The following is a 65,841-nucleotide window of genomic DNA, read 5'->3' on the forward strand; positions in this document are numbered from 1 at the left end:
GAGCTGTCTCACAGTGCCCAGATAACAAAAATGTGAAGGATCATCAAACATCTACTTGCAAGGCTGTGTGTATTCTTCACAAGAAATTGTCTTTCATATGGAAATAACAGTTTATGGAAATTAAATCTAGCAGTTCATGAGAGGTTCACTGTAGTTGGACATTAAATCAGAGCTTCCATTAGTGCTGGTCATTTTAAAGTTAGATTCCACTCAAGTAGGTATGACTGTTATTATACAGCCACGCCTAGTGATGCAGCAGATGAGAAATTCCTTCCAAACTAAAGATAGTGGGCTTGAATTTCCATGGCCAGATAAGTACAATATTCATTTTGTTTTCATTAAGTATTATCATTCTGAAGAAGAGGCTAATGGCATTTATTATCCAGTTCAATAGCTAATCACCTTAGAGTTATTTTTTAATAGCACCACGTGTTGTGTGTGGCGAATTTGATTAAAATCAAATGAAAAATGAAACATCAGACAAATGATCCTAATCTGGCCATATAGTGCAGATACAGAGGCATATGGCCAGACCTAAAGAACACTAAAAGAAAGCAAATATGAGCAAATACTGAGGGGGAATAGGAGGGAACCAGCTGCATCCAGAGCTGAATTAGTTGGCAGACACAAAGGAATGAAGTCATAAGAAGAATGGAATTTTTGCAAGGACTGTGCACTGCCAGCTACAGGTAGCTGGCCTATAGCTAAGGGGTCCCAACCCCCCATTGTCACAAGAGAGGTGTGTTAGCAACTTCACACCACCAATTATTGCTGCTCCATGTGGAAATCAAGCAGATTTCTCAATGTGTATGAAAGAGAAAATCAGTTGTGTTTCAGTACAATGACATGGCAGACCTGGGCTGGGGTAATATGTATTAATGTTTGTGTAATAGCAATAATGTTTATTATTACAGTAACCACTGTAGCTTGGTTGTACATTCAAAAATTGAAGTTACTTTTCTTCAACTATACCCTGGATCTCAGAGCTAAAAAAGTACTACTTTGAGTTGTTATATGGTTCTGAAAGTATTGCTTTGAATTGTTACATGGTACATAAAATATTACAGCAGTTTCACCATGAATTTTGAGAAGCCCCTTGAATATGAGCAGTAAGAATGAAAATGGCTGACAAATTGCAACACATAAGGTTTTGCTTTTAAGCCTATCTCTTAAACTGATGTACAAAATGTTTTGCACAAAGAAGCCTTTTATCATCTTTGCTATGTCTGCTGAATTCTTTTATGATAACTTACATGCTCCATGAATTACTCTGCTTTGATTATTAAAAAGTAGTTGGTGGTAGAAAATCTAATTTATTTCCTCAAAATAAATAAGCTTAGAGCAGTAGGAGATGGAGTTGCTACGTGTTACAATTTAAGTTACCACTCTGATTACATCAGTTAATTAAACTTACTGTCATTTCATACATACCTTCATATGAAGTCTAACATCTGTGTTTTGATACTTTCATTTTCATAAATAAACATAACGCCACATAGCAGGCTAACAAACAAAAAGCCTCTTCTTTGATACTGACAGTCAGACTTTGCTGCATCTTCAGTTCTAATCAGGTGTGTTACTGAAAGCAAGTTGTACTCACTCATAAATGTTCCAAGTCACACTGAGCAGGTGTTGGCTCAGGGTAACTGAAATTGCAGCCTCTGCCTTCCAAGCTCTGTGAATTTTGTTTCATCCTCTGCTGGGATGGCTGTATTGGTGGTGACTGGTGTTTGTGGAACACAGGGAACAGTCTGACCACTTTGTGTCCATGTGGTTGTACGAGTAATGCGCCTTCTGTGATGGGGGGGACAGCAGAGGGGTTGTACCCAACACCATCTTTGTATTGAGGACTCGTATCACAAACTCTCAGCCACACTGATTGTTCATTTAATTGCAGAATGTAATTAATAAGGGTTTAGCATAGATCCTCTCTTTATATGATACAAAGTTTATAGTCACAAAATCCAAACCCGGACTTAAGACATGTTATGGGGCAGTTTTAAAGAATTTAAAACTTTTTTTTTTTTGCAGGAACCCCTGGTTTCCACTCCCACTTCACTAAGAAGCTGGTGCTACAAAAAACCCAGCAAATATGTTTATTTAATAAATGGACAAAATACCTCTTACTTTAATCCTTCATTATGTGAGGTAAGACTTCTCCACCGTGAGCAATTCCAGTGTTTAGTGTGTGATACTACATATGAGCCAGCCTTGGCTTGCATGTTTTCTTCAATGGTTGGATCCTGATCAAAGATTTACATTCACCTCAGCAGCAGTTTCCCCACCTCCTACCCCAGGTTTGTGGCAGCACTTTTACTTTTATGGCGGTTTTTTTCTGTCTGGAACTACTGAGTGGAGTCATCACACTCTTTTGCTGAGAATGCAGTGCTACTCAACATTACTGTTTGAAAGTCTTGCCAATTAGGAGAATGGCTTCCAATATCTCTTTTTTCCCCAGCATTTTTCCCCCGGAAAAGCCATAGGCACTTTTGAGATTTTTTTTTGTATGCTAGAATAATTCTAAAGTTTAAAATTCTATCAAGCTGAGATTTCAGTATCAGCTCCCAGCTTTTCACATTGCTTCCTTTGAAAAGGGTTGCAGAGTTTTTAAACATACCACTTTTAATATGATAGGAGCAGTTTGCAAGCAGATTAAATGTACTACGACTACAAATATAAGAGCAGCATGCTTTATTTTGCCCCTGTATAGATAGATATAATATGTGAAGGTATTTTCCCAGCTCCAGAATAATAATGGAAATGTTGGTAATATAGCTACTGCTGTTTGAGATATTGCTAGTACAGAGTAACAACGAAGGAAAGAAAAAACTGCTATTAAAGTTTTTTTCTTTTCTAAAGAACTTTATAAACATTGTATAACTATTTAACATGTATAAAGGTGCTGACATTTGCTGGAATTGTAATAGGAAAAAACAAACAGACCTTGGACATCAGAACAAAGAAGCCTTTTCTTTGATAAATTTGTATCTCAGTTGATTTACTGTGGTGGAAAAAAAAAGTTACAAGTTCTGACTGAAGCTTCTGACTAAGTGTTTATGGGATGAAACATTCATTTAAACCAGTTATTTCCTAACAATCCATCTGCTTGCAACAGTTACTTACTTAAAAGCTATGCTTTGTTCTTCAGGTGCTGCTTGTATCCAAAAGGAAGTGCCAGTACAGGAAGAAGCACACAGCACTCGGTGCGCAGAACCAGAGTTAGCATATGGTTAATGAAATGCTTAAATGACAAATATAGTGCACTGAAACCTGCCATGAGAGCATTTCAAAGACAGTCTCAAAAGACAAAGCACTGAAGCTCTGCTAATTTGCAGGGATTGGCCTGTTCCTGTGGTTGGCTGTAGCAGGGAGTTTGTGCCTGTGTGGTGTGCACAGCTGGCTCTTGGATGTGTTCCCACCATTTTGGCAACAACTGAGAGGTGATGCCCATCCAATATAGAGGGTTCACTGTGGGAACGAGCAGGCTGTTGATCTGTAATAACTTTGTGTAAATCAAGTTAAGTGCACACCTTGAAGAGGAAATTCAGTTGCTCATCTCTCCTAAAAAGGCATAGCAGCAATAGAAACAGATTTCACAGAGATTACACTGTATGAAAATAAAATTTTATGGGAGATATGCCTAAGCTCCCAGGAGGGCTGTGAAAAATCTAGTCTCGGCTTTAGTGTATAATAATGTAGGTAGTACAGTGATAATGTCACAGCTCCTTGAGCCTGGTGCTCAGAGGCAACAGCTAAGAGAAGTCCCCACTGAGACAATGAAATAGACCACAAACAATTTGTTTGATGTTCTCCAACAACTGTTTAGTAATTTATCAATGCTCCTAATAATAGGAGTTTGTGAGTGCTACTTATAACTCCTGGTCACATACAGAACAAATAATATGGAATATAATTACTCTCTGGCTTTCTGAAAGCATCGCTTTTTTAGGTGAGTGAAAAGAGAGACTTGCTAGCTCCCTAGATAGAGGGGAGGGTTTTATTTCTATTTTTTACAGAAAGAAAAAATTTATTATTAATTTTAGTCAGATAATTGAGCTCAAATATAGTTTTAATATCTTTAATGAGGCAATTAATAGATTAACAATGTTCCTGAAGAAAAACAACAAATATGTGCTTTAACAGATAAATTAACCTGGTCTTTTTAAACCGCAGAAGACTGGTAAAGCCCACTGAGCATCTCTGCAGTCCACTGGTCTCATTCTCTGCAGTGCTTGCTTTTCTTCCTACTAGAACTCTTTCCCAGGCACTTCATTTTAGCACTATAGCAGTGAGGCATTTGTGAGTTTTCAAAAACTGTGCCACTGCCTGGATCTTTAACCCGTCTTTTCAGTCAACACGCATCTGAAGTGCACAGTAAAATACTTAATATGGCCCAGGAAAATAAAACAAAAATTGGCACTCAGAATTATATATGCCCCAATTCTTTGCTTGCAAAGAAGGTCATAACTCTGAGTGGCTTTTCATTTGAAGACTTCCCGGGCACTAGGAGTTTTGAGCTAAGACTTACCTGGTTTTGCCCCTATTCCAACAGCACTCCCGAGTGCAGTACATGCAAACCCTGCTTTAGCAGGTCCTACAGCTTTGCCAGCTGTGTGGCAACTGTATCCAGTCCCTGTGCATGTTTGGATTTTGACCAATACATTAAATTTTGTTTTGAAGCAAGAAGGTGTTGAAAAGCAGCTTTCCAGGAGAGAATGGAAAGAGCAAATACTCCTTTGCTTTGATTTCTGATATGAAAAGTAAATTTCAGTCAGCAGAATGTGAATGAGAGCTGAGCATTCTAGACTGGATTTTTTTCAAGCCCAAACAGTTGTTTGCCTGCCAGTGTTAAGAACTACAGAGGTTCAGTGCCTGCAAAGGAGCTCTTTCCCCTCAGGGCCCTGGACAGTTCAGCAGCTAGCCTGAAGTGTGCCATGAAGGTTTCAGTCTCTTCCATTGAGAAATGATGGGCTTCTTATACTTAAGTACTGGATATTTGTTGCAGTTTCTAAAGGCCAAGTTAAAAAAAAAAGGACAATTCTTCTCAGTTATTTAAGAGTTACAGTGTGAATTCTGAGCCTATTACAGTATGCTATAGCAAAAGAAAAACCAGCCCTTATCCTAGGGAGCTCCCAGGTTTGTATTTGTGATTAGATGAAAAAGGGAAAAAGAAATAAACCAAACAGAGGACAGATGAAACAATAAGGTTTCAGGGAAGACAAACAGTGTGTGGGTGGGGAGGAGTAATTTAATCTCCTTGCTCAGCTGTAGTCTAGATTTTTTGAATCTTATATCAGCTCACAATGTCTTCTTTTTAATACTAAATCTCAAAATCACTTCAGTGAATGCAAGATTAGGCCTACTACTTGCTAAATATTAGAAGCTAAATCACTTGAAAATTGATTTGAAAGCTAATCACAGGGGTGCTAGGCAGAAAGCTTTCTTTCACATCATAGGTTTGAATTCTGGGAGAGAAACAACAGTAAACTCACTTTGAAGACCTTATAAAACCTGTCCCTGCAACAACCATTTTTGCTTTCCTCTCCCAGGGAATATGATTCAAACAAACCACATCATACATTCCGATTCCATAATATTAAAAATTGAAAGCCTTTCAGAGAATTGGCACAGCTTCTGCCACTAGGACTCTAAACTCACATAAAACCCTGCCAAAATACTAATTTTCAAATGCATACTTTTTAAAGTCTTTTGTTGACATCACAGCATTTCATCAGAATACAGGTTCCCCCTTCTTTGGCTCTCATGGCCACACCTCACTACTTAGCAGGCTTTAAATAAAGTAAGGAAGGCAAACTTTTGAGGAACAGATTGTTCAGCTGAGATTTTAACTGTGTTACTGAACTCCAGTGAATGGAGGCAATACTGCAAGAGCTGGTAGTTAAAGTGCTGCAAGGGTAAGCGCTGCAGTTTTCGTCTCTCTGAAGGCCTTCCTCTTCATCTCTCCCAGGTTTGATCATACAATATTAAGAGTCCAGGCAGGACTCTAGGGAGCAGAAGCAGCAGTGGGATACTATGAACATAATCAATTTTTTTTCTAATTGAATTATTTTATTCAAGGCCTCTCTACTGCTGGAAAAGAAAAATGCAATAAACAATACCTTCTTATGTAAGCAAAACATAAGCATGGACATATAAACAGAAAGAATCTATTTACGGAAGTCTCTGTGCTTTGAAGATTCTGTATTTCAGATGGTATACGATAAATACATGATACATTTAGCATGAGTAGATGCAAGCCCAAACTAAATCTTCAGAAGAAGCATGAGAAAGCTTTAAAGAGGACAAATGGTTATATCCCTTCCTCCTGGTTTACTGGTAGAAGGCCTCTGAAGCCATAGACCATTCTGTGAAAGCCTGGTACTAAATCTGAGAGATTCTGCCTGCTGAGGGTCACTTAAAGAGCCCTGCCTTTCTGCTTAGGGAGACCAATATCTGCAGAGTCTTTCATCTCAGCATAGCTGTAGATACAGGGGTTTTTAAGTTAGTGTCACTGCACTCCCTGCAAATCATTCATCTTTGAGTTCTTGCTGAGGATTGAATGAAGGCACAGCAGTCTGGCACGTGAAGCATATATGTGTTTCTGTGTTTTTCAGAACTGGGGTAAGTCAGAGCTGAGATAAAACAACAGCCATTAGCAGTCACCACAGAGGCCCTATCTGCAAGCTTTCACTGAGCCACAGTGATGAAATTGTGTGAAACCAATAGCAGCAGCCAGCAGATACTTGTTGAAGAATGGAGATAACATTTAAATGCAAAACCAAAGCTTCAAAATGAACAGGAAATTTGGTAATCTTCATCCCTCACTGTAGGCAGTGCACACTTTTCGTTTCTCTCAATTCATACCTTTGACTGTGGACAGGACTCCTCGTGCTCAGTCTCTGGATTGAAGCCATGTCAGTGGATGTCTGTTACCCAGTGTAATTCAGTAATAACGAAAGAAACATCCAATACATTATCAACAGTCACAGTCCTTAAGTCAGCCACAAAACAACACTCACCAGAAACAAAATGCGCTGTACTGCAAAGAGGCCTCATGTCTTTAACAACAGCAGCAGAAAAATTTCAGGACATAGGAGATCAGACAAGATGCCATTCCTTTTGAAGGCAAATCTTTTCATTCTCCAAGTTGAAGTAAAGAAGCACCTGAGGATTTTGCAATTTCTCTGTAACCACAGCAGAGCCTTGTCTTTGCTTCATACTTATAACCCCCAGAGCAGTTGCTCCCAGTCTGGAGAGGAATTTTTATGGACTTGATGCAGATATATCCATAGTTACAGCTTTAATGGAGCATCAAGGCTGAACAGGCGAGGGTGAGAGATGAATTTTAGCTTATACTGTGTTGTAACATAAAAGCTTCACTTCCCAGTTGAGCTGGCCTCTGCCCATCCTCTGCTGCCCTGATGCCACAGCTGGTGGAACTGCACCCATTCTTCAGCAGGTCTCTGAGGCATCACGCTCATCTAATCCTGCTCTAAGCAAGTCTGTGCAGCCTGGCACCAATAACCCGGGCAGCTGTCTGGATTATGAGCAGTACCTACAAGATGACAGTGTTGAGAAGTGACTTGACTAGGTCAAGCATTGTACAAACACACGGTAAGAGACAGAGCAGCTTAAATGAACAGGGGGAGGATTGGGGAAATCCTCATTTAATAGGTAGAGAACAGGACTGGAATGCAGTGATTCACTTCACACAGACAACAGGAAATACAGGAACCAGAATCCCTGTTTGCTGCTTTGAATATCAGACAAATTGTCATCACCTTTCCTCAAACAATCTTAAGAAAAGATCACTTTGAGTTTTGGGAATTCACAGATGGGATTATTTGGATGCTGAAGTGCACCTGCAAATGCTAGGATGGGACAGATTCTTGCAGCAGAGGGCTGGCTGGGCCTATCTAAAAAGAGAGTAGGGGATTGTTAGAGTGGGCTTCTTGCCTGTTCTTGCTGGTAGGACACTCACTGCCACTTTTTACCCAAGTACAGTAGGAGAGTAGCTGGTTAGTGTTGGGAAGGACAGCAGTCTTTGGTGCCATTAGAGATATCTGCAGCCCACTCAGCTGTTAAATGGGGACTCTGATGTGCTCCAAGGTCCACTACAGGAAACCTGTGACCTGAGACACCTCTGTGAAAATCTAAGCCTCAAGGGAAATTTGTAATCTTCCAATCAGTGGTCTATTTTAATCACAATTGTTTCTGTAGCTGCTTGTTCTGAGGCAAGGGTATCAGACAACACAAAGCATGGTGAACCGTTGGGCAAATGATACTAAAATGACTTGATTGCATCCAGCCTTGATGTTATCAAGGTAAATCACCCTTAGTCACCTCTGTGATATATGTTGAAGAGCAGCAAGGAAGACTGTGCTCTTCTAGCACCAGTCAAGAGGCTTTTTTAAAACAATCAAAACATCCTTGCTGCAAAAGAAAATGTGTGTCTCTAGGCCTTTCAGTGGAACTGTTCAGATTGTTCCAGTCTCCCCTGCCTGCCTCCATGCAGCTAATTTTTGAGGCAATGATCTGCAGTCTAACAAACAATAAAAATCAATGCTTTCACTTGATGCTTTCATTTCATGTGCACAGAGGGCCAAATTTCACTGCTGAGTGATTAAATGTGGTGGTAAAATGTACAGTGTTGTGGTTCTCAGTACACTCATAACAACCCTTTGAGGAGAGAACTCTCACAGGGTGGAAGTGTGAATGTTTAGGAAGAAGACTGATATAGGCTGTTTCACCTTCTGCTTGCTCCCCTGGAATAACTCTGCTATTATTAAAAAAAAATAAAAATCAGGTTACATATTATGTTCTGTAGGGGCAATTTTTTCCGCCTATAATGTAAATATGCTTTGATGTCAAGAGGAAAATGACAAGCAGAGGGAGAAGGGCCAAAATAATAATCCATAAATTTTATGCCATGGTGGGCCCCCCAGTTCCCATTGGTCTGCCCTTCTCTTTGCACCTTGGAAGCTGTAACTGAAATGAGCGTAGTATATTCATTTTTAACATAAGGTAGTGGGATAATAGGCAGAGAAGGTAAAAGTAACTTCAGGCCAGTCAAGAGAGGATATAATTAGACATTTAGCACATGTAGTTGATTAAAGATCTGATTGTGTTTTCAGAAGTTCCTTTGATTTTAGCATCAGGACTCCTAGCCGTAAGAAGGGAAAAGTGTACTATTTCTTTATCTAAAGACAAAATGATTGTCTTTAAAAAAGAAAATGTAAGGATTTGTAGAGTCAGCACAGCAAAGTATTACGTAGCTCTGGTTTTATTAGGTAATATTTTTTTGGCTTATATACTTGTATTTGGCTCAGTTAAGCCATAAGGGCAGAACTTCAGTGAGATACTGCTGAAGCAGTTGTATGCTAAAGCTAAGTTTGAAGGTTTTTTCTGAAGCTTTCCTATAGAGAAGTCAACTCTGAAGAAGAATTTCAGTCCATGGAAAAGAATAGCCTTGTTTGGGCCATTTTTTTCTTTTTAATTCTTTTACATTCAGTAAAAATGAAGACTACAAGAAGATTACAAAGTTCATAACAAGAAGTGTTCCCGTAGCCTATAAAGATTTCTAAAGACGTCTGAGAGCATCTCCTGCTATAGTCTAGTGAGCAAAACATATTCTGTCTGATTCCTCAGTTCTCCTGTGTGAGAGAGTACCACAATCCTACTGTCTACCATCTCACGTCACCAGTATTCTCTTGCTGCAGTTGAAGCCTGTGTGAGTCTCCACGGGCAAGAAATCAAACAATTCAATTGAATATAGCTGTATTTAACACAATCATTTTCAGCAGATCTAATTGTAAATAGCACTATGTGCTATGGTCAAAACGGGCATTTAGAGCAGCGATTCCAGAAGCTGATTCCTATCCTGTGCATGATCTGTAGTTATACTCTAAGATTATGGTATTTTATGTAATATAAATACTACATAGTACGATGATGTCCTGTTAGTTCTAAAGATTCCTAACACCTTTCTGTTGCAATGAAATAAAAGATGAAAAATAGTGCTGTGTTTACAACCAATAGTACATGAATGCTTTCTCTTTGGTAGTAGCATAATGAAACTCCTAAATCAGGATCTCATTTTGCCATTATGAGTGAACATACTCTTACTGCAAGACATAGCTTATTCTTGACTGTATACAGATCTGCAAATTTTTTTCGATTATGAAAACAAGGCAGATAGGTTTGATATGTGTATTCATAAATTTAGGTGCTTAAGTATTTTCTTGAAAACAGCTTAATCTTTAATATTTCCAAGCACTCATAGTCCATCCTGTCTGTCCTCTCTCCTTCTCTTCTTGAGAGAAAGAAATACGTCTTTGTGTGTACTGCACATATATGTATGAAAAATAAACTTCCTCACTGGCAAGTGAACCCAAGAACAATGTTGCTAGCAGCTGTTGTGCTTAAAGTCCAGTGGAGAACACTGTTCCCTTATGAGCTCTCAGTGCTCTTCTCAACATCAGTAATCAACATGCCAGAACAATGTATTACAAACTCAAAAGCCTAGGCCAAGAGACCACAAAAGCTCCTCTGTCTTGTGTGAGGGAACTGAAAAGAGGCTTTCACAGTGCTGGAGAATATGCTGTCAGACTGTGCCAGCTCAGAGCCCTCAGTGTTCCGGAAGATGTTTATGTACAAGAAGGACAAGTCTTGTCCAATCCTTGGTTCAGAAGCTACTATAACTGTTATTTTTTAAAAATGAGAAGAATCATATGTATGTGTTGAAGACGACAATCAGATAATTACAGGCTGCTCAGTGGCTGAGGCACTGAAAAGGTCTTTGTGCTCCTTCCAGCAGAAGGACATCTTATCTATTCTCACAAATAAAAAGCAAGATATAGCCTTTAAAAACAAACATAAACCTATTTCTTCCTATTTTATAAAGCTATTTCTGTATTTAATTACTTATGCAAGCAAAAAGTTATAAAACCAGAGAGTCTGATTAACAACAATGGTATTTTTTCTTAAAGATGAAAATAACCTAATAAGAACCCAGTTCTTTGATATTCACTTAGGTTTGTAACTCTCAAGTTGTTAAGAAGAGTTAAGCTTCCACTGGGCAAAGTGGCACCACAGTAAAAACAAGTAACTTCTCACTGCACTGCCCATTTAAAAGGAAGGTACCAACTCAGGTTTAGGAAGTCTTGCTAAACGCCAGTGGAAACACTGCCCTACAATATGTCAGAGAGGGGAAGATCAGCTTGGCATATAGAATACTGCTTTTCATAACTTTATTTTAAATGAAATTACATTTAGATACAGCCCAGCTATATTAGCAGACATTTAAACAAATGTTTAAAGCTAACTCCTATAATTAATCTCTTAGCTTCACAATTCTTTTGTCATTGATATTATGAGCTCAGACTAAATTCACTCTTTTGCATTACCCTGATTCAAAATCCCAAGCATGTTAAAAAAATAAAAAAATACCTAAAATTTCACTTTCCAACCTAACTTACAAGAATAATAAAACTGCTGAAATGCTGTCATTAAAAAGCCACATTAGTATGATTTACAGCTGTACAAATTGTTGTTTAAAACAAGCATTACTGGATAAATTATCAAAGCAGTGCTTAAGATTTGAAGAAGCTTCCCCACTGCCCTTTAGTAGATTTTTTTGGCTAAGTTCCGAATAAAAGGCACTTTGAAAACATACTTTTAAATTCACCAGGAAAAAAACCAAAAAAACCAAACCAACCCCCATGCCCCCCGCAAAAAACCAAAAACAAAAACACCCCCCCCCCCAAAAAAAAAACCAAAACACCCACCCAAAAAAAACCCCTAAAAAAACACCCACACTCAAGTAAGCATGCCTGAGAGAAAAGAGAAGGCCATATTCTATGTTGCATACTCATATTCCAAATTCTCAGAAATGCTACCAGAAACCAGGGTTTTCCTTGCTTTTGATGTGCTTGATATTTGTCTAACACCTGCAAAGAAAATTAGAAAAACATCCTGCAAGGTGAACAGTCTACACGCTGAAGAACTGAGTAGTTCTGAGTAAGGCAACTGAGGTGATTTATGGCTTAAGAGCAATCTGGTTAAGGCAGAGTATATGTTTTTGAAGCTGTTACTTTTGCTTCCAGTTCAGAGCATAGTGCACTACAATGTGTTTAAGAGCTTTAGTTAAAAAGACCTGGTGGAGCTGGATCTGATTCAGAGAGAAATCTAAAGGAATTCATTACAATACACTAGACAGTCCCTCAAAAAACCCTTTGTCAGTTTCATATTCTGACAGTATTCAGTCTAAAGCTCCACACACATGTGTATTAACAGGGTAAACAAACATATTAAGCACAGCTTTCTCCAAATATCCATGTGAGCTTTCTCTGAATATCCCTGTGAGCCACAACTCCCACTGTGGATCAGACATTATCTGAAATTTTCCATGAGCGTAGCAATACGTGGGCCTAGTAATTAAATCAGGTGGAATCTTTTCCTTGCAATGGATAGTTTTACTCCTGTCAGGCCAAATTCTGCACAGTATTATCTTGACCTTAATCAAAAGGAATTTCTGTGGCATTAGTTTGGATTTTTAAGTGAAGAATTTGGTCCATTTTAGCACATTAAAGTAAACGGATCCACAGCTTCTCTTTAAAGAATCAGTAGATTAAAGAAAATGTACTTCTTTCTTTTAAGATTAAAGATTGGTAGCACTTTCTATATTTACTACTAGAAAAGCCCCACTCATGCCATTTGGTCAGTTTACAATTAACATTTATCCCTTCCAGTGCCAAGAGTTTCTAGGTTATTCATAGAAAAAGCTCAGGAAAATTTAACAACAGATGCGTTGTATTGTTGCATAAGCATATACTTAAAAATAGTAGAAAGTAGCTGGGCTCTGATCATTCTTTGGCTGGAAGTCTCCTTGGAGAGATCAGTTCTTCCATTTGTTTGAGTCCCAAGCCAGGAACCAGCCTGTGAACGTGGGGGCTTCATGCCCTTGCTTCACAATTACAATGGGGGTTCCCTTATCTCTGCCAGAAGGATCTGTTTCAATATAGCGTTTGGCTAAAAACAGAGAGGAAATAAAACATGCAGTATATTAGTTCATTCCTTTGGCATGAAAAATACATTAAAAGCCATAGCAAAAGAACACAGGGCTGCTATAGTACAGTATTCAACTAATTATTTCAAAGGCAATGAGATGATCAGGTAAAGGCTGATTTTTCCCAGCTGGCACTGAAGAAATTTTCCATGAAGTTAAAACAGAGGGATTGCTTTTCTGAGCAGTCTGTTGCCATACAGCTGGGTTTTGGCTCTTAAACAGGAGAAAGCATTTGCTGGTGCTGTGAGGATGCACAAGCTTCGGAATTCCCATTTTGTCCATGTAAAAGCCAGTGAGTGTAGTTTCCCGTGACGTCTCAACATGACATCAATACATATGGAAACACAGTCAGGTAACCCCAGCTGCTCCAGGGAAACACATGCAAGCGTTGTTAGCATGAACTCTCACAGAATAGCTCAGCTGTATAAAGTCACACCAGGGATGACACATGATTTTTCAAGAAGGTATGTGCCACATAAGTTGTCTTGATTTGTTCTGTTTGTTTTGTAATTGGAATTTCCTCCTGCAAATTTAACTTTGTGAAGGGTGGCACTATAAGGACTTGTTTGCAATCCTTTCTCTGTATACATTATTGAGGGTGCCGGTCAGTAAGGGACCTCCTTTTCAGTGCAGTTACTTTTCATAGGGCTCTCCTACATATTATTTAAAAAGCTCTGCAGCCCAGTAATGTATCTTGATTAATTTTATCCTTCATAAACTTAGAGAGTTTTAAAGCTCATTTAAAGGTGAAAATAATCATGTCCTGTATTAAATCCTAATAAGCTCAGTAACACTTTGAGACACTGTAAACATAACTAGATTTCTTCTACTTCATATTTCCTGTTTGTTAAGTAATATTGATGCTCCTTCACTCAGAAATCTGCCAAATTGATTTGATTTACCTGATTTAACGGATTCCTGTCGCTCAGTTTCGTTAGCGTCCTTCCCAATCCAGATGAACACCTGCAAACAGAGGAAAGATGTAACTCCCCTGGTATTAAAAGTTGTTGTGTACAGCTGGTAAAGTACAAAATAGTTGATTCCTCTAGGAGAAAGAACATACACTATGAAAAGACTACAGAGATACAGAGCTCTCACAAACCACAACTGATGTTTTTTCTCCCTTGTGAGAAAGTATAGTTATACCCTCTGAAATCTCACTGCTCTCTATGACACTGGAAGGCCAGACCTTTATTCATTCTGATGAAAGGATCTCTAATTACCTTTTCCATAGATACCTTTTACACTTGTACAAGGAAATTGCTCTTTGGGTGCAGGTAGTAATACTGTCTCTGGTTTGAGCTCTGTGTACACATCAACATTTGTGCCCTGTGTTATGAGCTGGGTGATTGCTAGATAGCCAACTGAAAAACCCAACAACCCTGATCCCACATCCTTTTTTTTTCTCTCCAGGATTTGGTTGGAAACCAGCTACGTGTAGTTCCAAGACTTATCTGAATCGGTACGACCCAACTACTTTCCATCCAGCTCTTCCCCACCAGTCCCCATCACTCCTTTTCACATGAACCATGGACATTCCCTCTTATTTCCAAAAACCTCAGCCTTCTGTTCCTTAAGGGTTAGGCTGAAGAAGACAAATAGGGCGTGGGCCTTCTCTTTCCCTCCAAGACAAGAGGAAGAGTAGAGAGAATATACTGTGAGAAATGGATGTGTTCTCTAAATCTGCACTGAGTTTGCCTGTCATTCTAAAAGCTCTCCACATTTTCAGTTTTCAGTGAACTGGGCAATGATGGAGATTACCTCTGTCACCCTCCAGTCACTTTCTAGTATGAAGAAATTTTTGTAAGGGTCTGTCTAGTGTTGGTCCCTTTCTCTACGAGGACTTTGTGTAGGTGGCTCCTGCTACAAGGCTTTAGTGGATTCTAAACACATTTGATGCAATTTTTTTTTTAATTAATAATTTTTGTGATAAAGTCAAGAACACTATTGAGAACCTTTCCAGAACACTTCTGGGGCTTATACTCTTGCAGCCTCCATTGGTTTAAATAAGTGCCTGCCATGGTCTCACATTATGCTTGGAAATTCAATAGCATGTGTGAACACCATCATATAGCTCAAAAAGTATAGCTCCTTTTGGTACAATTTAAAGAAAACAAAACTGCTTCCATTCTCTAAAATGATTGTTCCTCCCATCTTAGAAACTAAGGGATTAAGAATAAAATATCCTCAGAAAAAGCAATGGTCAAGTACACAGCTAACCTGCTCCCAAGCATCCAGCAACATGACATCATCTTCAGCCAAATCGTCCTGAGTGAATTCTCCTGGGACCTCTTCAATCTGGAAAGGAAAATATGTTTTGAGGGTGGTTTTTTGTTTTTAATGATTTATCAAGACATACAATTTTGCAAAGACCTAACCTGTTTTTGTAATGTTTAAGTGCAGAGGCAAATGAACAATTCATTTGGCTCCTAAAGGATCAAACCCTAAACTGATTTGATGAATGTGTTAAGGGTGTTTCTCTGAAATGAAACAAATCACATAATAGCATGTCCTATGAAATCAGCTCTCGTTTTTTCAGAGTTGGTAAGATATCCTCAGGAGAGGCAAAGATCTACATTATAATTTTTGACTACTGTTAATTTGGGACTGAGGTCTGCCAGAAGGAGGAGACAGGGAAATTTGAACTTTGAACCAACCAAGCTGGTATCAGCTGATACATTCATGCAGCTTACCTTCATTAATTAGGAAAAGAAACTGCTTTGGTTTGCAGTGGGTGAGCTCAGAGATGAAATACACACCCAACCAAGCTTCCATTGAGGATTAGTCCCCAAAGAAAAGGCAGACTGCTAGCCTCTTCCAAGGATGTGCAGGAAGATAGAAAAGCAGTTTAATGTTATTCTATATGAGAAGGAGAGATAATAATGTAGCTAATGGCTGCTACTTTTAAAGGATTGTCAAGGGTTTGGCTATGTGTGGTCATGTAGGACTGCTAGATGGATGATAAGCAGATGGTAAAAAAATATTCCTTTTCCCCACCCTTTGCTACAGTGGCCAGAAGGTCAGAGTGGTCTCACCTGCCTCTTTTGAGACCTCTAATGGTGGTGATTCAGTTACTAGAGAAAGGCTACAGGAAAGAGGAATTTCACAGAATTTGGAGGGAATTTAAAATAAAAAATAAGTCCATAGCTCCCAGCAGACTACTGCAGAAAGGTTGGTTCCTATTACTGTATCTCCCAGGAGTATTTTAAAAGCTCATTAGAAGAATACACTTTCCTACTCTCATAAGATTTTAAAGTCCTTATTAAAGGATCCTATTTGTTTTATCGCCCTCCAAATGACTGGGCTGTGCCTTAAGGAGACTGCCAGCTATGTCCCCTGCCTAAAAATGAGTGTGTCCCTGCCAACTGGTGACACAGCACTGCCCTCCCAGAATACGGTAAGTAATTAAGCCTGAATCACAGACTTAATACCCAGTGCATGGCTCTGGGTATTTCTGCCATGGAAGTAGGTCTTCCTACTTCCTTGAGCACAAGCCAATACCTTAAAGGCATAATTACACATCTTAAATCTCTGTGGAAAATTTCAGACTGCTAGGGATTTTTGGCAAGCAGCATTTCTTTTCCTTCGCCACTACTGTCAAACATGTAAGGGGCAAGGCACTGACCTGCTCTTTCTCTTTGATAGCAATCTGGTGATGCTCTGCAAGAATTAAATTGCTTTTGACTGGGCAAATGCCTTATCTTTCTGCATTTGCAAGCCTCTGTTTCCAGGCTGGAGTAGGCTCTGGATGCAAACTTCTGCAGTATTAATTGATCTGTTGATCCATTGCATTTGGATAGTTTAAAGCATCAAATGTCCACTCTCTAGTTCTTGCCAAGCCTGGTTAACTAAGCCAGATCCCCAAATTCATTTAATGACCACTGATTTCCAAGGCAAAATATATCAGATACTATATAATTAAACGGAAAGTATCCATCATATACTCACAATAAATCTGCCTGTCTTATTAGAACAACCATACAAGCGAGGGGGATGATCTTCAGCCTTTGCCAAGAGTTGTGATGAAGTCTGGTATTTTTTTTTACCTCCAAGTGCTTTCCAGAATTCCTCTAAAATACATAACATATAATTTATTCATCAGCTGATTTAACATTTGATGGTTTAGCTTGTTAGATAAGTGTTTCAGAAATCCCCAAACAATCTCTTTGCTGTCTCAAAGATGAATGTGTTTTGTTACAGTACTTCCTGCAGTTTGTCTAAACACCGCTATCAGTTGCATACCTAGAAAGAATCATAGAATTATAGAATGGCCTGGGTTGGATGGAACCTTAAAGATCATCTAGTTCCAATGCCCCTGCCATGGGCAGGGACACCTTTCAGTACACCAGGTTGCACAGAGCTCCATCCAGCTCCTCCTTAAACACTTCCAGGGATGAGGCGTCCATCACTTCTCTGGGCAACCTGTGCCTTGCCACCCTCACAGTAAAGAATTTTTTCCTAATATCTAATCTAAACATACTGTCTCCATGCAGTGCTGTGTATTCTTAGCTGTCTATTAGCAGCCATGTGGCCTCATACAAACCTGGTTCCTGGCCTTCATTAATCTTGGCAGTCTGGCATTTGAGAACATTGGCAATGTATTGAGCTCCTTGTTCCTCTTCTTTACTTGCTCCTTTTCCTACCCACGTGTAGCCAGAGTTGTTTGGCAGTTTCAGAACAAAGACATCATTGGAGTTCAGTGACACTGCGTCAACATCAACCTAGATTAAAAAAGAAATTGTTTTATTCTTGAAATCTTCAAATAATATAATCACTATTTTGCATGTTTCTATAAAATGTGTAGACATGTTAATCTGCTATGTTTTTGGTCTTCATTTCTTCCCTAGTTTTATATTGATACAAATTAGAGAAGGATTTAAGACAGGGAATGGACTTGCAAGGCAAAACTTAGGACTGTTTGCAGTAGGAAAGCTGATCTCATAGGGGTTGCTGACTTCTTGTCTATTCTTTGTCAACTGACTGTTCACCGTGTGAATTCCTACAGTTCCTCTCAACGATGTGGAGTGATTCCAGCCAGTACAGCATATTCTCTTTGGCTTTAGAGCAGTGGACTGGATTTGGAGTTCTGTGCTCCTACCAGATATGACTACCCAACAAGATTAGTCAGAGGAGCTCAAGGCAGCTCCATCACGTCCCACCGGGAATGGCTGGTTTACTTAGCAGGTGACCTTACCTCCGCAATCCTAGTAATGGCTGCTAGGTTCCTGCGGATTTGGAAGAGCCGTGTTGGTGGAGCAGGTTTCTGACCTTCCTTCTTGGATGTCCCATTCTTGTAGACTATAAGTGGTTTTTTTTTGAACAAGCTCAGTAAATGTGCAGGCTCTTTGCCTTGGCTGACTCGGATCTGTACACATGTAAAGAAATGCAATAAAAGAAACAACAGGACACAAGTGGTTATTTTTGGTCTTTGCTGAATAGCTTAGGGGATCTTAGCCAACAATGAGAAGTATGTTAGCAAAAACGAGAAATGGCAAGCTGAAAAGATCTAAAAATGTAGTTCCAGACATACAGAGTTAGAGCATTTGCGAGACTTTTTTTGTCAATCACGGTGACACAAAGACAAGATTCAAACTTCTAACACAATATTTAGCTGACTAAAATGGCTGCTATCTACTGTAATAAAAAAATCACTGATTTTCAAAAGAACTGTCATTTCATAGTGTTTTACAGAATGACTTAATCCTCCTGAAAAACTGTCTTGGAAGTTTAAGTGCCTTGTATTTAAACAGAAGAGAATGGGTGTTCATTTTATTCATTATTTCTATATGTATTTTATCTGCAAGAGGATGAAAAGAAGTAGCATAAATTTCTCATCCAAAAGATAATATGGATGACAAAAATGAACTTCTGTTAGAGATGTAAAAGATGCTCCTGCCATCTAAAAAAACCACATTGCACTATGAAAAATGACTTTTTTTACATTAATGTATGATAAAAGTTATTTTTGTGTAACCATTTAATTGTCCTTAATAACAATATCATTGGCCAAGGTAGAGGGTTGCAAGTCCCTGCCTTTCATTCCCAGAAAGAAAGGGAAAAAAGGGAGTGAGACACGCTCTGCAGCCAACAGAGTAGAAGTGGAGAGCTCTCAGTGAGGCCTGGGGCAGCTGAGAACAAGAATGCCCAGAGAGGCAGATGCAACAGGTGCTTTTATTTATTTTACAGGTAGACAGACTGCTACAGTTGTCTGGCAAGGATAACCTGAGACACATGTACTTGTAAGGGACAAACTGTAGCAGGATTTTAGAAACGGGGAAAAAAACCCTCAAAGTACAAAAAACTCCCAAAAAACAGCAACCCAAATAAACTCAAAAAACCCCAAATCACCCAAACAGCACAGTGAAACATTTTCTTGCAAGCCCAGCGTTTTAGTAGTAATTTGTACTGTCATGCCATCTAGTGACCACACAAAATAGCACACCTAGAGCTTTCAAATAATGCTGACAGAGATATTAGGCCTATCTGTTTGCATAAAAATGCACACATACATACATATGTGCATATATACACACATATGGATATGTACACATATATATTCCTATATATTCCATATATTCCTAAACTCATTGCAGGCTGAAAGACACTTTTGTGAAAGTATTGCATGAACTGCAGTGAAATGGATCTCCTTCAGCTTTAATAAAAAAGACGTTTTAAGCACCCTACTACTGCAGTAGTAATATTGTTAATAGGAGTAATATTGTTATTAGTTTAAGATTACCATTAACCTTAGGTATCAGGCAAGACTACATTGTGCTGGACATGGTCCAAATATAGAGCACACGTTAGGAATATTTCAAGTAGTAATTATCTAAATGTGTTCTAATACTTCCTTAATATAATTTCAATCAGAAATCATAACTGATTAGTGGATAAAAGTATGGGCTGCCATCTGAATTAATTGTACCTTGGTGGGTGGGCGAAGCCTTTTGCTTTTGTAATTAAGAAATAGGAATCACAGAGTTATCTCCAAGTGCCTAGAAAATCTCTGCTTGACCCTTGTCATCTGACAGCTTGAGCTTTTCTGTGAAAAGAGACCTCTCAGGTCTTCACCTACCCACCACTTTTCAGTGATATAAGGAGAGCTCACCCAGACAAGCTAAGGACTAACTTATCTACTCACACCCTTTAGTTGCCAGTGTCCTGTGCCCAGTTTTGCACACTGCATTTCTGCATGTGAGGATGTGTGTCCTGCTTTCATGGAGCTGCAAGCACTATGGGATGGGAAAACCCCAGTTATGTTCCTCACTGAGGCAAGGAAAAGTCAGACCCTCTTGGGGTCTGACTTTCAGCAGGCTTTCCTCTTCTGTCTTTCATGTGGCTTTCAGTTTTCCCAGTTTTGGCCCTCTGAAAGTCAGCTGTCTTGTCTGGGCTAAAATATCACAAATTCCTCCATAATCAAAAGGAGACAGAGGAGCTCCCACAGGGCTATTGACTTGTCACACTCCTGTTTGGAGTGAGTTGCCCTGGGACAGTCTTATCATTCAGTCTCCACTGGCTATGCACAGGGTCTGTAAGTCTTGGCAGGACTGAAACCTAATTTTAAAACAGTGGAAATCAAAGGAAAGAAAAGGCAGTTTTAGGTTCTGGCATATCTCTGTTCTTGTGGACAACTGCATACAGAAAGGACGATTCAAATGGGCAATCTCTGGCAACTTTAACAGGATCCCATGGTGCTTGGCTTGTTACAGACTTAAGCAATTGGCATTTCCAGTCTTTAAATGCTAGCTCCTCCTTTCAATTCCCATCAGAATTTGCATGTATCACAATCTGTTGGATTTTATCCAAAAGACACTAACCTGCACAGCCTGATCATTTAATGACCGATCCAGCTGAACAGTCAAAAATGCAGATGCAGTCAGTTCATCTTTTGTAGCATGGGCTCCTTGCCTGAGGAAGACAAGGAGAAAGACAATGGTTAAATTTAGCTTCAAAGTAACCCAGAGCTTGTGCTGTATGACAAACTCACAGTGAACGATCTTATATTTACATATGTTCTACTCAAAAGGACATAAAGTCAACATAAAATAATATCCACACACTGCAGGTCTGTGCAAAGGCTACCAAACATACCATGTATAGATGATCTGCCCTCTAGGGTAAGTGTAGAGGATAATGTAACAGTCACCCCCATAGAACTGTCCATATGTCTCAGGTCCCACAGGAACTCGGCCACTGCTTTCCACACGCCAGATCTGGGGAAACAGGGAAACCACTGGAGATTCCTGAACTTCATCCTGAGACTCTTCACAAAGTATTTTACTATCTTATCCCTTGAGTGTCCTTTCTGTTCCCAAGTGTTATTGAATAGAAACAGGGATTCTTCATGGAGTAGGTAAATATACCCTGTGCCTACTGAATTAATGACAACCATCAATAAGGGACTGCAATACTATGTCTTGATGCTTTATTACCACATGATCACTTCACAATGCTATGCTGGACTTTCTTAACACCTTGAGGTGACAATGTGACATGGCACAACATTATGATCCATCATAAAATTAACATGTCATTTTAGAGAGGCACACTGCAGTCAGATAATGTGGTGTTAGGCAGATTTCTTCTGACTTCATTCACTACAGCCCAGTTCAGCTAACAATTGGCTGCTTAAGCCTATGGACCATCCCAAGTGTGAGGTCAGAAATCTAGAAAATACACGAATGAGACTGTAGGTATTCATCCCTTCTTTTTCTTCCAGAAGCCCAACATGCAATTTGCATTCAACAGGCCATGTTGATACAATGCCATGCCAGCCCTGTGCAGTCCAAAGATAGTCCTGAAGTAGGACATGGAAAGGTCTAGAAAGACTGTACAGTCACCTTTTTCTCCCCAAATGCAGGCTACCTGAGAGACACACTAGGGACAAAGAAGGTTCCTCCAGAAACCAGACTGGATACCAACATAAAGACACAGAACGTATTTCTGATTCCAAGTGCAACTCTTCCCATTCCAGATTTCAAGCTGATATGAGCTTCAAGTTTTTCCTTTAGACTAAGAATCATATTTCAAGTAAATATTTACATGATATTGTGTAGAAGGGCTAGTATTTCTGGTATTTGATTTCTCTTGATGACTGGTACAACTTTCATAAGCACCAAAAGAACAGCACACAGCTGATATTCACCTTCTACTTCAAAGTATCTTTTGTGATGCTAGAAGTAACACTTCCACTAATAGAGTGCTAATCTAAACAACAGTATAATAATTAAAACACAGAGCAGCAGTTTAGCCCATTACAAGCCCATTACAAGCAGAATACATTAGTTAGATAAGATTAAATTTATTACAACATGAAAATTACCTCTACTTTCCCAGAACCGTCATCTACCATGTTATGCTGGGCAGCCATTCGTGGAGACTCATGTAACTTGGTAGCATCAAATTCAATCTGCTCAATTTTAGCCACTCTCTCTGTGACATATACTTTGCCAAAGCCGTCACTTTGATCTTTATCCCTCCAGTCTTTGAAAAATTGTTTGAACATTGGCGTTTCACCTCCTTCGGGAAGCACTTGAATCTGAAATGAAGGAAGACACATGAAACAGGAGGAAAACAGAACTGACGCAGTTACTCAAACAGAATATTTTCTAGATGATATGTGAAATATTGCCCTTATGTCTTATAAGTCCTTAAAAACATTTTTTCTGCTGACTTAAAAACCACGTCTTTAACAGAGCTCAAGCTCTCCTGGTATCACCTCCATAAATAGTGCGCACCTGTGTGTTGGCAGGATAATTCATCTGCTGTATGAATTGTTCAGCATTCTTCATGGCAGCTTTTCTCTCCTGAGGGTTAGCATTTTTGCCTGATTAAAACAGAAGGATAACAGTACATGGGAAAGGACAATAAGCTCACAGAATCTTCAAAAACAAGTAGTCCTAGAGCCAGATTCTCTTTGACATTGCTTTTCCCTCAGTCTTGAACAAACACAAATGCTGGACATAGCATGAGCAAGAAGATTCACATGAAGTTGATTGGCCAAAACAGCTTTTTGGTACCTTTGAAAACAATTTATTTAAAGAGAAAAAATGACAGAAAGAAAGAATGAAAGAAAGAATCCAAGGAAAAAAGCAAGAAAGAATGCAAGAACAAAAGAAAGAGCAAAAGAATGAAAGAGAAAAAGGGGGCATTTTGTTTTACTTTGTGTTTCTACAAAAGATAAAAACTGCTTAATGATATCTGCTTGGCTCAACGTACCCTGGGCCTCTTCTGACTCTTCCTTTGCTGGGCTGCAATATAGTCAATAAAGCTGAACTGCCTCCACTTCTTCAGGCAGTGAAAGAGAGTAAAAGAAACTCCTGTTTTGTCTGGCTGGGCTTTGCAATTTATCCATTTCCCTATCCAGGCCTCCTTGTTCGGCCTTGTTCAATGTTAGATATTTCTGGAAGTCTCTGTGGATTGACACTTTTCACAGGGTCTGTGTCCCAGCAGCGACTACATTCCAGAGACTTCACAGTCCAATCAGGTGCTCTGGTAAGGTATTCACTTGTATCCCCTTTTGAATGAGACCATTACCGAAGTAATTCACACTTCTCAGCTTAGTGACCTAAAGATTTCCAGCCGAGATGAGAGCTGCAGTCTCCTGTGCAAGGGTGAAACTCACAGTCTAACGGGGGTTTCCCACACATTACTTTACTGGCATTAGCAAAGTGAGGATACACAAAGGAGCACACAGGGCCACAATCAAAGAACTTAAATCATATTTTATTTATTTTATGCCTGACTCTGTTGGCTTGGTTCTTCTAGGAGCTGTCATATAGAGTGACAATTGGGAATCAGGGGGTCAGACAGACCATAGGCCATCTGAGCACATTGCTCCCCAAATGTTTTCTTTTAAGGGATGTTTTTCTAACTGCAAATAAAGTTTTCAAGCATAATGCTTATAATGCTTCCTGGGCTGACTTGAGAGACTTGACAAATGCATCAAGTAATTATTTGGTATTGCACGTGGTAAAACAAAATAAAAATGCTAAAGAATAATTAATAAGCTGCCTCAGACAAAAAAAAAAAAAAAGAAAAAAAAAAAAGAAAAAAAAAAAAGATACTCAGCACTGAGATACTCAGCACTGAGATACTCAGCACTGGATTTAATGGCAGCACTACAGCAATCCAGCTTCAAGGTGTCAAGACCTAATTCCACAGCAGTAGTATTCTTCTCCAGGGAATCAGACAAAGAAATTGCCAACTGATCACACCTCAGACAAATATTTGCAAGAAAAAAGGAGACGTCAAAGTATTTGCAAACTTATACTTTAATTTATGCCCTGGACATGCACCTTTCAGTTTCACACCTCTGTGGAGATAGATCCTACCCAAATGGAATGTTTAGTGTCCAGATTTTGTCCCAGAAGATCAGGACTTGATGACAATATACAGAACTCATAGAATTATTTACGTTTGCTTTGTACTTGCCATTTAGATAAGCATTTAATCCCCCAAGCTTACAGATATCTCAAAAACAGTGTCCTCAGACAAGACTCGGTCTTGAGGTCCTTACACGAGTGAGTAATCCTTGTCCACAGGCTGTACCAGGGAAGAGCTGTGTGCAGGGTACAGTGTCCAGCCAGTGTTAAATTCCTGCTACTGTCCCAAGGGTGTTGTGTCACCTCCTTAGGTATCTCTGTGCAGCTTCTGCATTTGCAATACAAGTGACCTCTTACCTTTCCACACAAAGATCTTCCTGGCAGCACCATTGTCCAAAATGAAGCATTCCTCAGACAAAAGCATGGCCATAGAGAAGGGGTTTTCCTCTGCTACCACCGACACCTTCATGGATCCACTTGCATCTGACACCTAAGAAAACAGTAATTTTAAATTTAGATCAACTCTGGCTTTTATAGACAAATTAATTTCTGCTCCTGAAATTAGTATAAAAATCAGGTGCCATTCCTGTATAACTGGCTAGTTGAAATTTGTGTACTGCTGGAAAATAAAGTAGGCTAACGATGATTATTTTTTGTTTCATTTCATTTTACATCCAATAGAGGGAGATGTAATGTTAATTTTAGGGAGTCTGTTGGATCCTTGTCTTGCAACTTAAAAAGAAATCCGTTTCTCTTCCACTGGTATAGTCCCTGCTACCAAGCAACTCACACGGAAGCCAAAGGTACATGTAATGTGCTGAACGGTAGCATTTGGAACCATAATAAAATAGTCCTATATTGACACTAACAGGTGAAATGCCTACATTTATAATCTGCTGTTCTTTAACGGGAAACTCTAATGTAAGACCTGTTGCAGAATCTGGTTTATAACCTCTACCACTACTGTAAGTTCATGTAGGCCTTTAAAATCTTTTAAAAATCACTCCCATATATCTGAAAAGACCAGTTATTACTACTGAAAATAGATTATTACTATTGTAATTACTTTTCTATCAGTCTTTATTTCCTTTCATAATTAAATATTAATTTTAAACTCACCACTGTATCTTGCATTTTACATTATGGAAGTACAAAGGGGAAATTACCACTGCACACAACAAACAAAACCCAACCATTATATCTACTTTGAGGGCTCACCATAGAGCTGTCTCCTGCCTTTGACACTCAGTGTTATACTGCAACACATTTAAATCTAGCTAACAGAGCTCTGTTAGCAGGACCTGTCTACTTACATTAATTTATCACATATCCACAGAAATCTCATAGTTTTTAGGATTCAAAAATTCACTTTCCCTTCTCTAGTTATGTTTTACTTTAGTGGTCCTGATCATATATGCAGTCCTTCTTCTTTTGTTTTCCGTTTTTGTTCTCTTAAACCCCTGCTATGAAGAGAAATATGCACCACATTTTTGAGATGAAAGGAATGATTAATGTGAGCTAAAAACAACACATAGACAACTATGACTATAAGTGGCTTTGTAAAAATGATCACCTCATACAAGCCTCTTGTAAACCCCACGTACACCTATGGTAGAGGAAAAATCATGTAAGAGGCAGGGAGAGAAGAGAGGTGGCTCTGTCCTGTGGTGTGTGTGCTGCAGGAGCTGCAGAGGGAGGGACTCGTCCCCTCTCACACCTCACAGCAGCTTCCAAGTTATTGTGGATGGCACATACAGGGTCACACACACGGGGATCCAGGAGCACTCCATACTGCCAGAGTGTAGCCACTTGCTAGCCAAGTCCTCCTTGTTTAGTGATGATGGGGAAAGGAATAAAGTTGTAGATATATAAAATATAATGTAACTGTCCATCTTTTAAACTCTGCTAAGAACAACTAAGTCATATATGACTACTAGAAGTCTCCCTGTTAAAATTAAGAAGACAGGATGAATTAAGAGCAGTTAATTCTTCTTTGACCTGCACTGTGTAGTTCATAGGCCATGCTTAACTTGTTTCCTGAGTAAAAAGAAACATAATCCATTTTTTCCCCTCAAACTACCTGGACTATCTTGATTGACATCCTTTGAGAGACTTGTCCATTGGCTTCAAATAAACTAAAATAAGGGCAGTTCTGTAAATGAAGCCAGAACTCCACATATGAGGAAAGAATGAGTAAAGGCATGATACTAGCATGACTACTATTAGGTTGAGCATACCTAATTATGAGTAAATCAATAAATAACTCACCATATATAGTTTAGCGCTTCTCCTGTTTGTGATATCAGCCAGCTCATCGTCATCATCATCACACTCAGGAAGCTCTGGCTTGTTCCCTAAAACCTGCGTAAGAGAATAGCAAATTCAATGCAGAGAGAGAGTAGGTGCTGTAGCTCAAGGATCTGCACACTAATGTATTGTCGCAGTAATAGAATAATTGGGATCATCTTTATGTAGAAAACAATCTAAAACTGAACTCATACCTGACACAAACATACAGATAATTTTTAAAAACTGTCAGATCTCCAGCAACTTTATACCTTTCGTGATGTCTTTTCCACAGGTCAATTTGGTCGTTGTCTATATGCTACAAAATACACACAGAAAGGTGTATGTGATCCTATTCTATGTCTGTGTTTACCTGTCTTCCTTTCTTCCCAGTAACTTCTGAACTGTTGTCAAGCACATCTTATAATTTTTGGAATGACATTACTCTTAAAATGTTTAACAATAGTAAAATTAAAACTGACAGGATGAAATATATTAGTTGAAATTATAAAGTAATTAACAATATAAAATATCAGATTATGAGTTCATTAATCTTAAAAGTTACAGATTCTTAATCCCAACCTAAGGGGAAAATTGAGCTAAGGTCTTGAAAATAATTATGGTGTGAGAAAAACATTTTCTTGCTCTACCACTAGAATATCAGTTTTAACACTGTTGTAGGTTTACACCATGGGCAATATAATAAAAACTATCACTACAAGAAATTTACAGAGGTTCATCAAGAATATGTTAGGTCACGTAGTAATTACTAAGTCCTAGTTACCCTTTCTTGATGATCTTTCCTTAATTATTCATATATGTGGACAGATCCAAAGGTTATACACAGAATATTATGGATTCCTATGAAATTATGTCTTAGAGTGGGGTAGCAATTGATATGTTTGAGAGAACAAATATTAACATAAAGTACAAGGGCAGTCCCAGCCTTTCTGAGAATTTGTGCATTATCTGTAGAACATGCTGTGCAATATAATGTGGAGTCACAGGCAAAAGCCTTGTAAATATTTGATAACAGGGAAGCCCAACAAACTATACAGCTGCAAGCAATTTGGAAAGAAAAACAATATAGAATAAATATTTAATAGAAAACTGCCATCTGTGGAGTTTTCTTACCTGGTAAAGTCAGTAAAATATAAAATAAAATGAAAATAGCCTTTTCAAGTGTGCTTGTTGCAGTTTAAGCTAGAAAATTTTATCTGCGACTCATTGACGACAAGAAAGCAATGCCCTGTTTAGGAAAGATGTTACCCATAACTACCAGTCAGCATTTCCTGAATTTACAATAGATGGCTGCAGATTTATTACTCTATAGGCCAAGTAGGGCTCCATGTCCACAACAGAGTGCCACCATGCTGGTGAACGGCTAGAACAGTGGGCATGTGCAGTTTATTGGCACCATGTCTCTAAAAATGTTTCCCTTCCTACCTGTCTTTGTAATGCCAGGGTCACAAAATTGCCAAATAACAGGCATACATCTTCACCTAAACACACATTGAACAACTCTCAGGGTTTTATAACATTTGACTTTCAGTAAACAATAAGAGGGTAAAAGAGTCCTGTTAATAAAACTCTCAGAAGCTTGTACTCACTAGTGCTCTGCTTAATTAGGCATTTACAATAAAAGAAAAAAACAAAAACAAAGAACAAAAATCCCCAACCAACCACCAAAACAAACAAACCAACCCAAAAAACCCACAAAAATTTTGACTTCTGACACAGTCAGTGTTTTCCCTTGCTGTGCATACAGAATACCTGTGGCACAACAATTATTTTGCAGCATCTTTGTAAGTCATGCACGTTGATATAAAAGTCCCCTTTTTTCTTTTAACTCTGCAAGTGTCATTCTGAATATTTCAAAGCAAATAGTGCCTATTGTTGTTTGTGAAAGCATCTTGACAGAAGCAGCCTCTCTATTTACAGCAAGGTCTAGGTGCTGCAGTCTGGTGGCAATTAAAAGTGAGCAGCTGCTATAATTTAAAAATCGGGCTTTAACTTTGGGCTCAGCACAGGTTAGATTGCTGGTCTGACCTGTTGCTGTCTTAAAACCAAATGAAGAAATGTTTTTTCTGAAGTAGATAGAGAATTCTTGTCAGACTCACAAAGCTGGTCTTATGAAATCTCAGTTCAGTACTCAATTCATGGGTCCTAACACAGGGAGAGGAGTGAGAACACCCTTTGTGCAAGAGCAGTTTTAGATATGAGACATTCTGGTTCCAGGGACACCCCTCTAGGACTCATTTACCAGCAGCTTGCACAGTAGCTTCTCTGGCCAAAGAGAGCTTCTCTGACTAGCTCCTCTAGCCCTGCTCTTCAGCACAGGCAAACAGAAAATATAAATTATTAATTTCTGTGATTCTTTTTCTCAGAAGAGCCCAAAAACAAATGGAGAAGGACCTTGAGAGTGTCCCCTTCTCGTGCATTGTAAGTCACAGTTGCTTGTAGACCCTGGCATTGTGGTGATTCCTGTTAAGGACACGATGTGCTTCTCCTCCCACCAGGTAAGAAAGCCCAGGACTGGTGAGGAGGGCTGCACAACTGTCAGAAACTGCCTTGAGCTGAATCACTAGTGGTACCCTGCATGTTTGGTATCAAAACCAGAAGATGATACAAGGTCACATGACCTAAGCCCTGTGAAGGCACCAATTGTGAGGACACATAGCATGTATGTGTATAGATATATACTCAATATATGAAGTGATATTGTATGAAATATGTAGAGAAGAATTTTCTGCAAGAGCAAGGATGTGAATATGAGCAATCCAACTCCAGCCTACGTGCAAGGTTCATGGTACTTGAACAATCTAAGCTACGTGTGAGAATCAGCGCATTTGGGTAAGTAAGCAGTTGGACCAAGAACTTGCAAGGCCATGAGAAAAAGAAGAAACGATGTGAGAAAGCACTCCCGGATGCATAAATGGATAAAGAGTAACATATAGAAATTTACAAAATACCTGTGTGCGCAATATATGTTAAACCAATCACTGCAAGCAGAGAGACGCCTGCTTTTAGGGCTTGACCAATTGTAAAGCAGCATATAACACGTGATTAGTGCCTTAAAAAGTATAAAGATGTATAGAACTTTGTAATAAACAGCTTCACTTGATCATATTGATCATGGTGTGATGTCCCATTCGTGATCTCCTACAGAAATATATATCATCAGTACACATCTGTATTGCTAGGAACAGTTAATGCAGTTTCCAACATGCATTTGTAGCCAGTTTGTCTTATAGACTGGAGGATGAGACAGATCATGGAAGGAAAAATTCCGTGTTTAAATACAAAGCGTGAAAAAATGCTGAAATAATGTTAAGTTCTTTCCCAAAGAAATGCCTTCCAGTGAAGTTGTCTTTATTCCTCCTAAGGCAGGATCCCATGCTATGGCTCCACACACATATGTCTGCATGTTATGACAATTAATAGTTTTATCAGTTAGATTACAACAGTATTTAAACAACAGCTAACTGCTATGCTGAAATTAGGTTGTATCATTACATAAGCACCTGCTGGTTGAGCTGCAGCTCTCTGGGGCACCTCCCTTTTTACAGATAATTCTCATGTGATGGATCAAAACCAAAACACATCACTCCAGCTGAGACTGCAGTCACAGGCTCCCAAAGCTTTGCAGCAAGGTACCCTAATAAAATCATTGATAGCAACAGACCATTTGAAGGACACCGAGTCTTCTGATACCTACGTACACTCTAGTTTCACACAAATCCTATGGTAGCTACATACACAGGACTGGGCTCATATAATCCTCTCTGTACAGTCAGGCTGCTCCTCAAGGTCTCAACACCCCATGGCCCTGTGTGCTGACCACCCTAGGCTGGCTCTGAGGTGAGAGACCCTGACTTACAAACACACCAAGAACTCAGACCCACACACCTGCAAATAGCAATGCTCTCTTGGGTACACAAGGCAACCTAGCCACACTTTTCCTCAGATGTCCGGCCACACTGGCAAACTTCCAGCCTTACATCTCATAAATATACAGGTGCACACAGAGACCCTGAAGCCACTTTTTAAATCATCATCATCATCATCATCATTAGTATGTTTATCATATTATCATTATTCACGGCTACAGTAACAGCAATATAAAGAGTAATTAGAGGCCCTGAAAGCACATCCATGCCCTACCTTCCTCATTCTATGGTCTTAGCATTGTTTTGGCACAAGTATTCATTAACTCTATGCCTTTAGATCTTATCTGAAGGCATATAACAGGAAGTCAGTCTGCATTAATCTTAAAATTTTGGGGTTTTTAAGTTCTGTTAGACTTTTGTGTTGACAGGTTAGTACAAGAACACCATTATGCAAACCAACAGAACATCAGTTCCTCTACAGTTGCCCAAGTTCACTCTTATGGTAAATGCACCGTAGCTTGTAAAACCTGTTTCATATTTGCATGTGCACAAGCTCTTCTCTGTAAATATCTGCACTCCCTCAAATAAGTGCAAAATACTGAGCCAATGCTTTTACTCAGAAGTGAAACTCCACCCTCAAAAAAAAAAAAAATAGAAGAAATCTCAGACAAAAAGTTTTTGATCTAAAGGACAAGGTAAATAATTTAAAATAAAGTCATTAAAAGAAATCTGGCAAATATTTTCTTCATAACTGGAGAAACCAGCTCTGCATCATAAAATCATTGATATTGATTTAATGGGAACAAGAAGTTTAAAGAGTTCAGTGAGGCTGAAAATCCACCTAGGAAAACAATACCTGAACAACATGTCAAGTGAAGATTAATTAAGAGAGAAAACCAGTTTTATACAGTTTAACTTGTGTACATTGGATTGTGTTTGATTTTCTTCTTCATATACACACTTTGGGTTAGGTTTCTGTGTCTGAAACAGAACTGTTTGTTGTGGCTCTGATCCCAAATATCAGATCTCAAAACAACTCAAACTCCCATCTTCATATGCTAAGAGCAATAAAAGAAAAGCAAGAAATTTACATAGTGTAAAGCTGTCTAAATGACCTGACATTTTATTACTTAATACTTTTGGGAAACAGTCAAGGTAGTACCTCATCATTTGCTTTCCTGTATGCTTTGACACAAGCAAGTGTATCCTGCTCCACAAATTCAAGGTACACATGTAGGCTGTGACAGAGAATAAAGCCACTCTGCAGGACTTCAGGTCTGAACAACACACATAATATGAGCTCATTGGTAGATAAAGGCATAGGTTTTTATTAAACTTCAAAGCAGAGAAGAACATTACAAGGAACATCTCTCTGAAATAAGTATTCTTTCAAATATGTACTTGAGCAGTAAAAAAAATCCATCAGAAAAAGGAAGGGATGAATATGACTCAGGCTAGTAACCACCTGGCTGACTCTGGCTACGAGCGCAGAGGATCATCAGGCAAAGGTGGCTTTAGGGCTTTGCTGCTAAAGTAATTACCCACAGTTTAACTTCAAACTGTTTGGGGTTACTGGTTCCTCTGACAGAGCACAACCACTGCTGATGATATTCTGGGCCAGACAAAAATGACTTTTGATATTTCTCAGATTATGAATAACCAAATACGCTTATTTTACTGGTTACTGCAACCTGGAACTCTTCCCATCAATTTGAACAAAAATTCATTGTCTTACAATAAATTACTCCCAATGGGAAAAAACTATCCTTTCACTAAACTGCTCATAGGGTTTCTGCCTGAAATGGCCTCTCACTAGCAATTCCAGCAACAACAGATCTCATTACATGCTCACCTTGAGCAGACGACCTCCTACCCTCCTGAACACAGATTGAAAATAAGATGGAAACAGCCATAATGCACTGAGAAGTGGGCAAAAGGATACTTTATGTTAACAAATAGTTCCAGCATGCTGTTAATTTCTGGGTGTTTACCGTGTAATTTATCAAAAGGACTTTCTGGCTTTAAGGTCTAAATCTGAGCTGTATGAATTCAGATTGCTACAAAACAGCAAAACACATCAGCTGTTCATGGCACTTTTGATGCATAAATTATGGCCTACATTTTTAGCCAGTTTCTGTTGTCTCAGGAATTTCAAATGCAAATCATAATTTTTCAAAGCTCTGCACTTAACTGCCTAAAAATAGGGCATTAGGCTTTGGCAGCTTTTAATAAAATATTTGCAACTTTGCATATCTGTCTGGGATGATTTGAATATAAAGCCTTTACTCACATGATAACAATATTCTAACCTTAATTGTCTGTTCTATGAAATTGGCCATGGATAATATGTTCACAAAAAGGTGTCTAGATCAGCCTTGAGAGTAAAAATTTGATTTTTTTGTTAGTTTGGCTCCAAGGTAAAACAGGCAGCTTTCTGTCCTGCTGGGACTGCACAGCTGGCAGTATCTAAGCTAGTTATTTACTTGGAGAATGGGTGTGCATGAAATGAGGAAATCCCCAGCCTACATTATCTTCAAATATCTGGCTTTTAGGATGCCTCCAAGATGAAGTGATCCTGTGCTAAAGAAACCATGAGGGTGAATGGCAGTAACTATGAAATGCAGCAGTCTTTTTCTAACCATTACTGCTGCTGAATGAACATAGGAAAATTGAGCTGTTAAGCAGCTGTCTACCTGCAGCATAATTAAAAATGAACTAATCCATCACTTCCACATCTTTTTTGCATTTATACTAATTCTTTCAACCTAAATTTTTAATCTCACTCCTTTGTTAACATCATCCTCTGATACCAGTAGTATTAAATATGGAACCCAAAGCCTGTAGAGACTTGCACATGTACTTGAGATGCCCATTTTTTCTGCTTTATTGGAACATAAATTGAGGCACACACTGAAGCCTTTGCAGCTTTGCAGATCTCTGTTTGAAGGCCTTGTGGATAAAATACTTTATGTGCTGCGTGACATTGCATGCTTATGTGTTGGATAATAATGAAATAAATCAGTAACTTATGCCAACAGGGAGCCTCAGACATAAAGAGTATTTATCTGATAAAATCCGCTACACTCTCAGGTTTTCGTTCCTTAAGTGCCTCCAGTTTTGCAGCTGGTCCCAAGGCTGTGGCTGGACCATACCAATACGGGAGAGGAGTGTGGCCAACACTCCATAAAGCTTGAGCTGGAGGCAGCAGCCCATGATTGGCAGCCAGAGACCCTGCTAGAAAATCAGTGTTCCTGGGGGATGCACAGCAGCTGAAGGAGCAGCAGGCAACAGTGACACACAGCAGCATCAGGGTGGGCAGAGGAGCTGCAGCAAGGTGTTTCAGCACTGAGACCACGAGAGGGGAAGGTGGAAAAAGCTACTGAAGGCATTGGAATATTTTTGCAGTGCAATGCTGACTGTATTCACAAGATCAGCATTTCCAGTCCTATAGAGCAAACAGACCAGATAAGCCAGGGGATCCTCTCTGGCATGACACCAAACTCTGCAATCAAAGACAGAGCATAGACTGGACTCTAATGTTTATGAAAGCAATTCAGAGAGTATTTTGACAGATATTCTCTAATGACTCCTGCTGATGCTTGAAATAAATTAAATATTTATTAGCACAGAGAGAGCAAGAATGTTCCTTTCACCTGGTTGTCTAGGAGATATATTTTGCTTAGCTCTTTGAAAATAATTTCCTTCTGCTAGTTCACGTACCCTTCACTAACTGATTTATGTCCTTAAGTTCCTACATGTCCTAAAATTTTGTGCAAAGGAGCCAAATTGTTCAGCTATGATTTACTGTTCTTCAGAGTCAGAAGCTGCAGCACTCATTACTGCAGTATTTAAATCCATCTTAATTTACCTACCTTTTATTTTTAAAGGTAAAGCCAGATAGTATTAAAGTCATAGGCAATTGTGTAAGCAGAAGACCTGGCCCTAACAGCCTGCTCTGCAGTATCTGCAATAATTATATTTACAGATTTCTTCAGCATTGCACACTGTAGTGGTGACAATACTGAACTGATCCCCCCAATGCACTGGGTGCTTTCTTCCATACAGCCATGCTTCACTCTGGCCCAAATGTGAGAGGACTCTTACTCTAGTTTTACATGGCCTGGATGGGAACAGCGATCTGTGCACATACAGAGTTCTTTAAAAAAAAAACCAACGAAACAATCTACAAAGCTTTTCCTCCCTGAGCCCGTCTTCACTACAGAACTTTCACTAATGAAAATTCAAAGGCAACCTTGCACACAGATGCCAGTTGATCTGCAAGGGGCTGGGAGGAGACAAACCTGCAGAAAAAAAGAAGGAAAAAAAATCCCTTCAAGGTGCATTTCTGTTAGGGAGATGCAGGATTCCAGGAAAAGACTATCTCAGAGCTTTTTAGACAGCAAAGAAAATCTACCCTTTCAGGTCTTCTCCAAGAAATTCCCCTGCTGCAAGAAAGTACCTTGAAATAAGAGCTAACAACCCCATGTGGAGATAAGTGCTAATATCTCTTGCCTTTGGCCTCCTCTTAATTATGCTAATTTAAAAACTGAAAATTATAGTACTTTTTCACCAGTAGATTTCTTGATATATAGCAGAGAAAGGAAAAAAGCCATTACAAACTCTATTCATATTCCAACATGATAATCTTAGAAGGTTATAATTGACTTACATGGTAGCCCTGCGAGTGCTACAGCTGCTAAAGAAGGAAACATAACAAAGATGAGTGGTTTTCTAACTCACGAGAATGCAAACGAGATATGTTGTAGTTTGATCGAAAGCACTTCCAGAAAATCATTAGGATCTTACAAATTCACTAGAATACCTAGTTTAGAAGCAACTTCCATAGCATAAGAAATTAGGTTTTCAACCACATGCTGGTAGGGCTGCTCATAAAGAATTTCGCTCATGCAGTATGATACACATGAATTTTTTCTTTCCCGAAATTAAATTTCTAATGCAGGCATTGAAATTCATATTTAGAGACCTAATTAGAAGCCTGGCTTTCAGATGTGTTTGCCACCTGCAGCTCCTATTCAGTTCCCTGTCATTTAAGTACCTGGCTTCAGGCAGCCAAGACTGAAAACTGCAGCTTGAAGATTATGGGCAACTCTCACTGTTTATGAAGATTCCTCCTTACCAGCCTCTGCCATTCTCTGGACAAACCCCTCTTGATCTTTTAAAAGGGTCTGGGGAAAATGCTGGGCCAAATTTTCAGCTGGTGCAAAGCAGCTAAGCTGTACTGGAATCCAGGCCATGCAAGTTTTGTCTGAGTATGAGTTGTGTAACTCAGTCATTTAAATGTAAATTTGCATCAAGAAAAGGGACTTTCCTTAGTGAAGGAGATAGGCTCCATCACTGTAAAGAAAACAGGACTCCTGGTTTTGACAGCTTGAAACTGGCACCCTGAAGGGCAAGGGGTTTGCACTTTGTACCCACATTCATAGCCCATCATAAAGCTTAATTAAACACTGGAATGTTTGGTAAACTGCCACTCCTCAGACTGAACAGGTGCACAGTCATGTGTAGGATTTTTACCCCTGTAGGTTTATTCCCTTGGACTATTTTGAGTCGTATCCAACAAACTCTTACTGCTCAACATGACAGGACCCAAATTCTTGCTGGCACCTGTATATACCCAAAATCGCTCCAGTGAAGAAGCATTTTCATCTTCCTGAGGAATAATTTGACCTATAGTTTCAAAGCAGCCTGAGAAAGCTGTCTGTTCATTTGAGTACCCAATGCAACTACTAATAGAAACTACAGCTAGTAGTTGTGCTATTTTCTGTCCATTAGCTTTTTTAAGTCTTTGCATTCTCATGGAAATGTAGTTGACCTCTCTGTGTGCCTGTGTTACTCAGTTTTTGCACTGGTACAACTTCCATTGTCCTCACCCCCTCTCAATGCATTCATTTTCCTTTGTAAATGACTGTTCAATACTGCCTCTACCCTGAGACTGAAATCCATTTCTAGTATTTATTTCACAAGATTCTTTGGAATAATGGCTACTTTTTCCAGCTATCTCAATTTAGATAATAAAAGACATATACTTTGGTTTACATATGTCCAAAGCCATAGCTAGGACTTCATTACTTTTCATATTGGGCATTTTTTTGCTTGTGAACAGGTCAGGCTGGACCCTGACAGTTCCATGCAATTCAGAGCTTATGAACAGGTAGCATTTGAGTAAAACTGTGTACAAGCTACACAATTAAACAAGTGTTTAATCCCTAACAAATGCCTGGAGTTTGTAGTCCACAAAAAGTTAGAATAGAGTATTATTCTAAGACTAATATCTTACTCCTCTTGCATCACCCTCACTCCCACTGTTCCTCCACTCCTCTGTATAGAAAACAAACAAACCTCCCCCTAGCACTGAGTTCATAATACAACCAAAAGCAAGGGAACAAGAAGAAACACAAGTGTTGAGAGTAGCAAGAACAGTTTTTGCTTTTGCAGTGTTGTGATGACAGATCCTGCTCTAGCTGCCTCTGGGAAAGGAGCAGGTACCAAACCGGTCCCTTCTCCAGTGGGGCACGTGCTGCTGTTCCAGCCTTATGTAATGATCCATGTGACAGGGCCAGGGCTGCAGGAGCCTGCACAGCTCCTTCAGAGCAACACGTCCTTGCACTCTCACACCCACTTACATGTCATGGCAAGCCTCACTTTTCCCCCGTGACCTCACTGTGCTCCATGCTGTCCTTGGAAATTACCTTTGGTTTGTAAAAAATAATTTTCAAGGGCTTGAATTTAATAAGGAAGGAAGCAGTGATTGAGCTCTCCTGTCCATATGTGCAGACATCTATCCAATCAGTTTAAGGATTGCTGGAGTTTCATGTTTTCCACATGTTTGCATTACTTGGGTCTCTAGAGTCTAGAGCCTTTGTAACATGCATTTGTTATGGAATCTCTTTATTGTCTGTGCTCTTGGTATTTTATCCACAGGGCTGAGTTAGCAGTGCACAGTGCTGCCAGTCCCTTTCCAGCTACAAAGGTAGAAAGGTGTGACTGGCTGTAATATGATCAGACCACTCATGTGTAGTATTTATTCACACCATGGGCAAAAACAATCGTCACTGAATACAATGGCATTCAGGAATTCTCATGATTAAGTGTTGCTTTAGGGCTTTAAAGAAAAAGCAGGGAGCAGAAAGGTTGCTTTACCAGCAAGGAGGAAGAGGTTCTCCCTGTTGCTCAGTACTTACACTAGCTGAATCTTTACACAAGTATTTTATGAGAGGTTTGGTTTTACCTGTTGTAAGGGCTCTATAATGCTCACAAAACAGGCACGTGACAACTGCAAATGCTGAGTAAATGAAAGTGGCAGAGCTTTATGTTGAAATGCAGAGGAATGATTCCAAAGATGCATACTAACAAGATGATTCATTTTCTTGTGGTTTTGGACCTCAGCTGTCACATTTCTCAGGTTTCATTGTTTTCAATCACAAAAATCAAAAACCTTTACAAAACCACAACAAGAAGTTTCAGGAGTAAAACCCACAGCTATCATATGATACCAAGAGCTGCAGTTTTAAGGGAGTAATCTGTAGGGGAGCAATAAAGCAGTTCTATGAATCAGACAGGCTCAGAAAAAACAGAAGGATCTTGAAAAGTGTTAGCTGAACATTATATGATTAAGTAGAGGGGGCAGACACAGGCTTAACACTTAGTTTAGGTAAAACTCAGTCTATCCTACTTTTTCATTGGCTCTCATACCCTATGGACTGACAGGGCTGCCGACATACTTGAAATGTATCACAGGGAGATGAGTCTATGCAGACAGAAAGTACTATCAACATTAAATGTATTTTAGGGTGTCTAATATGTCAAATTACACAAATAGAGGAAAACAAATATACTGAGACTTTCTCCTTGCCTCTACTTCATCTCTGGAGTTACAAAACCAGATTAAGGGATTGCTGCACAATGAATGGAGGATTGGATGCTTTGCATCTTTCCCTTGAGTGACTCAGAATTGAATGCTTCTTTGCTTCCAGCATTACTGCAAGCACATTGCTGGCTGACTAGAAATCTTAACAAAGACAGTAATTTCTGGTTCCTTGTTTCTCTACTTTTCCATTACTCCACAATATTAAATAATGAGATTGTGGGAAATTCTTTTTAAAAACCAGCTTCTCCAACTTTTTCCCCCCTTCAAAATTAGAGCTGAAATTCCAACTAGAGTAAGAAAATTGCCTGTCCTGAGCATGGCTGCCCATTCCTTTGGCTGCTCTCAGTCCTCAGTCACCTCTTGGGCAACTAAAAGCAGTGCTGTGACATCTCTGCTTACCACCGCAAGCAGTGTGAAGGATGAGTATCAGTGTCAGTACAGTGGGCCCAAGGGGGCTGATAAGGCTAGCAACAGACACTAGAGGATTTTGGTCTTAGGTTATCTTTGAAATAATGTATTTAGTCTTCCTCCTTAAAAAAAAAATAAACAGTGTAGGTAGCTCTAATACTAACATGGTCACTCTGCAGCTACCAAACTGAGTCAAGTATTGCGAAGATCTGGATTTTTGGATTGGTCCCATGAAGGTCAAAAAATTCCTGTATCACAATTCAACCATTCAAAGGTAAGATTCAGCAGGGTAACTATTCAGCTGTTTACATGAGAAAATCAGAGCCGAGTTGGCATCTGGTGATTTTTTTAATGTTCTGTTGAGACTGGTGACCAGTCACAGCAACAGCAGCAATTTGTCCAAGGTGGTCTGTTTCTCTTCCAATTTTTCAAGGTAGCAACCCAATACAGCACTGCTTCTTTAAACCTGCCAATCACTACCTCACCTAAAGCACGAACACGGAGGTGAAGCCAGATACAGAAATATCTTTGATGTGCTTGCACAGAAATCTTCTGCCTTGTCTTCACAGTCAGAGTCCTAGTGATCCCTGATGTATCTTATGAGAACTTCTGTGCACCCTGCAAGTCTGAGCTTTCCAGACACACTGTGTTCCCAGAGTGCAAGCACAGGGTGGTCACTGTGTGTTCCCAAGTGGGAAGCTTTTCATCTGTGGTGGCAGATGAAAAAGGGCTTGCTGCTGTAAAAACTACTCACATACCCAGCTTCTAGTAATTCTGCTTTCCCAGGGAGAGCAAGCTGCATCTTGCTGGTCTGCCACAGCACTTTGTCCAGTCCTACAGCAGCTCCAGACAGCTCTCTCCCATGAGGAAATTCAAGCAGTGCAGCCTGTTCCCATTGCTAAAAACGGGAGCTGGGAGCAGAAAACTGCCCTTATCACCCACAGCACCCAGCAGGACAGTGGGCTGGCTGGGAAATACCAGCTCACCACAGCACTGCCTCTGCTAATCCTACAGCAGGACAGAAGCGAGGCAGGGTTAGCTCAGCCAGCCTGTGTCTGGTCTCCACGGTGGGGTGCAGGCACAGAAGTCTTGCATTTCTGGTAGGGAGTCACAACTCTGTGCTTGTGGAGCAGGAATAAGATCAGTATTGGCTCTTTCTGCTGGTACTCATGGTGGGTATGCCAGCCCCTCCCTGAAGATCCTCCTGGCCCTGCATGAGCAAGTCTGGCCACTGATATGGAAGCAGATATCTAGCTCACAGGAAGGGTAATCATTCCTGACATTTGTCAGAGGAGATAATTTTAGGAAATCTCTTTCTGATTTCAGTGGCATACTGGATGACAAAATGAATATTTAAAGTATGTAATTCTTTTGCCTAGAAAATAAATCAACCTTTTTCTAAGAAAGCTGGAGATGCCAAAAATCCACCCTTCCTGATGTGGAGAGAAAAAACAAACACTATGTTAGCTCAACTGCAGTTAGCCTGGGAGAGTGTAACAGCATGTTAAGAGACAACTTTGTGGAAGCAAGGAGAATTCCAAACAAAGAGTACCAGGAACTAGAAACAATTTGAGCAGGAATAAGGATTAATACATTTTATATGTTTGTGAGGTTAACTACCCTCCTGACTTATTAGTAGCACATTTCAGAGTGGACTGGACAGCCACTGCTGAGCTGCAGATCCTGTTATGGAAGCAGCATTTACACAAGCAAGGCTAGAACAGTGCAGACTAGAAGATAAACCCTGACTGCAGACACAGTCACTCAAACTGAGATCATCACAGCGGCAGCAATAAAAGCAATTTATCTAAATGCATTGAATTACCCATTTCTGTCCCCTCTACATTCAGAATCCTCAAAGAAAAGCAGAAACTTCTTCATACACTGCTGTGCAAGGAAGAAAAAATTTATTCCCTGATACAACAACTACAGGATCAAACTGCAACCTTGGTGTCTTCTTGCTCTTAATCGCGCCTCAAGGTTGCTACCAAACAACAGTTGCACACAAATTAAAGTCTAGCAAAGTGATGCAGGGGCAAGGGTGGCAAATCCCTCCCCCTCAGAGCCTATGGAGGGGGATGGCAGGGAGGCAGCCTGCAGCTGGCCCGTGTCCTCGCTGGGGTAGAACATAAGTCCAACTTACCTGCACCTGCACCTTAGCCAGATAAGAGGAGCAAAGGGAGCTGCTCTGATCACTGCTCCCAAGCCACACATGAGTGTATCAGAAGCTCTGTTCACAGCCTCCAGTGGTAACCCCAGGATGGGCTTGGCAGCAGCAGCTGTGGCCAGGGGCAGGGTCCCAGAGGTGCCCAACCACAGCTGCAGCAGGATGCAACCCAATGCTGTGATTCGAATCAGGAGCAGGAGGCTGCTCCCTAGAGTCAACCTGTGCTCTTGTCAAAAGAGTTATACATGCAAAATATCTGCCATGTCAGAGCCACTGTGGAAAGATTGTACAAGGAAGTAAAAAACCACATAGAGGACTGTCTGCTTGGGTTTTATCCCCTTCAAAAATCTCCAGTACACTGGGCACCACCTCCCCTACTTTTGAACACAGCCACATCTGTACTCACATTCACAGGAAAAAAGGTCTTTACCTTATGGTCAGTCCACCCAAAGGGTCCCCACAGCCAGCATGGCCACGGGCTGGTGCCTCAGCACCTGTTTTTCTGCTCAGGCAGTAACTAGCTATGCCACATATGACTACACCGAACGAAAGCACCACAAAAAATAATTGCACTCCTGCATGCACCATTAGCTTTACTTCCTGAACTTAATCTGCAGTACAAGACAATATCCTAGCTGTACATATTCCATTTTATTGAAGGACTGCTTTGTGACCCTGCTTCCCTCTTCCTTCTTTTTAGAGAATGAATGGAAGATTAATTTAGGACACAAGTGCCAAGTGCCAATGATTTTATTTGTATGCAGCCTGCAACAACACCTGAGTGTTAATTTTTTGAGATCTGAAAAATCCATATATTGGGAATTTTTTTCCACTCTACTTTGATCAGCTCAGTCATGATATCTGAAATCTGGTGATTTTAAGTAAATGGTTAAACTTTCTAAACACATGAGGAAGGGGCTCACTGGGGTTACTAGAGGCTTAGGTGCACATGATCTTGAAATAGAAGCAGAAGTATGCAAAGTATTGCTACATGTTTTTACTTTCTACACACAGTAATTCTTTGTTTTTCTTTCTTTGGTGCTGTCCCAGATGGATGCTCCTTCCTCACACAGAGCTGATAGTGTGCTTCGGTGTGAGCCATGCTGTTAATTCAGTCACCGTACAGCTAACTCAATAAAGCAAACATTTGTTCTTGTAAAAGTATTCCCAGATGATTAATTACCTCAGACTGAAATGCCCAATTAACTTAACACTGCCTAGATAAGGAAGGAAGGAAAAGGTATAAACAGGCCTATTATACACTATCTGTCTTCCTAGCATCAGCCCAATCTGACTTAATTCCTGAGGTGTAAAAACTTTTATTCACAGCTATGTCAGCAACAAGTTACCACATTACCATACCTCTATGAGTCTGTCTGGCTCACTGCCTTCTTCCACAGTAATTAATTTGGACCTTCCATTTCGTTCATTGTCCCGAATGCCAACAGCAACCTGTGTAGCCTTCAGCCGCTCGTATTTATTGCACGATGAGCCACACCACTGATAGATTTCCTGAAACAATGAGGAGAACACACACGTTAGCAATAGGATTCAACACAGCAGAACTATGAAATTTATTTTATTAATAATTATCCTACTGAATCTAAATCACCAGAACACCTGTGAATCTACATCTTTCACAAGTACCTTCTAGAAGAGAGTTGCTCAATCACGTCAATATTTGCGGTATCTATGACATAATCTCAAACTGCACCAGGAAAGATTTAGGTTGGGTATTAGGAGAAATTTCTTTACAGAAAGGGTGAATCAACATTGGAATGGGCTGCCCAGGGAGATGGTGGAGTCACAACCCTGGAGGTGTTTAAGAAAACAATAGATGTGGCACTCAGTGCTGTGGTCTGGTTTCAAGGTGGTGTTCAGTCGAAGGTTGGATTCGGGGATCTCAGAGGTCTTTTCCAGCCTATTTCATTCTGCATCATGTCATGCTGTAATATGCAAGATATTTACATAATATAATTCAGCTTTCACATATTACGAGATCACTTGAGCTCAGAATAGTCGGAATTTTGGTTTGACTGAGTTTTATCCCAATTGCATATAGAGCTTCAGCTAATTAAATAACTAGAAACTCCTAAATTTGCTACTGCAAATTTTATATATGCCAGCTCCTCTTGTATGGTACTTCAGCAGTGCCGATACTCACCTGAGTCAAGACACAAATTAATTTCAAAATCTCAAGGAAGATCCTGATTGTATGTGTTACTAAAGTACAGTTGGATCTTTCAATCCAGTTTTTATTAGCTGACCTTTGCACAATGCAGCATGTTCCCAGAGCACCTCTCAGGAAAGGGAGACACCAGAACCAGGCTAAAACATGGGGAGGTCTCAATGATCTTACTGTTCCCTTCCAACCTCTCCTCCCCCCTTCAAAGGCATCTCTTCAAAGATAAAGTTTTAAGCTTTATCAGGATTACACCAGAGATTCACAGAACTGTATCCTTTTCAACTTGCAGATGTTATGCAATGGAAGTTGTGAGGTTTTCAGCTTGCCTTTAACAACTTGACTGTAGGCTTAAATAAAAAAAAAAAAAAGCTTCTAAATTCTGGTTTAAATACTGTCAGTTTATCAAGTATCCAGAATATGGAGACATAGCTGGTGTCAGGTCTGAACCTTATCTTAAATCTACATTATCTACATTTCCCCAGGAACACAAAATGTCTGTTCATGCTTAGGAAAATAATTTTCTAAAGAACTGAACATGTAGAAAGTCAAATATTCCAATCTGAGTAGATTTTTGAATACATTTGTTATTGCCAGGCACTGTTTCAGCCCTTTTCTACCAAATTCATGGACACTTTCCACAACACAGACTCCTTAGCATAATTCTAATCTTGGCCTACATCCTACTAATTGAGCTTATTTGCAATTACATGAGAAACTAGGAGTCACTAGAGATACTGCAGCAATATACAGGAATTCTTTATTTCCCATAGTCAGTAGAAGCAATAAGGAATAGTAAGAAGTCATATAATAGAGAACTAGGGAAAGAGGTAAGGCAGCTATTGCCTTATCTCAGTGTTGATGTGGAAATTGGTAGAGATTGCTCATTCAGAAAGGTTAGAAGTGCAGCTTCAGTTGTATCCATTGGCCTTCTCTTGTTTTTTTGGTAACTGGAGATGGAACCTCAAACAAGTAGTTGCATCTACAAAATGAGTATTTTTGCTGTACTGACCACAAAGGATATTGTGAGACTTAAACTGCCACTGCAAATTACAAAGACCTTTACTTCTTGGACAATAAATTCACATTTTCTTTTCTTAACATCTCCTAAAGATCCCACTGCACCCAAGTTACTCCACATTCACAGTTTATTCTCCCTGTCTGCCTTCAGTCAGCAAGTGACTGAAGAAACTTAGCTCTCCTACAGTCCACAGGCTCTAGGCTTCAAATGCACCTGAGGAAGGAGAAAAACCTTTAAAAATCTACAGTAATGTATTTCAGATTTTTAAATTTGCAGGTTTCATTATTTTCCTTATGGTGTCCATGTTCCAGGTTTCTTCTTCTGCAAAAATCACCACTGGAATCAACAAGCACTGTTTGAAAACATTCTTGATCTAGAGATTCACAAACTCCATCTTGCATGGTTATTTGAAAAATACTGATTAAAAAAGCTAGAGAAATAAGAATCTGCTTCTTTTTAGCACTAGAGAATAAAGACAGTATTCTTTTTTAAAAGCCTGAAAGTTAAACTTCATGTACTGTATAATTAAAAAGAAGGACGTGAGCAACCAGAAGTCATGAAAATGTCTCAAAGTGTATAATATTGTAAAGTATTTACTATGATCACTAAAATATCTTAATCATTCAGTGCTAGAAGCTTTCAGGAGCTTGGAGTTAATTAATTTCCTCTTCTGAACTGAAATCATCTCATTTTCAATGTATCTAATTTTGAAGCCTCAGAGTAGAGAAGCTGAGTTTTGCCTTCCTGATATGACTTATCCATTTCAACCTCTATGCAGATTCAGTTTTCCAACAACTTAAAACCAGAAAAAGAGTTTGAGAAGTTAAAGCCATTTCTTGAGAAGGCTAATGTTTAGATCTGAATTTACCTGAAATACAGTCAATTAGTTATCTAACCATATCCAACAAATCATTGAGCTTTTTGGTCATATTTCATTATTCACGTATTTATTTTTTAGACATATAAAGTGCTCAACTATGGGCAAAATATGATATTTAGCTTTAGCTCACTCACTACTTTCACAATTTCCTAGCTGTACTACACCTTCACTATTTTTAGGTTTGTTTTGCTAACTTTATTTGGAATTGGCAGGCTGACAAGAAATGTTTCCATTAAAATGAAAACAGACTTCAAGTGTTCACTCCCCTCAAAATAAAAGGGCTTCATTCATCAGTAATTCCTGTGCCAAGCCCAGTTTATTTTCAGAAGTTTGCACTAGCAGTATTTATTTTTTAAAAGCTCTTAAACAGAATTCTGAGAAAGATACCCCATATTAATGTCTGTTGATATTAATATAGTTGTCAGATCACGGTGGGACAATTAACCGCTAAGGGTGAAAAAATGTTATAATGAATAACTTTATAATGAAATGTTATAATGAAAAATGCTATTTTGAATAATAATACCCACCCTAGAGCTCCTGAGTGAGGTTGGGGAGGCAAGCTGGATCCGTGCCATGCACACTGTGGTCAGAATGAGCTCTCCCCTCAATGGCACATTTTGGGGACACAGTTTGGTCTTCACCCAGAGTGTAAGAATTCACTGCTCTGACCCCTAACAGCCTCTGGCCTGCAGAGCGACCTTGTGCAAGTCACGTGAGATTTCTCCAGCACATTATAAATGACCCAACATTTAGCTTTTATACAGATGTTGTGCATCAGGATGATTATGCATGGCTCATGTGTAACCCTGAGCAAGAGCACCTTGGCACTTTTCCCTTTATGGAGGGGGACTGTCAAAGTACACCTCCTCTTCCTGCTCCAGCCCCAAATGCCATGCAGAGCAAGAGAAGGAAAAACAAACAAACAAAAAAGACCATTTCTTTCCGAAGTGACATAAAAACTAATTTTTCCCTTCTAACACATAGCCACCTCTGTATTCAACTGGCAGCCTCCTTAATCTGGAGGCAAATGAAAATATCTCCTCTGGATCTTTTGTGGTCATTTCTGTGGATCTTAGCCAGGACAATGACAGGAAAGGCCAAGAAGCTTAAATCCATGAAGCTATTTTTCTCTAGTTAAACATGCAAGTGTTTCAAACCTAATTGTCTGTTGAAATATCTACCAATTTCCAGGCCTCTACTCTAATTGCTGATTTGCAGTCTCTTATATGAAGAGAGATTAAAAAGATAAACAAATTAAATAGGTTTCAAAACCTAATTTGAAACAAGTCTGTGATGAAACTTCCATTTAGGTAGAAAATAACAGTGGAATGTTTAAGTCTCATTAACTTTAAAATATTGAAATAAACTTTAAACTTTCATTAAGGAAAGAATTTAAGCCTACCATCACAAGCTGGTATGCTTCTATTCTTTGTTTGGAGGCTCTGATGCACCTTAAACCTGTCCATCTTTGCCCACATATACCCCAGAACACACTATCAGAATGTAATAGTACCTCAATTTAAAAAAAAAAAAAAAAAACACCACTCTTATCTGAGAGACAGCTAAAATCTGTGGTGTGGACCTGTTCATGTTGTCATGATGCAATTTATTATTGAGCTAACTCAGTGTCTGTCAGTCAGGATGTTGTCTTCCATTCCTCTAAACCCCAACACTTGGTGCAGCAGAGGTACAGCTCTAATGCAGAGGGACTCAACAGGAGAAAACTCTTCAGCTAAATCTGCTCACTCCTGTGATACACCATACTACATTCTCTTTACCCCCACAACTCAGACTAAAGGGCTGAAAGCAAGAAAAGAGTATTTGTAAAGTTATAATTGCTTTAATTCCTCTCTTCCCCTTGATTCAGCTGCTGCTGTTCAGCAGCAGATCAGAGCCTGGGCAAATAAGCACATCCCAGAAAGCCACTGTAGTGACTGCACAGCAGGTACAAGAAAGGCTGATGAGGCTTGTGAGGATGGGCTCGTCAGGAGGAGAAAAGCTCTGATTTAGGAGTCCCCAAAAGAGCCAGCACTCCTAGTGGAAGGGGAAAAGAAAGTGGAAGGAAGTGGAAGGAAGTGGGAAAAAAATCCTCCAGCAATGCTAGAGGCAGATGGAACATACAGGAATATTGGCAAAGCTTTATACACATCATCTACTATCAAAATAATGGGCAGGCACTCAGCTGAGACTCTTCACGGTCATTAGTGAACAGCTGCTCTGATAAGGCACAAGCTCCTTTTAGCTCGTTAAAAGTCTAGTCCTGTAATTAAACTTAATATGCTTAACAAAGAGAGGCCAATACAAAATAGAAATAAATTTGGAAGAAAGTTTATATATGAACTGCAAACAACAGAAATACTTCTAATGTCTTTAATTCTAAGCATTTGTAAAAACGATGGCATATTACATTGGTATTTGTATTTCAAACACCAAGTTTTTGGAAATAAAACAGAGAGCCCTAAAACAAGAGTATGGAATTTTTATGTTTGGGGTTTTTTTTAAGTACAGAAAAGTGCTAAATCAAGAAGACAAAATCTACATGCAGGGGAAAATAACTGACAAAAAGTAACTGGAATGCAGTACTTTTTGTCAGCTCACTGATGTCCAGGGTTTTTAAAGGAATTGACAATATGTATTAAGAAGAGTGTTTGGATTCAACTAGATTAAGATAGATTTCTGAAGGCATTTTTCTCCTTATTCACTTTTTTTCCTTTCTTGACTGTTGAATGCTTGATACAGGCAGGGGAAAAAACCTTCTCATTTCACATATCCATAAAATCTAACTTTGTTGAAACTGTAATACAGTGAACCATTGAAAGTTGTGGAGTTTTGATAATCCAAAACAAACTCCAAATTCATTCAGCCAGAATACCTCTGAGGCCACCATGAGCCTGGCCCTAGTAAAATTACAATAGTGTCTTTGTAACCAGTCTTTGGAGTCTCCCATTTGACTCAAACTGAACAAATTTTCAGACTAAAAATAAGTCAGATATAGCAGAGTCATGCACTTAGTACATTCATTTTTTTCCTCTCACACCTGTTTTGCTAGTATGCACTAGGAATAGCTCTTGCTATACCACAGTGGATCAAGGGGTCAATACCAGGATAATCTTAATTCTAAACAACTGCAGCTCAAGCAGCAAAACATCTGGATTTCCTACAACATCAGGAAGAAAACTAACTGAATTGAATCCTTGTGGCTACATGTGCGTCCAGTCCACCTGAAGCTTTAACACTTATAGGTCCAGCTACTTTTCTGTGTACCAGTAGGGGCGAGGAGAAACTTTCCAGTCCATGGAATATGAAGAAAAATCCTGAATTTAACTGAATTGGGGGCAAAAGGACTTAATTTTTTTTTCCCCTCTGTCTGATGATTTTGAGACTATAGCAACTTCCAGAATGCTGGCATTTACACTGCTGGAGTAACTGGTTCACAGATTTACAGAAAAATTAAGAAGCTTACTTACCAAAATACACATTGTATAGACAGAACAACATTTTAATGCTGTTAATAAGTCTGTAAAGTTAATAAAGAACCTAAGCACTTTAGTTCTTCAAGCTCAGCTACTTGTTTGGCAGCTCCCTGCTGCAGCATGAGCAATAGTTTAACTCTCAGCTGGGGGAAACGGGGGAAGAGGTCAGTTGTAGGAGAAACATGTGAATGGAAAAACAACATGAGTCAGTTGTTGGAGCCAGGGAAAGCAACTAGAAATGTATGGTGATGAACTGCAAAATGCAAGAATCTGCTCTTCCAGGCCTGTTTATACCTTAACAATGACTTTATTCAAGCATTTAATACGCCTGTTGTGAATACTGCTTTATCCAATGGAAGAGAAGCAAAGCCATCTAAAAGCATCTAAAAGAAATAGTGAGGGAAGATTACAGAAGCCACCAAGACAACTGTGCTTAAGGTTGCAATGTGATGCTGAATCATACTCTGTGATCATAATCATAAAGCAAGTATCTGCTATCTTGCTCTTTAAAAAGCAGAAGTTACTTTTCTTTTTGTAAACATAATTTAATCTATACTAAGTTGTTATGAAAAGCAGCTGTCATAAATAGCCAGCCTTTTTGCCTGATGTATTTCTTCTTTGTTGCAAGGCAGCAATTTTTCTTCTTCTGACATACTTTCTATGTCCGGTGTTCTCATAGGAACACACTGACAGATACATGATGACAACTCTGTTCAGTCTCATACTTTTGAGTTCTAACCTCATAATTTTCATTTGGATCCATGAAACCCTTAAGAAATACATACACGGATTGCTAGATAGCACAAGTTGTTTCTAAGAATATTATAGGCTCTTACATTTCAAATCAGTCACCTTTTGGCTGTTTATAAATCAGTTAATACAGGAATAGTAAGAATGGAGAACTGAGTACAGTTTACCTTCAATCTTCATTTACCTTGAACTACAGTGATAACTCACTGTAGCTCACCCATCTGCACTCACATCACCTCACCCATCTGCACTCTTCCTTTGGGAGAAGGGTGATGTTCTGCATGCAGAACTTTTATTGTACTGACAAAACTTTCCAGCTGCAATCAGGCCCAAGCTCAAACCTCAGTGGCAGATATCACACATTGCCCTTCACCCTCTTATTTCAACAACTGTCTCTTAATTTCTTCAAGAAGGCTGAGCAGTGCACAGCTCTCTGCCTGCCCTTTGCAGTCACCTAACTCATGGCACTGCTGCTGTCTCCCATCAAGAGATTAATCAGACAGAGAGAATCAAGTCTTACATTCCACAAAGCTCTATCCAAACATGCACAGAGAATAATTTTGCTGGTCACCAAGGATACAACTTCCGACAGCCTTCATACAGCAGGGCATCCCAAACTGAGTTGGGAGGCATTCAGTAAAATCAGCTGATCAATTAATGTTGTTTTATTTCATTGTTACTCCCATTATTTCTGCTCCATGTTTTGATAACTACCCAAATTATTGAAACATCTCAACATTCCAATTTCAAAAATAACCAGCATACACCAATACACACAGGCTTAATTTCATAATACTGGCAAGTTTCCTTCCCACTTTAAACAAGGAAAATTGACAAAAGATATGAAAGTCTTTAGCATATCTTACCATAAATATACACATATACAGTATATTTACATATTCATCTAGATAAATACTAAAATAGTCTAAAAACTGTATATACGTAATTCAGTAAATGGCACAGTGATTCATCTTTTCTCTTGCCTTCTGTGATCATTTTCCTTGTTCTCCTGCTCCTTGCTGTTTTGAGAATTGTTTTGGTGATGAAGGAAGAAAAAGGATTGTGTCTAAGGGGAGAAGGCTGGAGGATGGGGTGAAACAGAGACCTGCAACTGGAGGTAAAGGGGAGCACAGAGCAAGGCCAGGCACTTTAAGAAGTTTAAGAATTGTCTAACCCATCCTGGTGCCTCTCAGGTGGGATACCAGCAATAGTTCAGGACAGCACTGGAAGGGCCTTGAGGGGAAGGTGTATGAGGATCAGGCCTTGGTCTGATCAGGCCCGAGGTCACTTGGCCTGTTCAGCCTGGAGGAGACTGAGGGAAGACCTCATTGCAGTCTATAATTTCCTCCTGAGGGGAAGAGGAGGGGCAGACACTGATCTCTTCTCTCTGGTGTCCAGTGACAGGACCTGAGGAAATGGCCTGAAGTTGTATCAGAGGAGTTTAGGTTGGATATTAGAAAGAGGTTCTTCATCCAGACAGTGGTTGGGCACTGGAATGGGCTCCTCAGGGACATGGTCACAGGACCAAGCCTGACGGAGTTCAAGAGGAATCTGGACAATGCTCTCAGGCACGTCGTGTGATTCTTGGGGCTGCCCTGTGTGGGACTAAGAGTTTGACTTTCCAATCCTTGCGGGTTCCTTCCAGCTTAGTGTATTCTGTGATTGTGTGGCAGAAAATAACAGCTCCTGGGGGCTCTTGAGCAGAGCGGTGCCTGGACAAGATGCACTAAGCAGCACCCAAACAAAGTAAGGTGTGCTCTGCTCCAGGCCTTCTCAGAAACTGCCCTGCACCTGTCTTGCCTGCCCAAAGGCTCCCTTACAGAGAGATTCCCAGGTTCAAAGAGGTGTCATGGAAATCCCACGTAGAAAAAACACCCCAAATTAAATTAGGGTCTGGCATGCCAGCACTCTCCTGGTTCACTCACTCTAGGTCAGTACAGTCACAGCTCTCAGTTCATGGTGTTACAGAAGACTGCTTGACCAAAAGGTCTTCACACATTTCCCACAGATAACAACTCCCCTCATAGCACAGACAGCGCTTTCTCTGCCTTCTGCAGCTATTTTCACTTAGAGCCAAGAGAGTTCAAAAGAAGCAAGGTGAAACCTGGGTGGGGTATTTGAAGTGCTGTAAATGTGGTTTAGTAACAGATTAGCCAAGGTGCTCTGCGAGTTGTGCACACAGTCCCATGGGGTCCCAACCACTTTCAAGAGAGGGGTCAGGAGACAGGCAGCTAGATATAACATTATTTTTTGATCTTATTTCCAGCCAAGGTTTGACTTCAATAACTTAGAAGGCTGGATCAAGACAGAATAACCTTCATTGAAGGTCAGGTTGAACAGGGCTCAGAGCAACCTCAGCTTGTTGAAGATCTCCCTGCTCATTACAGGGGGAGTTGATCTAGATGACCTTTAAAGGTCCCTTCCAACCAAAACTATTCAATGATCTAGGTATGAGATAAACAGCAGAACTTGAACTGTAAATATGTGAACCTGGCTTAAAATGCCCACACACACTTTTTGCTTAAAGCATTATCCCATAAAGGAAATCCTAGTGATAAGTAATGATTTTATTCCTACCCATTATTATCTTTCATAATTTTCCCTTATCTGTTCAAACCATAAGTTTAAAATACTGCAGTAATTGAGCTCAATGGGAAAACTGAAATTATTTTTTATATTAGATAAGTGGCTTGATAAAATATAACAGGAAATGGACAGCACAAGCAATTTTTCAGTGCCACAGAGACCATCTTTCTGGTTAGCTAAGAGACTGAGGAAAGTAAATTTTGGAAATTCATCTTATTTGACACACTAAAATAATTTGATATTAAAAGCATGTATCATAAGCTCATTATTTTATGCAATTACTGCCCATTATTCTTAGACAATGAGTCGGCAGTGGTCTGCAATAAATCCCAAGACTCAAAAGCAACCCTATTCAAGATTAATTTTATTTCAATTGTTAAGTAAAGGAATCTACTTTAGCCAAAATACTTTTCAAAGGAACCCTAAATTCAATTAAGAGCTCGAGTAAAGACTCATAAAGCATCGCCCATTTACAGTGGGCCTCTAGTCATGGAAAATTTCAGTGTGAAATACAGTTATTTCAGCTTGAAATATAGTTATAAAACGTGAGCAAGGTTTCTCCTGTGACACTGTATTTTCTATTACACCCCTGTATTTAGAGGTACTTCACTAGACTTGTACATCTTCATCCTGAACTATGTCACACATTTTCATCTCCCACAAGCATGGTCTGGTTTATGCAATAACTTGTGACTATGAATATCTAGATGCTAAACCACTTCTTTTCTTAACTTCTTAGTACATCCAGAAAAACCCATCTCTCACACAACTGACATGAGAAGACCAAAAACTGTTTTAGTCATGACATTTGACTGACATTTCCCATAGAATGGCCAAAAAAAAAAAATAAATCTAGATATTGTTCACATCTAATATTTCTTCCTGCAAAGGCACAGTGTTGCTTGACCTCTGTCCTCTGTCTTGTCAAACAGTCAATCAGAAACCGGTGATGTTACACTAAAAAAAGTAAAAGGCTCCCAAATGTACATTCTGTATCAGATAAAGACTCTAAAGCCATATTACATTTAAATTGCTTAGTAACAGCACTTTCCTCTCACTAAAAGGGGAGAGGGCCCCAAGCTATACATTTAACACTGCAATAGACCCGTAGTGCATTTCATCAGTGTCACTGCCATGCCTGCAGTGTGGCCTGAGTAATTACTCAAGGTCATCTGGATCACTGCAGTACAATTAGGGTCAGAACAAGTTGAATTCATGGAGTACACCCAGTTCCACAGCATGTCCATGAGAAGTTAACTCCAGAAAATGCAAGCCCAATTACAGCCTTATTGCAAAAGCAACATTTTCTAGCAATGTTTAGTTCCAAACTTTCCACCTCCCATGGGTTAACTCTGAAAGAGAATGGATGATTTAGGTCTTCTATGCAAAGTGACATGGAGAGATTACTTTGGATATTGATCACCAGGCTGTTCCAGATGATTAACCACATTGATGTAAGAGGAATAGGATCGTATTCAAAAAATACTATTTGGTGTTCCATCTGAAGGCTGTGAAGCATAATAGAAATCAAAGACATATTGGTATCAAGAAGCTGCATTGATTATCTTCAACTGTCACGCTAGGGGACACTTTCAGAGAAAAAGCCAAATGCACACCATGAATTCAGAAGAGCCCTTTTTTCAATAGGTCAGGGGAACTCAGATCTTAAAGCAGCTGACAACTTCCTTGTGAAACACTACAGTTAAAATCAACTGCAGATAAACTATTTCCTTTCACATGCTTTCCATTTTATACATGTGAGTATATCAGGCATGGGACTAATTTCAAATTAGTAACTAGTATCTAATTAGTGTGTGGGAACCTTAAAAATCCCCTCAGGGAAACTTCCAGGTTTTGCCCTGGAAGAATATGTACCATAGTTTCCTTGCCTAGGCTGAGAGGACTTCCCCCATGGTGCCCTGCAGAACTACTGCCAATCTGTCCTGGATTGGTTCCCCCACTGGCCACTTGACCCTGCTCTCCCCAGCTGTTTGTCCCTCATCCCCCCACAGGTTTGCTGCACCTGTGCCCTCAGACCATTGGTTTCTGACCCCGTACTTAAGCCAGGGCAGTCCACATGGTCCTTTGTCCCTGATGTCCCTTCAGTGCCAGGAATAAATCTCTGCGGGAACTGAGTCATGCAAAGACCCTTCCTGTCTGTCCTCTGTTGAGGCCTCTGTGTGTGCATGGACTTGAAATGGCTGCTCCTGTGGCCTGCTCTGAGCAGCTTCTGAAGGAGACACTCCGAGAAGGGAGCAGCATTTCTCCATCCTGCCGCAATGCTACAAGAGTGGACTACATCCCAGCTGCTACTCTTAGTGTCAGGAGGTCTTAGCATGTACTCTGAGGTGACAGCAATACACTTTAAGCCATTTGAAGCAAGCAGAATTATTTTCTCTTACATGTTGATATTCTTCTGTGCTGTGTCTACTTGTTTTCAGCAGAAAACCTTGAAGCACAAGATTGCTTCTCAAGTGATCTCTTGAAATATTCGAGCAGTTTTATAATCACTTTTGCAGCTATTTCTTTAGGGTCAATTGTCACTACCAAAGTTTGATGATTATGAAAAAGTGCTCTTAAGAGTATGGTTGAATCTGTGTTCTGCTTTGAACACTAGCACTGATCCCATTCATCTGGTAGAGAGTGCCAAAGTCAAACTAGACTTGGAGTGAACTGTTTAAGCTGTTCAAACACCAGTAGTGAAAAATCCCAATGCCTTGAATGGGAAAGAGAGCTGTTTCTTGAGGGATAATCTGTGTGAAGTGTGATAACACTTCAGGAAATATTTAGGGCAGTTTGAAATCTTTCAAGTAGTGTGACACTAAAACTAATTTTCTAAAGCAGATTCTTTCTGCTGGTTCACATGAGTGACAAAATCAATTTTGCATCTTAGGGGATGACTCAAACATTGGAAAGGATGCAACTCCTATTTTCAGTGTTTTGCTCTAGAAAATACTTACATTTCCAAGGTCAATAATGAAACAATCTCCTTTGTTGAAGCTGGTCCAAGCTAGGGGGACTTCTGTAGCTCTTACAACTCTCCGGCCCTTGATATGCAGCAGCCTCTGGGCACTCAGATCATTAGTAACAACATGATTAAATCCAGAGGCCACACCACCTGCCTGAATAAAATAAAACATACAGCTTTATTTCAGCTTCATTTCTGCAAAGGTACTATTGTTTTTTCTACAGATGAGGAGATAGCAGTGGAAAAAAATGGTTTATGTAGTGAGAAGCAAGCCAAAGTAACATACTGTTTTAGAGTGCTGACCACAGATCAGATAGACACAACTGATGCTGAACTCTCAGGTGTGAGCCTTTAGCCAAGGGAGCAGACGTCGCCCTCCCTCAAAGGGTTTTCAGATAAACAGCAAAAGTGAAAGCACAGAATTACAGCACTCTCCAGCCTCCTTCAGAGGATGAGATAATACTGAACACCATTGTTAGGACAAAAGTCATGGACTGAGGAAAAGCAGAGAAATATGCTGCTCCTTCTGAAGTTTTCCAAACTTGAATCTCAGAGGTCCTGGTAGTTTTAGTCCCTAGTTACATGTAGATGGATGGATAAGTGCACAGCAGCTCTGTAATTTTATGAAAGGAGTATTTGCAACTTAAGAGTTAACCTGGCAAAGGAGTACTAAACTAGGGGAAGTGAGAGCAAACTTTATTTACAATCTGTGAGTGTAAATAGAAGCCTAATCCGGTAAACTGGCTTGGATGTCTGCCTTTGTGAGGCAGCATTCTCCACTCCTCTGGGAGACCCAGACCTTGTGTTGGAACAGAGAGTGGCTCTTGAAACCACACACACAAAAAAAATCTAAAATGTAAATGTTTGGGTATGTCACTGCCAACCTCACTTATGCAGAGTTAAAAGCTTGGTTGTGTAGGCAAAGAGAAGTTACAGACATTCATCATGGGTATAAAAAGGGTTGAATGAGCCATGGCTCCCAGAGCTTCTACTATGGAGATATTCTCAGGAGATACATTACTTTATTCTTTTAAAAACCCCACAGATGTAGCATAAAAAAAGTTACTTTTCAGCTATTCAGCTTCTGGAAGTGACACAAGAACACTGACACTACATCATTCCAAAAGCTAAAATTGTTCAAAAAAATTTGGGAGATTATTTTATCTATTTCAGAAAAAAACTGCAGTAGGACTGCAAAAGCATAATTTTTAGATTCAAGTGAAGTTCTGATCTTTTCCACTCTATTCATATTTCTAACTACTGCAGAACACTAGGTTCTGCATTTGACAAAAATATTTGGTCTGCAAGACAGAAATTATTTCTGTGAGATTTAACACCTCCCAGACACAGAGGTGAGCTCCCTTAGACACACAAGTATGAACTTTTAGGACAGCTTTATTTTGGGGAAAAAAAATTAGGAAAGGTTTTCATATACCAGAGGAGGGACTGACAAACAAGCTGCTGCTTTCTGTACAAACACTGAGACTCCTACAGTTTAAGATGGGTAGTTCAGATGTAAACCCACAAAGCATTAATAAACTATTTTTTAAATCTCCATTTACAAAGAAAAACATTTGATTTTTATGTAGGGAAAAACGTTACATACAATTTCAGAATATATTTTGACAGATTCTTTACCCTGTATTTAATTCCTCCTTTGAAGTAACCCACAAACTCAGTAGACTCATATCCTTGAATTTCTCTACTCTGCACAGGCTTTCCTCCTAGATGGTCATCCATTTGAACAGCAAAGATAGCTGCAGCTGTGCTTTCATCCTGGGTGCAGTCTTTCCCTGAAATAAGAGGAAATATGTCAATAAATCATTAATATAATTTTCAATTCAGTTGGAGGAATTGTTTTTTGGAACAATTGGGCACTGCCTTCAGCAGGTTGCATAACCCATGTTTATGTGGAAACAAATCACTGAATCACAATCTTGTTCACCACCAAATAACATGAACTTCCAGACCATTTCTTGACTACTTGTAGAACTGCATTCATAAGGAAAAAAAGAGTGAAAAAGAGTGAAGTTCATCTTCTCTTAGAATCTTCAAACAAAAGAATAATTTAATTGAGTTTAGCATGCCAAGTGTCAGTTGTAATGATTTTTGGACCTTTAGCAGAAGTTCAAAGAAAGAAAGGTCATGTGAATGGATTGTCTGGATAGTAAAACATATATTTATTCTAAGAAAAACTCACCAAGCCATAATGCCAAAATAATTCAAAAGCAGTCCTCTTGACACTATAATGCAAGCAAGATATTTTGCCTGGTAGTTCTGGGATAAAGAGAAGCAGCTTTGGGGCTCAGCTTCATGAGGTCACACTTTTGTATCTTACAGAAATTTGCCTATTCCCAAGACTGTGGCAAAACAGCCTCTTGATCTGGTGTGCTAGATGCCTGTACATGCCAAAAACAGGATGTATATTAAACCAAAGATTTTAATTTGATTAATATTTTCAGCAGTTTTAATTGTTTCAAGAAAAGTACAAATAGAATCCAGTCTAAAAAGCCAGGCTTCTCAGTAACTATAGAAGAAAAAGGAAAGGTAAGGTCTTCCATTTGGTTCCAAATCAATCCATGATAGAACTTGCCTTGTTCAATATGCTTTCTCAGACCTGGGTACCACCTTAAAGTTGGTGGTAAGGTTTTGGAGGTTTTAGGGATGTTTTGTTTCTTTTTCTAATTAGGGGAAATCATATCCATTAAGACTAGATCCTTCTAAATTATTACCTGCAATTACAGAATAGGGTTCAGGGTTAAAGAAAAATGGTTTTTGAACAGAGGCAGAGATAAGAACTACTATCAGACTTGGTCTCATAGCTGTTAGGCAATAAAATACTCAGTGAAACTCCATTAAAAAAATCTAGTGAGCATCAGTCCAAGCATAAGTTACTCAAGCTTGTATGAAAACCAGATTTACCTTACAGTCTAAGGCACAAACAGCTACAAATAAGCCAGAGCATAAAGGAAAATAAGCCAAGTTTTTACCAAACAGATACTGGCTCACATGGACAGATCTTATGACTTCATCTCTGGGAACAAGGATTAAAAAACAGTCAAAAACCATCATGAATGATTTGATTAAAGTTACTAAGTGGGGTATAGCCAATCTCACTCACAAGTAGTTTCGTATTGGCACAGGGAATGATGTTTCCACTACTGAGAGTTTCAAGTCCAGACAGCTCCCTTAGGATTAGTACAGCTACTAAAGCTTCTCTCAAGTGCCAGTAGAGACACCTGAGTCAGGATGTCTGAGCAATGTTAAAAGTGGATTTTAACAGCTGCAGCAAAACAGATCCACATTGATTGTTTGGCCATGCCAACAATGTTGATACACCCAGGTGAGCTTGCTCAGAAATTATCCAACCTCAACAGCATCTCAGTGTATGTGAGATACTTGGTGAAACAGTGGCTTTCCCACAGGAAACTTCAGCATGGCAGAATAACCATGGGGTCACTTTCCCCATAAGATGCCAGTCACAGCTGAAGACTGCCAGCACACTGAGGTCACAGACCAACCTCCTATGGTCCAAACCTTCTTTTAACCCCTAGGGGGTGCCTAAGCAAGGAATCAGGAGGACCTTTGCCACTATGTAATAGGAAAGTTTGATGTTTGGGATCTTTTTTGCTGGTTAGAATCTATTCACACTCACAGTCACCATATGTGGCTGCCACAATAGCATACCACAGATGACAAGCAGAAGTAGGACTGCGTTACCAAATGGCAAGGCCCTTGTAAGTACCTAAGACCAAAGTCTGCAGTGTTTCCCTCATCAAAAGAATTCTCTCTTTATATCCCAAAGTCTGAGTGATAGTGACTGCTGGAGCTATGCAGAGACACCTATAGGAAGTCTTCACAAAGACCCTGTTGTGATCTTCCTGGCCCACAGGTTATATAGTCTTTGCTTATAAGGGGAAAGTCTGGTCTACACAGCAGCAGTGTGAACCAGTTAAAAATATCCAAATGATTCTGAGTGTGACTGGCTCTCCCAGTACACCTTGTCTGAAATCCTGGTCTCCTGTTGCTATTACATGTGCAGCAGTGTCTGAGATTTTTCCACCCTGCTGCTGAAGTATCTTGCAAGCCAAAGGGATTTGCCAGCACTGAGCCTGCCTGCTGCCACCCTGCCAGCTGCACAACCGTGGGTGCCCAGATCACCTGAAGCCTTTTAGGCTATCTAGACAGCACCACATCAGCACAGCATGTGCATCAGTGTGTAAACTAAACCTCTTTAGCCACCAGCAATGAGGTTTCAATTGCTGCAGATGGCAGTGACATCTACCTTCCCTCCCCAAGAGCCGCAAACCATCCTTACATCACTCCCTGGGATGTGTCTACTAAACGTTCACTAAGACATGAGTAGTTCCAGCTTCATTAACAAAGGTCTACACAGCCAAACCCTACTACTAATTAGCAGCACTGCTGACAGAAAAGTCTCTGAAGAAATTCACTCACACTGCCATCTATGACTATACTCTTACCAGAGACAGACACTACCCTGCTTGCCAGCTGGAAAACTCCAAAGACATGCAAAACTCAGCACTCAAACATTTATGCAGAAACAATCCCAGCTTAATCTGCAATTATTTTTCAATGCATGCAAAAGTACAATGAGAACTGCAGCAACTCAAGCACATTAATGTTAATACACCTATCTTTATGTGCATTCATTGAGATGACTGCCTACAAACGGGAACCTGGTGAAACAAGAAAAAAGTAATAAGTTTCAGACAGCTAAAGAGCAATCACTGTGGCAGGATGACTCTGTGGCCAGATGGGAAAGTCACATGAAACCCACAGGAGATGAGGAAGTCACGTAAAACACAACCTTATATCAGGCTTCAAATTTGATATAAAGTGGGCTAGTCATGGTGGAAGGCAAAAGCTATCAGCCCAGTTCCAATCCCAGTAGGCTGTCAGACTGATATTAACGAGGTTTTAAAGAAAACCTGTTGTCTTTGCATGTGATCTCTGTACCAAAAGAAAGCAAAATTAATCTAGCTGGAAAAAGCACACCCAGACAGTAACCAGCGCAACAACACAAGAGGTGGCCAAGAAGACATTTTCATCCAAATGGAAAAAGAAAACTCAAGAAAATATGAGTGAAGGCAGGATTTCACTCCAGAACCTCTGTCGGGCGCAGCCAAGATTTCACTTTAACACTTCAGTACTTTTCCAAACCAACACCACAAAGTGAGCAAGCTTCCCCCTTTCTGCCATACCCCACTGTCCCACACTCAGTCCCTCAGCATCAGAAGGGATGACGCTTGGCACCACCCTGATCCTTGGTGGCAGCCCCACTTCTGTCTCCACCTCGAGTACCCCTCTGGGAAGCCTCGCACCCGCAGCCTTACTGAGAAGGGCAGGGCAAACCCCGTCCGCGACGCCGCGGAGCCGGCGAGCCCGTCGGCGGCAGGGTGGGCACTGCGGGCTCGCCCCTCGCTCCTACCGAGCCAGTAGTGCAGGCGGTAGGCGACGCTGGTCCCGCGGCGCTCCGTGCGCAGCACCAGGTACGCGTCCCCAACGAAGAAGTCGCCGTGGCAGCTCGGGGGCACCGGCACCAGCTCCAGGCGCTCAACGCGCCACACCTGCAGCCCACTCTGCTGCCCGGCCTCGGCGAAGGCCGGCGAGGGCCGCTCGGGAGCCATGGCTGGAAGCGGGGAGCGCGGGGAGCCTCGCACGGCCCGTTTATAGCGGCGGGCGGGGCGCGGCGGGGCCGGCCGCGGGCGGGTGCGGAGCGCGCTGTGCGGGGATGCGCCCGGCCCGGCCCGCCCCTTCCAGCGGCGCCCGGCCCGCCTCGGCTGTCCTTAAATTACTCGTTCTTAACACGCCTGTGAAACAAAATCCCTTTTGCTTCGGTGCCCAGCGCCATAGCAGGGGTGTTACAAAAAAAAAATCAGCCACCCTCACTGCAAACAGAGAACGTTTCTGTAGTCTAAAATAAAAGGTGAAAATCCCAGAAAAGACAAGAAGGAAAAACAAGCGGGCTAATCCAGTGTCTGCGGATGTTGTAGCGTTGTGCTGTTTGCTTCTATAATTATCACATCTGCCTTGTATGAAGTGCTCATCCCAGAACACAGAGTTTCTATAGCTTGCACTTGTGACGGAGCGTTTTTCATCCGCGGCTGGAATGGCAGAGCACAGCCCTCATTCACCCAGTAATCTCATTTCTTTTGTTCAATACTGATAGGAAACTTTGGGGGGGGCGGGAATCTTTCATCTGGGATTCCCGATGAAGCCCAGAATTTATATAAATTTCCCTATCTCAGAAAATTTAAAGAGTTCTGCTGGTGTTTTTCCAAAACTGTGCAGCAGCCCCAAAAGTTTTAAACCCGCTTCCTACTTGTCTGCTTCCTTTATAAATGTTTGGTACAGCAACATGACAATTGCAGTATTCATTGCAATATGAAAATTATAACAAATCACTGTTTTCCATCTCATGTTGATAGGCAGATCAGTCTGGGTACAATACAAGCAGATGCAGTGCAAGCTGTCAGTATATCAAAAGATACATTTCATAAAAGGGTTTTGTTTAACTCCATCATCTTATCCACCTGGATGAGAGTTGAAGCTCATGACTTCCCCACTGTGTTGCTTTATCAAGTTAATACAAGAAGAGTGCAAGTACCCACCCACAGGCAGATCAGGGCTCCCTCAGCAAGTGGAGAGGCACTGCTAAATGCAACAAAGCAGCTGGAGAGCATCTTTGCTAGAAAAAGAAAAAAAAAAGTTAAAGCACACCACAACCAAGAAATTTGTGTAACTATCTTCCCATCTTCTCTTTATACTGCCTTGAGGCAAAAGAGGACCTTACACAGTGTACCCACTATCATCTCCCATTTTGGTGGGCACCCTGTCATCCATTTGCCAAACAGGTGCACAGGCAGGCACCCTCAGCTTTATCCTCACTGTTTGAGAAAGCAAACTCTGTGTTCTCTGTTCTGTCTAAGGTCCAGCTGAACATGGTATAGCTCACCTTCACAAGTTCATAGCCAAGCATTTTATCCCCCATTCTGCCAGGACTGCAGTAAGCCTGCTTGATAAACAATGTGTAATTCCCAAATAAAATACTTTTCTCAGGATGTCCATCAGGTGAAGAAGAAAAAAAATAAGGAAGAATAGCCAAAAAATTCCAGTAGTTCCAGTTTCAATATTGTGTCTGAAATATTTTGAACTATTCAAAAGTGATTTCTCAAATTTGTCCACACATTTATGCCAATTATTCTTCTGTTTACTTTTACTCACTTCATTACACTAAGCAGTTTTTTTAATTGCATGCCTTTTTGCTTTGTTATGCATTAGTTTGCTTCAGTCAGTGAGGGCAGAACTTACCACATACTCTATAATTGTATGTGTTTACTATATTTTCTGAGGCTGTCCAGGTGAACTTGCTTTGCAATTCTGCTGTTTTGCCCATAGAGGAGCCCAAACCAGCCTTGTGTTATACAGCTTCACTTCTCCTACATGTTCTACTTGTATTGCCAAGATAAAATAGTTCATGCACAGATTGCACAGAATAGGTTGGTTAAATCTATGTCTCCTTATTACAGCTTTAAATTTTAAATCTACAGACTAAATACTGCTCTAAACAGAATGCCTCTTGCTGGCATGAGATGCATGCTCTTTGTTAGCATTGACAATTCCCACTATCACACACCAATGGACAAAGGTTAAAGACACAAGAATACTCCAATTGTTTTGTCTCAGTGTCTGTGGCACTACCCAGACACAAAGGATGTTAATACTGACAGCAGAGTTTTCTCATGCCTCGGTTTGCTTTACTAGGATTATGTAATCACTTGCTGGCTGCTGGCAAAGAGAAACTTGGATTGAAGTTTGTATCCTAAGTGCCAGGATACTTGTTTGTACATTTCAGTGTTAATTTTTGACTGTTTGCAAATCTTGCTTTTGCAATCTAACTTCTAATGAAAGTTGTACTGTCTTCTGTCTTGATCCATCCTTTTTTTGTAGCAAAAGTAAGAACTAACATTGTAAACATAACATATTTTCATAAATTTTAAAATAATCCAGAACTTCCTAACATCAAAAGTGAAATTTTGGAGAAATTTTGGAGTATCTTAGAAGTTGCACATTCAGAAAGAATATTTATAATTACTTTCTATGTACTTTTGCATGTTCTTTGACATAGTAATTAAAGTGGAGAGGACTAAAAAAACTATTGTTTTTGTGACTCAGAAGTCCTTAGTAATTACAATGTTCATTAGAAATTGCACTGTAATGGAATTTTAGACTACCTGAAGATTTAAAAGATTTTTTTTCTGATTTACTAAAAATTATATCTTGCTGATAAACTATGGCTTTCTCAGAAGGACAGCACAGGTCTAGCACTGTTCTAGCTTTGTAGTAGCAAGGAGAAATAATTTTGCATCACACCTTTTCCTTGGGGGGGAGGCCTGATGTAGCAGCTGGCTGCTGTCACAGCCCAGGAACACAGTTATGGGGCAAAGATGCAGCGTCCTGCCTGCTCAACTGCACTGTTTGAGGTGCAGCCATGTCTAAATGTCTGTCTTTTTTCCAAGTCCTCATAGATCACACAGGAGTGTTAGAAGATGCTTGTGCTCCTCATCTAGTCCATGAAAAAGCAGATTCAAATGTATTGAATTTAAAGCTTTGGTATGACTCAGAGAATTCAAGGATTTATGAAAAGCTTTGCCATTTAATTTTGCTCACTTATTTCCTAAGTATTTTCTTATACTGAAAAAGGGATCTTTTTCTCTCAAAGTATTGTTATATACAGCACATATGCAGAGTGTGTGTGCATACACCAAAATACCAGAATGCAATATCCCAAATTCTGATTTTTGCCTCAGTCAGAGGAAAGGTTCACAAAAAACCAAGGTGGTGTTTCCAGCTGACATACACAAGGAACCTAAAAGGGCTCCCAGAAGTTAAGCCCCAGCATCTTTCCCAGCAGGAGTAACTTTCAGCTCATACAAAGTCTAAGGTTTGAGTCCTTGTACAAAGCCTGACTTACAGTTCCAGGAGCTAACAATGGAAGGAATGAAAGGGGAGAGAATATTTTCAAATGTCTCGTGTGTTTCCTTCTACAAAGCTTATTTCTTCTTCACCACAATTGTCAAATGCCCTCCTGAACTTTATAAGCCTACAAACAAGGGGATTGCAGATGTTTAGTTTTGCCTCTAGTTTCACAGGACAAAGCTTCCTGTACACAGAGTATGTGTGTCAAAAGCATACTCTTGTCAAGTCACAGAAGTCAACTTCTGTTCTCATCTGTTCGGTTGCAGAATTACAAATCACTAGTTGTTTCAGATTTAGCCTAAATACAGTGTCAGTTTGAAGATCTGAGCTAAATTCTTATTCCAATATTCATCTAAAAAATAATGATTACTGATAATGTCAGAGCTGAAGGAGAATTTGACAATACATCTTTAAAAGCCAAGTTATAAAAACAAGCTGTTAGAATTACGTTACAACTTGCTAATTCTCTCCATTCTTTCATCATCCTTCCATCCTGTGTGGTAACTCAGCTTCAGCTGGAGAGAACATGCTGAAAAAGACTGAAACCTAACTTTCCTCCTTATTGCCAAGGTCTGAATTATGAGGCTGCCAGATGAGAGGTATGAAAAACCTGGCATAAACCTCCTTTACCTTCAAGACAGGAATCTGGTTTTAATCCTTGAAGTCCAGAGCAGATAAAGGGCCTTAGTGTGCAGCTTTGAGGCAGGTATCTATGGCACAGAGAGGGGAGGATCACAGCTACACTGTGTGCACCCCTTGGCAAATGGCTGGCCCCAACCTGCTAAGTGTGCACTGTCACTCCCTGTGGCAGTCCTTGTGCTGCCTGGACAGGCCATGGGGGATTCTTCACAGTCACCACTCTCACCTGTGCAGCCAAGGACACCACGTGCCCAGAGCTGAGAAACTCTGACTCTCCAAATTCATCCTTCAGCAATGGGACTAAGTAGGGCATGAGAGAAAGTGATCTGAGTGTTGGCTTCAGTCAGAGAATCTAGGCAAACATTTTTGATGCTGAGGTAGTGAGAAGTCAAGTGTTAATTATGAAGTATGTTATAGCTCCCTGATTTTTTCTTCTGTTCTTCACTTGAAATATTCAATAAGCAGCATAAATGTTTAATCAAGAAATTCTGATTTTATGTTCATCTCAAGCCACAGTATTATAGCACTATATATTATATTTCAAGAAGTAAGAGAGAGGGAATTGAAGCAATCCTTCAAAAATCACCTAACTTCCAAAAGACAGAAGGTCTCCTTTACGTTCCTGTGGCATGACATTTCATGTGATGATCGTGACATTAGATAAGATTTACAGAAATATATTCTCAGGCTTATCATTTTACCCATCTTGACTATCTAGATAATGCTGCCATGATTCCCATCAATGATTAATCATCCTGTCCACATTATGTGCTCATTGGTCTACCAAAGGAATAAATCATGCTGTTCTCTATGTGGCCCAGTAAGTTTCACAGACCATCCCACTGATCCTTAATTTTGCTTTCTTACATTTAGATATAGTGGTCTCAAGTTTCATGGGGAAAATAACCAGCCCTTTTCAAAAAGTTCAGCTTTTAGTGGATCAGTGTATGTTTATTTAAACTAGAAAAATGGAAAGGCCATTTTTTATTGAGAAATATTCAAAAGTACTGACCAGAAGGTATTAGTCAGAAAGTTTAATTAAAACAAGACTATTCTATATCAGGTGATACCTTCAATTATTGCTACAAAGCCTCTTTCACACATTTTTATCAATTTCCACAGTATTGCTGGGACTCAGGTGCACACTGCTTAGTGAAGAAAATATTGCAAAGGATGGATGGGAATTAAACTCTGATTTCTGTATTTCTGTATTTAATTATTTAGAAAAGTTCAAATACATATCCTAAAGAGGGCTTCTATAAGGTAGTTAAAGAATTTGTCTGCGTAGATCAATATTCTGTAAGTGT

At 39.9% G+C, this 65,841-nt stretch overlaps 1 protein-coding gene across 1 annotated transcript; it reads right to left on the reverse strand.

Moving 5' to 3' along the window:
* Positions 1-11,232: 11,232 nt before the first annotated feature.
* Positions 11,233-60,605, reverse strand: SCIN (scinderin). The gene is made up of 16 exons (XM_063411412.1): positions 60,345-60,605; positions 56,531-56,685; positions 54,885-55,046; positions 42,392-42,541; positions 26,659-26,751; positions 24,748-24,880; positions 22,804-22,892; positions 22,389-22,604; positions 21,158-21,279; positions 20,884-20,974; positions 18,261-18,431; positions 17,610-17,787; positions 17,015-17,136; positions 15,287-15,364; positions 13,969-14,029; positions 11,233-13,029 (listed from the first exon to the last, which is right to left on the reverse strand). Exons 1-16 carry the CDS (start codon positions 60,541-60,543, stop codon positions 12,896-12,898), a joined length of 2,154 nt encoding a protein of 717 aa, XP_063267482.1. The 5' UTR covers positions 60,544-60,605; the 3' UTR covers positions 11,233-12,895.
* Between the last annotated feature and the right edge of the window lie 5,236 nt (positions 60,606-65,841).

The sequence above is a fragment of the Prinia subflava genome, chromosome 1, assembly GCF_021018805.1.
Source record: "Prinia subflava isolate CZ2003 ecotype Zambia chromosome 1, Cam_Psub_1.2, whole genome shotgun sequence".
Taxonomy (NCBI): Eukaryota; Metazoa; Chordata; class Aves; order Passeriformes; family Cisticolidae; genus Prinia; species Prinia subflava.

Excerpts from the sequence above, each read along its gene's own strand:
- SCIN (XM_063411412.1), bottom strand. The coding sequence starts at position 60,543 with ATGGCTCCCGAGCGGCCCTCGCCGGCCTTCGCCGAGGCCGGGCAGCAG. Across the intron at positions 55,047-56,530 it reads AAGGAGGAATTAAATACAGG|GCAGGTGGTGTGGCCTCTGG; the intron begins GTAAAGAATCTG and ends TATTTTATTCAG. Across the intron at positions 15,365-17,014 it reads ATAAGACAGGCAGATTTATT|ATTGAAGAGGTCCCAGGAGA; the intron begins GTGAGTATATGA and ends TTTCCTTTCCAG.